Consider the following 72089-nt stretch of genomic DNA (forward strand, 5'->3'; position numbering starts at 1 on the left):
ACGGATCTTTTCCCGGACAAGCCTGTAGGGAACTCCCCATGGGTCTAATGCTAATTGGTTCAGAACAAAGTGTTCCCAACTCTTTGTCCTAACTTCCCGTAGCTGTTTTTGGAAGTTATATTTGGCTTCCCGGTAAAGCTGCAGCCATCTTTGTCTTTCTTGCCAGACGACACTGCGCTGGTAGTGCCTCCTGAGCCTTCTGACCGACCGGCGCATCTCCTCTAGTTCAGCAGACCATGGTGATGGAGAGGCCGCCATGGCCCTCCTCCTAGTAGGTACGGCTGCTTGGACTGCTCGAGTTATTACTGAGACCAGTTCTTCGGCTCTGTTGTCAACGTCAAGGTCTCTGTGGTCGTCACCCTCTGATAACGGAGGAATGTCGCACTCCCCAGCAAGTCTCTCCCAGTCGGCTTTATTGTAATTGTATTGTATTTCCCACCCCATGGCCCAGTGGCTCTCGCCATCTCCTATGTTGAAAGTAATGAGATTGTGGTCACTTGTAGTGGCATTCTGAACTATTTTCCATTGCTGGATTAGGTATGCTGCGTTTGGCGTAGCCAGGGTCACGTCGATGTTTGTGCCTTGGCCCCCTCCCGCCGCATAGGTCGGAGGGTTGCCTGGCTTGTTAGCCACTACAAGCTGCAAGGCCATGATGGCCTCTTCTGCCTTCTCTCCATTGGGATCCCTGGTGCCGCTGTACCATAGGGGGGATTTGGCATTCATATCGGCAGTCACAAATGTTTTCCGCCCCCGCAACGCCGTGATAGCTGTGGTGAGATGAGCTAGGTGTCTTTCAATATCATCACCATATTGGAAGTATGTGTTGATCATAATAATAGCTCCTGCTGGAGACTGCAGCTCCACGACGTTGCAGTGGCTGGTTGTGAACTGCGTTAGGACTGTAACCCTTATCAGTTTGTTTGTAATAATAATTGCCGCTTTTGGGTCTTCTCCTCTGCAGACGACTTGCCAGGTCGCAGCTGTGAAAGCTATCTTCCCGTTTAGGGAGTACGGCTCTTGCAGACAGACCACATCCAGTCTCCTCTCCTCCACTTCCCTTCGTAACTCCTGCATGACAAGTCTGCTGTTATGAGTGTTGAGTTGGCCAATGGTGATTTCCGTCATGTAGTTGTCTATGGAGTGTATGTGTGAATTCTGTCATGAGGCCATGTTTTGTTCCAGTCAAATGTGATACGTCCATTTGCCAGAACTGCTTGTCGATAAATTTCATTCAGGTCGAATTTTTCACCACGTCTGTCAAAGACTTTCTTTAGTAGGTAACGCAGGGCTCCGAAGTCAGTGGGGAGATTCACTGACTTGAGTTGAATTCTGTCCACAGCCTCCATTACCGAGAAGGTGAATCTCTGTCCATATTCATGTCCCACCCGAACCACATGTCTCAAGGCAGTGGTCAGGGTAGTCGGCTGCTCCAGCCTCGCCAGTTGCATGGTTAGTTCAAGGTTTGGATAGACTCTAACTTGATCGACAGGTGGCAGTCTCACTACAGGATCTTTTGTTGCAGCTGGTTCACTTGAACTAGTTATTTTATTTTCTTGAACTGGTTGTTTTGTTGTTATATTTAATTCTGCTGAGACTGCCTCCGTCTCTGGTACAGGATGCCGTTGCCGTAGGTCTTTAGTCGGCCTTGTTTCCCTGCTTGGGGAGGAGGGGAGCGTGACTGCCAGAGGCCTCGTTTGTGTCCCTCTATCCGTAGTGGTAGAGTCGGTTTGAGTGCCTTTGTCTACGGTTCTGGTTATGGTGCCCATGTGCAACCTCAAGAAAAGCTTGAAGGCACTCGCCCTCATGGCATCCCTCCTCCTTTTGCTAGGGGATTTTCTTTTGGGCATCCTGTTGGCTTTGGTTTGATCAGCCATAGTCTATTCTTGAAATAAGCCTTTGTTCCAGAAGTCTGTAGGTGGGGCAGCTACGTCCCATGGTACCACAGGGCTTTTTACCCCGTCTCTTGCAGGGGATACAAACCGCCGCAGCCCTACAGTCCTTCCTGACGTGGCCATCCTCGCCACATTTCGAGCAGGCCGCCCCCCTGGTACAGTGCCTCAAAACGTGGTCGAGATCTCCACAATTGTGGCAACGCGGTACGACCAGAAAGTCGCGTGTATTAATGGCGTGAAAGCCGACGTATAGTCTGCCCATTGCTGTAATTTTTTTCCACATGTGAGCGGAGACCTCGGCAACGTGATGGACCACATCACGGTCCCGAGGCCCAGTTTTGAATCTCAAATTGATATTTGCTTTAAATTCTTCTTCTGTCATATCTTCGAAATTCTGAGCCTTTATAGATTTTTGCAGTTCTTCATTCGTCATGATTGTTGGTACATCATAATAGATGACCAATGGGTTCCTTTTCCTTGGTGGCTCGCATTTGACCACCAAGTTTAGTTTTGCGTTACTTAACAGTTTCTCTTTGTCCTCTTCTGAAGCTACTTCAACAATAACAGAGTTTCTGCTGGGTTTTACCTTATTTATTTTAATTTTGTCTTTTGCTGGATTGATAGTTGTCGTAAGCAATTCCTGGATTCTTTTTACGCTGGTGTCCTGACCAGGCAGGGTCCTTAGGAATACCGTTGTGTCTGATCTTTTAGTGACTTTTGCAATGGCATCCTTTGTAGTCTGCGGTTTTGGTGGCGCTTGTGCGACCACCGCCGCCCAGGTCTTTCCGGGTTGTTTCCTTAATCTCTCATTTTCTTTTTTAACTTCTTCTACACGGCCCTCAGGCTTGGCGTTTGCGATAGCCCACGCCGCCAGTTCATTTTTGATTATAGTCAAAGCCGCTTGACTAATTTTACCATTTTTGATATGTTGCTCGAGGAGCAATGATATTCTCGTGTGTCTTTGTAGGACATTTTCCTCAATTGCCTGTCACGACTCGTCCTGAGGAGCGGGTTCAGACATCACGGAAGCTCGCGTTGGCGCACTCGAATCACTCGTTTCTGGTGTAGCCATGATGAACGAGTGATAAAAAAGGGGTGGGAGCCCGTCTCTTGCCCCGGACCGGCTCCTCTGGCATGGGGGGGGACTTCTGCAGCTCGCTCACCGACTTCGCCCCTAGGTCAAGAGCACTCCAGAGCTGCTGGGTTCAGCGCGCCGTTTTCAGCGCACTGGTCCCCCTCGGTGACTCCGTCATCGGCGATTTCACGCGACGCACCCCGGCAACTGCACCCCGCACTCCGGAGAGGCGGATGCACCTCTCGCCCTTCGCCGCCTACTTGCCCGAGTTTCCACCTCTCGGCCAGGGACCCACTCCTACTCAGGTGGCGGGCCGGTCCCCCAGGCGTTCGGCGGTCTGGACCCATCTAACCTGGCCCAGGCGATGTTATCACCACCTGGGTTTGGCAGAACACGCCCCGGATACCCAGGGGCGCGGCGAAGCACCCTTGCCGACACGCGCCGCGATCCCACGCCGACAAACGAGATCGCCGGCATGCAGAGCACCTGTTGTTCTGTGCCCTGCGAAAAGAAGGGACTGATGTACGGTCCCTCGACACAGCTCCCCCTGTGCCATGCACCCTTCGCTTTCGCATCGGGTTGGGTCGCAGCTCTACCTTTTGTCACAAGGCAAAATGCCAAGCTTAACGTCTGGCACCACGGGAAGGCGGAAAGAGACACTTGGGAAGGAGAGGCTATAAGAGACGCATCACTTCCCCTGTGAGGACTGCCGCGGCACGCCCGTCTGGAAGCGATACGCCCCAGTGCGAGCCTCCGTGCCTTACGGCGCGCCGGCTACGGGCGGGCCCGCGCCGAACGCGCCGTCGAGTGACCGACCTCACGCCAGACAGATAAAGCATTTGCCAAAGCGGTACAGCATAAAGTGGGACGAGGCAGTCTGAATTACATTTTATAGATGTATTTCTCACATATCTCAGAGCCTCTCGCGGTCGTCGTCGTCGTCGTCGTAGTCGTCGTCGTCGCCGCCGCCGCCGCCGCCGCTTCTGCTGAATTAGCAAATGGCCATCGTAGCAAATGCGGCGAGGGACGCCCTGCCTTCGATTCCGAATGCACAAAGTGTGTGGTCTTGTTTCTCAGTCTATATTTGGTCGGTCTCGTAAGAGGTTGAATGTAACGAATGGGTGGGAAAGAGCAAGGGGCAGCGGCTGTGTAGAACGAAAACACAAATCCTCAGGGGTGTGAGCGTTTCGAGATGAGTCGTATACATGACATAGTTGGTCGTCAGTGACCATGTGGCCTAATGGACAGTCAGCCAGCGGCTGCGCTGGAGGTCGGACGTGCCGTGCTGTGTGCTGTGCTGCGTTAGCTCCGCGTGGTAAGTCTCTGCTCTTGCTGCAACGCGTCGCTGTCTATAGTATTTGTGTAGACATGAAAAAGAATTAAGAGATGTCGCAACCGCAACGAAAAGATACTTTGAAATTCACGTTTGATCGCAACTTTGTCCGACCGAGGTCATTTGATGTTGAACAGTGGTTAGAGGATGATGTTAAAATAGGACTTGATGATATTATCGGCATACATTTCTCGATTATGAACAGTGTGGTTTTCGTGAAACTTGCCAGTCCAGAATTGTGTGAAAGGATAGTTCGATCTTGTGGTGGCATTCTGAAATTTAAACATGCTGACGGAAATGTTGGGGAGGTTACCGTTGCCCATGCTGGTCTAGGTATTCGGACCGTGCGAGTCTTTGAACTTCCCTTTGAAATTACAAGTGACCAGATAAATGCTGTTATTGCTCCATACGGGAAAGTTTTGAGTAATATTGCCAAACGGTGGTCTGCTGCACACAAATTCCCTGTTTTGAATGGTGTGCGCCAATTAAAAGTCGAATTGCAGAAGCACATTCCGTCGTTTATAAACGTCTGCGGATATAGAGCTGTTGTGATGTACGATGACCAACCGAAAACGTGTGCTGTCTGCAATTTACCAGGCCACGTTCGTGCAGACTGTGTTCAAAGGCGAGTGGCGCAACTGCCTGCCGGCGATGCCGTCAGGCCCCCTGCTATGTCAACGCTGCCCGTGACATATGTCGCCGTAGCGCGCGGTTTTGCAAGTGCCACTGCGCCCCCGAAGTTACTACGAATACCGACCCACAAGCGACCGACCAACCGACCGACTCAGGTGTAGCATCTGTAGACACTCAACCCTCCTGCGAAGACATATCTGCTCCTGCCCTTGTCGCCGTGGAATCGCCCAATGAGGCAATGGATACGGACGCGACCTCAGTCGCTTCGGGTAGTGCTCCTCTGCATCCTGGAGCTTCTTTAGGAGGTATCAAAAGCGTATCAGGTGCACAGAAAACGGACTCGCAACCAGCCGTTTCTAGTGGTGCTCTTCCGAATCCTGCAGCTGCCTTAGGCACTGACCACAGCCCATCAAGTGCAATGAAATCAGACCTGGCGTCAGTCACTTCGAGTAGTGCTACTTTGCAACCTGAGGCTTCTTCAGGTACCGTCCAAAGTCCACCACGAGACGCATCTCCCAAGAAATCTAAAAAACGGAGGATCGCGCGTCAAGGTGCAGAGCAGACTGCACCACAACTGCGTGAACAGGCGAAGCAAATAGGGGGCAAAATACGTCAATCTGCATCTGAGAACTTGCAGTGCAATCAGCAGTCATCTAACGAAGACCCGGTGTCCTTGGATAGTACCTCCGGTTCTGCCAGTTTGCCCTCCGATGACGTAGCAATTACCCGAACCGAAGATAAAAATCACCAGCAAACACCTGAATATAGTGCACCACTTAATGACGAACCGATGACAGGGCTGTCGAATCCGTGGGCAGACGATGTCGACGACACTACAAAGGAGGACGAAATTATGGACACCACAGGAACCGTTACAGTCACCACGATGGCCACACCACGCGATGACGTCGTCTTGAATGTCATCGCTGCGACGGATACTGTCCCAGACACGGAGAAGCCGACTGATCCCTTCCCAAGTCATGAATATTTCTAGTCTGAACGGTTTTACTGACTTGTGTCCACATGTCTCTCGGGTCAGATTTCTTAATGTTTTTTCGAAATGATATGTTGCCAGAGTTTTTCCTAATTACACTCCCGTCTTGGCCTATAAGATCGCTACGCTGAACATCAATAAAATTTGTAGCCCATTTAATTTACAAAATTTAAAAGATTTCCTGTATGCAGCTGATGTGGACATTTTGTTTTTACAAGAAGTAACAAACATCGAACTTGACTTCATACAGGGGTATAATGCTATAGTCAATCCTGGAATTGGATGTGATTTGGGTACCGCATTTCTTTTCAAAGAGGGCGTCGTCATTACAGACGTAACAAAACTGCCTAACGGCAGAGGCATTGCCGGCACGCTTTATAACACCAGGATTATTAATGTCTATGCCCCATCTGGTTCTACCAATCGGTGCCAACGAGCACAGTTTTTTAAGGAGGGAATTGTTCCTTTGTTTGGTGTACACTGCACCCATACCATCCTTGGAGGCGACTTTAACAGTGTCATACATGCCAAAGACCAAACTCCGAACTACAACAAATCGCCGGACCTGGAACGTATCGTCACCGACCTCCGTTTAACTGATTCGTGGGAGCAAAAGCACGGCGCGGCAAAGATAGGAAAATTCAGCAGACGCTGTCCGACTACCGCGACATAATTTCAATAGCAGAAGTATGTCGACTAAAATGTGCCATCGTGTCGTTAGATTTCGATAAAGCCTTCGACAGGATCAGCCACTCCTACCTCCTGAAAACGATGGGCGCAATGGGTTTTCCACCGAGATTCGTCGACCTCATACGACGTTTGGTAACGAATAACTCCTCCAGAATCATCATAAATGGACAGCCTAGCCGGCCAGTCGAGATCGCATGTTCCGTCAGGCAAGGTTGTCCGTTGTCCATGGCACTTTTTGCCATGGCCATCGAACCTTTGCTCGCTACCTTGACTCAGCGGTTACAAGGATTGCAAATACGAGGAAACAAAATAATATGTAAAGCTTATGCGGACGATGTTGGGTTTCTCGTTATGAATGTAGCGGAAGTCGAGACGGCAATGCACATAATAGAAAAATACGAACGAGCGTCAGCCGCGAGGTTAAACAAAACCAAGTCCGGCATATTCAATATCGGATGTGGCATTGGCATGCGCACACACGGTCAGTTACGTGAGCTAACAGCCTTGAAGTGTCTCGGCATTGATTTCCGAAAAAATATACGTCAAACTATTGCGGCCAACTATAGACAAGTACTAACTACCATACGAGCTAGTGTACGGACACATAGTATTCGACAATTAAATGAAATTCAGAGAGTGTCTTTAGCGAACGTCTCTATTACTTCCAAAGTCAGTTATGTCGCCCAGATACTGCCAATACCCGCCGGCATCGCCAAACAAATTATGTCAGCAATAGGCTATTTTGTGAGCCGTGGCCACATATTTAAAATCCAGTATGACACTCTGACGCTCGCCACTAATAATGGCGGCTTAAACTTAACGACTGTTACTAAAAAGTCGCAGGTGTGGGGCGGCGAAGAAGTCGTCGAATGAGTTGTTTGAATGTTTATTTCACGTAACAGACTATTGCCGATGCAACATATGTGGGACGGCGAAGAAGTCGTTGTTTAATGTTGAATGAAAGTTGAACATTGCCACCTTAAATCACGCGAGCCTGGCAACTAATTTGGTGGCCAGTCAGAAAGCGAAGGGAAACTTACTGACCTTAGTTCCCAGTCTGCACGGCCACATTCCTGTACAGCCCAGCTAAACGAAAAATATCCATAGTTCTCCACGGGATTAGGGCTGCTTCAATAAAATTTAAAGTTCCAAACAAGATTTTATTATCTTAAAGGCTCACACAAATTACTCGAAACTTCTGAAAATGCTAAAGACATTAAATATTGTTAATTCAGCCAATCGTTTAATAGTTCAGAGGCGACTTCTACAGCAAGTTCCTCCCGAATAGTTCATTACTCTAACTAACGGTGCTCTATTAATAGTTCGCAATAATGTTAAAAAAAAAATTAATGCTCGCCTTAAAAGTGGAGTTAGTCACCACTTGCCACGCGGAATTATACTTCACACGGACGGCACAATAACAGTTTGTTACCGAAGTCTAAACGATCCAGGACGGTGTACAGTCCTCGCGATTTTCAATGTCCGTTTACATTGCTAAGTACGCGCATGTCACAGCCCGCGATGACGTCACCCGAGGCGAGGCGCGATCGGACGTTAAGCTCGCGTGGACTAGGCGTTGGTCTAATAGCTCCGGCGCGTACCGCCAAGAGAGCATCTGTTCTTTCCGTTCATATGCAGATGCCTGCGGCCTCCAAATGACCGCTATCTCAGGCACATAATCTTAAATATCACATTTAATAATAGCTTTACAAACTTCTCAATTTTTGTATACATACATCTGAGCAGTACAGAAGCACGTAGAAAATCTCAGCCCGCTAAAATTAAAACTTTACTCTCTAGAATTTTTACAATGGAACTAACGGTAGATTGTTACCTCTGAACCATAGCTTTATCAAGACTTGTATCAGCTGTTAATTATGCTACAAGACTAAAACTTGGTGTAGCTTTGTTAATTGTCCTATCTGATCATTGGTCTTAAAGAATTTGTTTTATCATTAAAATTTAAAGTACTTAATCTATAATGCTTATGTACATTTTACTCACAAAAGTAGTTTTTACTAAATTACTAAAAAACTAGAAGAGGTAACTGATTGTGGTATTTCCATTATTATTATTAGGGTGAACTGAAGCATCCTACCAATTTTCAATATTGTCGCTCTATTATTTCGCGCCTCTGATTTTTCCGAAAAACGCGGATTCTGGAGTCAATTTTAGTTTTATGGTTTTGGAAACCAGCACCACTCATTAAGACTTCTTATTGCACCTTCTCACCAAATTTTGGCTTCCTAGCGTCATTATTTAGCGCCTCCTATTTTTCTTTCAAAACGTGAATTTTACGTAAACTACTAATTTTATAACATTAAGATTTGTTACCTGAAACATTATTACATAGAACTATACATTAACAAAGTTTTACACACAAATCTTAATTTTTACTTTTATGTTAAATGTGGTGCAATACTATATGCAGGCGCGTTTCGATGACGTGACGCTACTAGCAGTGAACTAGGGTAAGTCCCGTGCACTCGCTCGCCTCTGTATCTTATACATGATACAGCGCTTGCTTTGCTTCATCACCCCCTTTTTAATTTTCGTGAAAATCTATTTTTGAACAAAATTAAATTTCTAAAAGAACAAACAAGCGATGGATTACTTTAGTATACCTCTTTCAACTTAAGTTGCTTCTTCTTAGGAAATTCCTTATTACTACATACACAAAATAACCATACTCATATACACATAGAAAACCTAGTACAGAAGACATTCACAAATTATTTACATACATTTACATGGAAATATAAATTTTTCAATGGTTACAAAATAGTTATTTTTTTTTCTTTAAAATCAGTCTCTTCCTGAAAAAGAAAATACACACGACTTTTATCACTGCAACGCACTCACATTTTTCTTTTACTATAATACTCGGCACTGTGGTGGGTGTCCTATTGTAACACTCATTTAATTTCACTGATTGACAAAATTGTGGGAGGAAATTGTATTCACTGTGGTTTGCGTCTCTACTTCCAATCTCCCTACCGCTTGTTGTCAGTCATTCATGCAGCCTGCATGTCCCTGAGAAACAGACAATACAGTCTAAGTTTCTGTTTTCAACTTATATCTAAGGTAGGACAAAGTACATTTTATAGTTTATATTCTGGCACTATTTTACTAATTGTGAAGTTGTCAGAAAGACATTTAGCTCTAAGTCGTACCTGATACAATAGCTCCTACTTTCTTCTTTCATAAATAATCTTTTAGGTTCCTAAATAGTGAAAATTCTTTTAGCAAATTAATATATTAAGATCTTGCTTCAACTTAGAAAATTGAGTAACCTTTTAGTTTTAATGTACTCTGGCTTAATTATCGTATGGATTAGTTCATCAAAGAAGTCATTTGCTGACCAGCACTTTGCTTTATTGTATGAATTACTAAAGAAATTAGTTATTTTCAGTATACCGATTCCAAATTTCTGCATTTTCCAATATTTGTGTGTTTCTGTTGTCTGTTTAACTATTTATTTGCCTCAAGCAAGATTTAGCGTTTTTCACCATTTCACGAGACGTGAGGGAATTATTCTTTAATCCTACATCATTTACTTCAATTTACTTACTTCACTTCTTCACCTTATTCATTTTCTCCCTTTTCTTCCAGATTCAAAATACTTCATTTCTCCACTTCTTTCTCCCTTTTCCTTTTGTCAGCCTATTGACGTCCTGTTTCTATATATTTGGTGCGATCCTCACACCACTTCCACACATCTCCATTTATTTAATTCTAAAACGCCATTGCTTGCCTCTATGAGCATTACCTTCTTACGCTGTTTTCCTTCAGACAACCTTATTTCTAGCAACATACTACCTTCTGTATAATCTCATGGATTATTCATATTCATACCGTACTTCGTATACTGCAAAGTGTCTCTCTTAATTGTAGTTTCTAACCCTTTACAATTACATGAAATATTTTACTTTATTTATTTTAGCCATGTTTGCCTCTTATTGGTACTCAGACTTTTGTTTTGCCATTCACTAGGTAGATCCTTACTAAGAATACTTAAAACCTAATAGCATATATACAACATGAAGACATATGTGATTCTTACCTGTTATGATAGACCAGAAGAAGGGAATGAAACTTGAAAAGGAAATAAAGTTTCACCCAGCTGGGACTGCACGGTACGCCAAACCGTGTATCCGCCAAAGAGTGGCAGACTCCCTACAGTAATTAATTACTGTTAATTTTAAATTCCTTTAGATCCACAATATTTCTTAGACCTAGTTCTCTCTTACTCTTTGGATATTCCAAACGATAGGCATTTGCATGAGGTTTACTTACTATTCTAAATGGTCCATGATATACATGCATAAACTTTTTAGTTTCTGCAGAAATTTTCTTTGATTTTTCTTGCAAGTATCCTTTATTCTTTATTACTCTAATAGGCAGTTCCCAAGTTTCATTACTACCGCCTATATGACTTCCTATAAAAGACTCTCTTATCACTTTAGAGTCAGGTAAAGTTAAAATTAAGTTGTTCTGATCAAAATTGATCTTTCCCTGGTACTTTGATAAGAAATCAGTACCAATCAACATATCAACACTTAAGCCTAGCACAATCAAACAAGGATGATCTATTACTACGTCATTTATACCAATGGGTATCAAAGCTTCGTGTTGAACTGGTCTAGAGACTTTTCCAGTAGCACCTATAATCTTTAAGCCACTTACTTTCATAACTGTTAACTTCTCTTTATTGGGTATGGTGTCAAAAAATGTTTGTGATAAAGCACTTGCTTCACTGCCACTGTCAAGCAGACAACGCACAGTGACTCCTGATATGTTTACTTTGATAACAGGGTGAGTTATTTTACATTGAACAGGTTGCTCACACACCTCGTCTAATAAATCTCGTTCTATGTTCTTCCAGCTAAAGTAATTCTGATCAGTTGCAATTACATTTACATTTACATCCTGGGGCTCATCATGCTCTATAATCTTAGCTGCTTTCTCTAATCTGTCCACTAACTTTAAATCGAAGCATCTGACGACTTTTTCTACTTTTGTTTGCTGCACATCAGCCAAACTATCCTCTACCTCTGAGCAACTGCGTCCCTGCGCAATATTGCTGTTCATAAGAATGTCGTCACCTTCAACCATTTGTGGCACGTTTACACAGCTACTAGATTCTTTCACCTCGTTACTATTTCTACCCCCTTCATTCATCATTTCCTCCTCTCTAAAGTTTTGCAGTACTGATTCTACTTCTGCTACTTCTACTTCAGCTTTTAGATTGCCATTTTCATCGAAGATGTAAGCTTTTACTTCATCATTATTCCCATCAGACTCAAACCCATTATCTATTTCTTCCCCATTATCTACCTTGAGTTCCTGTTCTTCCTTGACCCATTTTTCTAGTGTATCCAAAATACTATCCACTATTTTGTGAGAGTGGCTTAACACATCACTGGTATTATCTGTATTTATTTCGTCATCCATGTTGTCTGTCTGTGTATGTTGGCTGATTGTCTGTGTTTCCGTTACTGGCTGTGTTACTGTTACCGCCTGGTGAGCGCCAGTTTCCTCATAGACGGGATTTAGTTTCCCACACGCGGCCTGTTGTGTTCATCTGTGACACCACTAGATATAGTAGCATCATGACTCCCTTCTTGTCTTAATGGCATAGGATTTACTTCTCCACTTTCGTCATAGTAGTTGTTACGAAAGCGTGGTGAGTATCTACCCCCTCTTCCTCTGCCACGGCTTTGGTTTCGATAGTTTGTTTTGGTGTGCCTAACTTTCATATTTCTAATGTTCACGTTTCCATTTTTTTGTACGTGATTGTTAGAAGATTTGTTATTCTGCTGCACCTGCTCCTCAGCAGCAGCTACTCTTTCCACTCTTTCCAGATATTCAATAAATTTGTCTATATTATCTCTAGGGGCGGAAATGATCCTCTTCTGCCAGTACCACGGCAGCTTACCTTCTAAACCCATAATGATCATATCTGGCTTCATCTTTTCTGTCAAATGTGACAGTCTTGAAACCCACTTCCTAGCGAAATCCTTTACTGATTCTCGCCCTGGGAAAAACTTCTTACCACTCCAGAATTCCCTTAACACATCATTTTGTTTGTTATGTGACCAGTATTCGTTGAGAAATGCAGACTTAAATTCAGATAAAGTTTTACATTTGATTATTACATCCGCTGACCATCGCAAAGCATCACCTGACAAATGACTTCTTATAAATGAAATTTTTTCTCTTTCTGACCAAGTGTTGGGGAGAACATCCTCAAAGTCATTCCAAAATTCAAGAGGGTGAATGTACTTATCAGGATCAAAGCGCAAAAACTGTCGACACCCTATAAAAGCGGCGTCAACTGAAGTCACATGCTGTACAGTAGAATGACTAGAATTAACAGAGGTTACTCTATTTTCTAGGTTAGCAATGTTAGTATTTAATTCCTCTACTTGTGACTCTACTGCTTCTATCCTGGCAGAACATCTTTGTTCCACTGCACCACGAATTTCGGTACAGGTTTCTTTTACTTTCTCAATGTTTTTCTGACAAGTATCTACTTTAATTTGTACCTCTTTAACTTTGTCAGAGCAATCTTTCGGACAACCTCACTTCCAAAAGTTCATCTGCCTCTTGATAATTTTTTTGAATTTGCTCTATTTCACATTTGAAAGTACTATGCATTTTAGTTAACTGTTGCCCTACTTTTACTTGAATGTCATGATGAATAGCATCTATCTTATAATTCAAACTATTCCATTTTGATTGCAGTTCTTCTTTTAGTTCTTTATTACTAACCTCAATTTTATTCTCCAACTTTTTATTACTATTTTCAATTTTATTTTCCAACTCTTTATTACTATTTTCAATTTTAGCCTCAATTTTATTTTGGTTTGATTCGAGTTTGGCAAACAGTATTTGCATCCAATCCGGAGCTTCTACCTTGATACTTTGTATCTCTTGACTTGACTGAGCTGGAGATATATTGAGCTCAGTTTCACTACCTGACAAAGTTAGCAACTCTACTGGCTCCCTTTTGACTTCTATTTCACTTATTGATTGCATCCCTGCACTCTCATTTAAATTAAAGTCATAATTTACTGGTGACAAATTACGTTCTAGTTCAATATTTGAGGGATTAATGGAACCATCCTCATTAAACTCAATTCCTGATCCTGAGGATTCTTGGTCAGAGACCGGTTCCCTTCTGAAATGTACACTACTTTCCATATCTTTTAGTTTGTTAGCAGCAGTTAATAAATATTTTAAAAGTCTTTGACTTAACTTAAATGCTTGATTTCGACGAATGATGTCGTCGCGGTGTACCAGCAATCGTGATGCGACGTGTCGCGACGTATTGAAGGCAGCAGCAGCAGCTGTACCGCCACAGGAATCGCCTACTGCAATAGCTCCAGGGGGGGGGGGGGGGGGGGGCAGCAAGGCACCGTTGACCGCTCGGCGCAGCCGGCAGCTGTCTCGCAGATCAGCGCAGCTCCGCGATGACGCACCGTCTTCCTTTAGTCTCAGCGCCGTCGGCAGCCGCGATCCAGCATCGTCGCCTTCCTCACCATCGTCACTAACCAACGTACAGCGGTAGACACTTATTGTTTATACACTACACCTGCCTTTACTGGTAACACTGTTCCCACACTAGTTCAATTCAGTGTCCTGTTATTGCCTACCGAGTTCGTTAATTTATACCAATCGCTTTCACACATCGAGCACTTTTATTTGCTTTTAATTCAGCTTTCCCGGCCGATGCACCATATGTGGGGCGGCGAAGAAGTCGTCGAATGAGTTGTTTGAATGTTCATTTCACGTAACAGACTATTGCCGATGCAACATATGTGGGACGGCGAAGAAGTCGTTGTTTAATGTTGAATGAAAGTTGAACATTGCCACCTTAAATCACGCGAGCCTGGCAACTAATTTGGTGGCCAGTCAGAAAGCGAAGGGAAACTTACTGACCTTAGTTCCCAGTCTGCACGGCCACATTCCTGTACAGCCCAGCTAAACGAAAAATATCCATAGTTCTCCACGGGATTAGGGCTGCTTCAATAAAATTTAAAGTTCCAAACAAGATTTTATTATCTTAAAGGCTCACACAAATTACTCGAAACTTCTGAAAATGCTAAAGACATTAAATATTGTTAATTCAGCCAATCGTTTAATAGTTCAGAGGCGACTTCTACAGCAAGTTCCTCCCGAATAGTTCATTACTCTAACTAACGGTGCTCTATTAATAGTTCGCAATAATGTTAAAAAAAAATTAATGCTCGCCTTAAAAGTGGAGTTAGTCACCACTTGCCACGCGGAATTATACTTCACACGGACGGCACAATAACAGTTTGTTACCGAAGTCTAAACGATCCAGGACGGTGTACAGTCCTCGCGATTTTCAATGTCCGTTTACATTGCTAAGTACGCGCATGTCACAGCCCGCGATGACGTCACCCGAGGCGAGGCGCGATCGGACGTTAAGCTCGCGTGGACTAGGCGTTGGTCTAATAGCTCCGGCGCGTACCGCCAAGAGAGCATCTGTTCTTTCCGTTCATATGCAGATGCCTGCGGCCTCCAAATGACCGCTATCTCAGGCACATAATCTTAAATATCACATTTAATAATAGCTTTACAAACTTCTCAATTTTTGTATACATACATCTGAGCAGTACAGAAGCACGTAGAAAATCTCAGCCCGCTAAAATTAAAACTTTACTCTCTAGAATTTTTACAATGGAACTAACGGTAGATTGTTACCTCTGAACCATAGCTTTATCAAGACTTGTATCAGCTGTTAATTATGCTACAAGACTAAAACTTGGTGTAGCTTTGTTAATTGTCCTATCTGATCATTGGTCTTAAAGAATTTGTTTTATCATTAAAATTTAAAGTACTTAATCTATAATGCTTATGTACATTTTACTCACAAAAGTAGTTTTTACTAAATTACTAAAAAACTAGAAGAGGTAACTGATTGTGGTATTTCCATTATTATTATTAGGGTGAACTGAAGCATCCTACCAATTTTCAATATTGTCGCTCTATTATTTCGCGCCTCTGATTTTTCCGAAAAACGCGGATTCTGGAGTCAATTTTAGTTTTATGGTTTTGGAAACCAGCACCACTCATTAATGACTTCTTACTGCACCTTCTCACCAAATTTTGGCTTCCTAGCGTCATTATTTAGCGCCTCCTATTTTTCTTTCAAAACGTGAATTTTACGTAAACTACTAATTTTATAACATTAAGATTTGTTACCTGAAACATTATTACATTGAACTATACATTAACAAAGTATTTCCATTATTATTATTAGGGTGAACTGAAGCATCCTACCAATTTTCAATATTGTAGCTCTATTATTTCGCGCCTCTGATTTTTCCGAAAAACGCGGATTCTGGAGTCAATTTTAGTTTTATGGTTTTGGAAACCAGCACCACTCATTAATGACTTCTTACTGCACCTTCTCACCAAATTTTGGCTTCCTAGCGTCATTATTTAGCGCCTCCTATTTTTCTTTCAAAACGTGAATTTTACGTAAACTACTAATTTTATAACATTAAGATTTGTTACCTGAAACATTATTACATAGAACTATACATTAACAAAGTTTTACACACAAATCTTAATTTTTACTTTTATGTTAAATGTGCTGCAATACTATATGCAGGCGCGTTACGATGACGTGACGCTACTAGCAGTGAACTAGGGTAAGTCCCGTGCACTCGCTCGCCTCTGTATCTTATACATGATACAGCGCTTGCTTTGCTTCACGGGCTCTGTACATCTCCAATACATTTCAACAATGGAGACAATCCGGCAGCTGTATCGCCGCGCACTTGCTATCTGAAATAGCTCCAGATGACCTCTCTCCACCCATTAATGTGCAGCACATACCGAGCGGACTTTACCATTTACGATGGTTTTTAATAGAATATAGCTACCTACGTTCAAGAATTCCGGAAAAAGACATGACAAACGTAAAAGAAATATATGGCAAATTGATGGGAGAAAAGAAGAACAACAAAATAGAACAAAACTATCCATGTTCTAACTGGAAAGTGATATGGGCAAATATTCATAACCGTAACTTAGCTACTCATCTGAAAGCAACATGGTACTTTGTTGTAAATAGGAAAGTTGCAACAAACTCGAAACTTCATTCGATCCACTTAGCGGATTCGCCTTTGTGTGCAACGTGTAGTTTAATTGATAACGAAGAACATCGTTTCGTGTGCGACAAGGTTAAAGATATCTGGCTGAATGTCCGACGAAAGCTGGCACTCATCCTTCGAACGTCACCTAACGCTATAACGCCTGCGGACTTTTTGACACCGGATGATGTACCCTTTCCTAACACGAAACGCAACGCAGTCAATTGGCTGAAAGCGGCAACGGTCCATTACCTCTTCACGAAGGAAGAGAAAAGCCAAGAGGATTTTTGTATCTCTCTGCTAACTGAGCATCACATGTTACTGAAGACTAGTAAATATAAAGAAACATACGCAAATTTTTTAATCAAGACCTTGATGTAAAAGAATTAACAAGAAATATCTGCGGACACAGAAGACAAACGTAAGAGAGTGTTCACCACTACTAACTTACTTAACAATCGTGAAAAAAAAAAAAAAAAAATATTTTAGTTTTTACCGGAATTGCCGTTCTTTGAGTTCAACGTTTATTAATTTATTTTTCAAGAAGCCATTATAAATAGTTGCTTCTCACCGAATATGGTTTGTTTTTTAAGCATTTTCAGAGAGAAGAAACAGTTTCGAAATGCCCTCTGACGTTTCTAGGTCAAGGAAGACTATTTGCTTTAAGTGTGACAACAAAAAACAGCGATGAAGAAGGAAACAAACTGAACATAACTTCTGTTTCTACCTACTGAAGACTTTATTCTTTTTTCACATTATCAATAAGCCCAAAGAAGGGGTACATTAGTTTCTCCACGATAAAGGGATTAACTTCGTCTCATCAGTTTATGGTAATGTACATGGCGTGAGAAGCCGACGCCGATGAAGGCGAATTATGGAGAGCGCAAGGATGGGCTAAAAGGGGTGATGGGAGGCCCAAAAGAAAAAAAAAAAAATGGATAAGGCGTCGGACTTCGGATCTGATGATTACAGTTTCGAATGTTGTCACGCTCGTTTTTTTTCCAGTTCTGAAAAAGAAACATACCGTTTTAATGTAGCAATTGAGCAGTACGAAACGGTCTGAATGTTGCTGTTGACCATTTTTTGCTTGGAAATGCTCTTGCGCTCGAAACACACAACAAGACCGGTGTTAACTAGCGAAATGGTCAGCAGAGTGCCGACACCGCGAGTTTTGACTGGCACTTGCACATCTAAAACAACGACGAGAAAGTAACTCGTTCGGCTTTTGAGTCACATAAAGTATGTGTGTTAATTTGTACGCCACTAGCTCTGCATGCTGTCATGCAATTTCTTTACCTCTCAGAAATGATTATGACATAAAAGTGAAGTACGTGACGAGTGTGACGTTAGGAAAACATTAGGCAGCATGGAGAGATTCTGTATGGGACCACCCAACCAAACGAGTACTGTGTGACGTGCTATCCGGCAGGTATTCAACGAGGTAGCCGGCTAGCTCAGTCGGTAGAGCGTCAGACTCTCAATCCTAGGGTTTTGGGTTCGAGCCACACGCTGGGCGGAACGGAATTTTGTTCCGCTGCAGATGTAAATTACCGTTTTTCTGATTAACGAGATGTAATGGAAATAGCAACTTTAAACTTTGCCTACGTCTCTGTCAGTCACAAGGAAACTGTGTTTGAATGTGAAGGTGATTTTGTAGACATGTGTGGAAGACATGTTCTGAAATGCAAGTGTTGTTGTTTGGAGAGCACATCGGTTACGTGTCAGATGTGTAGCCAAGCAGTAATGGGTCGCCACAGCTGCAAATATTAGCCGGTAATATGAAGTGTTGTCAGCTGAAGTCTAATGATGCAGACGACCGTAAGGACGAAGTACCCAAATGTACCACTAGGCCGCGCCTCTTTAGCTCAGTGGTAGAGCACTGCTCTAATAAACCAGGCATCGGAAGTTCCATCCTCACAGGAGAAAGATGAATTTTGGAAATCAGTTGCGCGTCGTGGCCGTATAGCAAACAGTATCTGTGATGACGAACAATTAGCGACAGGCATTTTTTTAAGAATTACTCTCTGATGTGATTAAGGCGAATGGCGCAGATAAAGCATTTACCAAAGCGGTACAGCATAAAGTGGGACGAGGCAGTCTGAATTACATTTTATAGATGTATTTCTCACATGTCTCAGAGCCTCTCGCGGTCGTCGTCGTCGTCGTCGACGCCGCCGCCGCCGCTTCTGCAGAAGTAGCAAATGGCCATCGTAGCAAATGCGGCGAGGGACGCCCTGCCTTCGATTCCGAATGCACAAAGTGTGTGGTCTTGTTTCTCAGTCTATATTTGGTCGGTCTCGTAAGAGGTTGAATGTAACGAATGGGTGGGAAAGAGCAAGGGGCAGCGGCTGTGTAGAACGAAAACACAAATCCTCAGGGGTGTGAGCGTTTCGAGATGAGTCGTATACATGACATAGATGGTCGTCAGTGACCATGTGGCCTAATGGATAAGGCGTCGGACTTCGGATCTGATGATTACAGTTTCGAATGTTGTCACGCTCGTTTCTTTTCCAGTTCTAAAAAAGAAACATACCGTTTTAATGTAGCAATTGAGCAGTACGAAACGGTCTGAATGTTGCTGTTGACCATTTTTTGCTTGGAAATGCTCTTGAGCTTGAAACACACAACAAGACCGGTGTTAACTAGCGAAATGGTCAGCAGAGTGCCGACACCGCGAGTTTTGACTGGCACTTGCACATCTAAAACAACGACGAGAAAGTAACTCGTTCGGCTTTTGAGTCACATAAAGTATGTGTGTTAATTTGTACGCCACTAGCTCTGCATGCTGTCATGCAATTTCTTTACCTCTCAGAAATGATTATGACATAAAAGTGAAGTACGTGACGAGTGTGACGTTAGGAAAACATTAGGCAGCATGGAGAGATTCTGTATGGGATCACCCAACCAAACGAGTACTGTGTGACGTGCTATCCGGCAGGTATTCAACGAGGTAGCCGGCTAGCTCAGTCGGTAGAGCGTCAGACTCTTAATCCTAGGGTCGTGGGTTCGAGCCACACGCTGGGCGGAACGGAATTTTGTTCCGCTGCAGATGTAAATTACCGTTTTTCAGATTAACGAGATGTAATGGAAATAGCAACTTTAAACTTTGCCTACGTCTCTGTCAGTCAAAAGGAAACTGTATTTGAATGTGAAGGTGATTTTGTAGACATGTGTGGAAGACATGTTCTGAAATGCAAGTGTTGTTGTTTGGAGAGCACATCGGTTACGTGTCAGATGTGTAGCCAAGCAGTAATGGGTCGCCATAGCTGCAAATATTAGCCGGTAATATGAAGTGTTGTCAGCTGAAGTCTGATGATGCAGACGACCGTAAGGACGAAGTATCCAAGAGTACCGCTAGGCCGCGCCTCTTTAGCTCAGTGGTAGAGCACTGCTCTAATAAACCAGGCATCGGAAGTTCCATCCTCACAGAAGAAAGATGAATTTTGGAAATCAGTTGCGCGTCGTGGCGTATAGCAAACAGTATCTGTGATGACGAACAATTAGCGACAGGCGTTTTTTTAAGAATTACACTCAGATGTGATTAAGGCGAATGGCGCAGATAAAGCATTTGCCAAAGCGGTACAGCATAAAGTGGGACGAGGCAGTCTGAATTACATTTTATAGATGTATTTCTCACATATCTCAGAGCCTCTCGCGGTCGTCGTCGTCGTCGTCGTCGTCGTCGTCGTCGTCGTCGTCGTCGTCGCCGCCGCCGCTTCTGCAGAAGTAGCAAATGGCCATCGTAGCAAATGCGGCGAGGGGCGCCCTGCCTTCGATTCCGAATGCACAAAGTGTGTGGTCTTGTTTCTCAGTCTATATTTGGTCGGTCTCGTAAGAGGTTGAATGTAACGAATGGGTGGGAAAGAGCAAGGGGCAGCGGCTGTGTAGAACGAAAACACAAATCCTCAGGGGTGTGAGCGTTTCGAGATGAGTCGTATACATGACATAGTTGGTCGTCAGTGACCATGTGGCCTAATGGATAAGGCGTCGGACTTCGGATCTGATGATTACAGTTTCGAATGTTGTCACGCTCGTTTTTTTTCCAGTTCTGAAAAAGAAACATACCGTTTTAATGTAGCAATTGAGCAGTACGAAACCGTCTGAATGTTGCTGTTGACCATTTTTTGCTTGGAAATGCTCTTGAGCTTGAAACACACAACAAGACCGGTGTTAACTAGCGAAATGGTCAGCAGAGTGCCGACACCGCGAGTTTTGACTGGCACTTGCACATCTAAAACAACGACGAGAAAGTAACTCGTTCGGCTTTTGAGTCACATTAAGTTTGTGTGTTAATTTGTACGCCACTAGCTCTGCATGCTGTCATGCAATTTCTTTACCTCTCAGAAATGATTGTGACATAAAAGTGAAGTACGTGACGAGTGTGACGTTAGGAAAACATTAGGCAGCATGGAGAGATTCTGTATGGGACCACCCAACCAAACGAGTACTGTGTGACGTGCTATCCGGCAGGTATTCAACGAGGTAGTCGGCTAGCTCAGTCGGTAGAGCGTCAGACTCTCAATCCTAGGGTTTTGGGTTCGAGCCACACGCTGGGCGGAACGGAATTTTGTTCCGCTGCAGATGTAAATTACCGTTTTTCTGATTAACGAGATGTAATGGAAATAGCAACTTTAAACTTTGCCTACGTCTCTGTCAGTCACAAGGAAACTGTATTTGAATGTGAAGGTGATTTTGTAGACATGTGTGGAAGACATGTTCTGAAATGCAAGTGTTGTTGTTTGGAGAGCACATCGGTTACGTGTCAGATGTGTAGCCAAGCAGTAATGGGTCGCCATAGCTGCAAATATTAGCCGGTAATATGAAGTGTTGTCAGCTGAAGTCTGATGATGCAGACGACCGTAAGGACGAAGTACCCAAAAGTACCACTAGGCCGCGCCTCTTTAGCTCAGTGGTAGAGCACTGCTCTAATAAACCAGGCATCGGAAGTTCCATCCTCACAGGAGAAAGATGAATTTTGGAAATCAGTTGCGCGTCGTGGCCGTATAGCAAACAGTATCTGTGATGACGAACAATTAGCGACAGGCGTTTTTTTAAGAATTACTCTCAGATGTGATTAAGGCGAATGGCGCAGATAAAGCATTTGACAAGCGGTACAGCATAAAGTGGGACGAGGCAGTCTGAATTACATTTTATAGATGTATTTCTCACATATCTCAGAGCCTCTCGCGGTCGTCGTCGTCGTCGTCGTCCGTCGTCGTCGTCGTCGCCGCCGCCGCTTCTGCAGAAGTAGCAAATGGCCATCGTAGCAAATGCGGCGAGGGACGCCCTGCCTTCGATTCCGAATGCACAAAGTGTGTGGTCTTGTTTCTCAGTTTATATTTGGTCGGTCTCGTAAGAGGTTGAATGTAACGAATGGGTGGGATAGAGCAAGGGGCAGCGGCTGTGTAGAACGAAAACACAAATCCTCAGGGGTGTGAGCGTTTCGAGATGAGTCGTATACATGACATAGCTGGTCGTCAGTGACCATGTGGCCTAATGGATAAGGCGTCGGACTAAGGATCTGATGATTACAGTTTCGAATGTTGTCACGGCCCTTTTTTTTTCCAGTTCTGAAAAAGAAACATACCGTTTTAATGTAGCAATTGAGCAGTACGAAACGGTCTGAATGTTGCTGTTGACCATTTTTTGCTTGGAAATGCTCTTGAGCTTGAAACACACAACAAGACCGGTGTTAACTAGCGAAATGGTCAGCAGAGTGCCGACACCGCGAGTTTTGACTGGCACTTGCACATCTAAAACAACGACGAGAAAGTAACTCGTTCGGCTTTTGAGTCACATAAAGTATGTGTGTTAATTTGTACGCCACTAGCTCTGCATGCTGTCATGCAATTTCTTTACCTCTCAGAAATGATTATGACATAAAAGTGAAGTACGTGACGAGTGTGACGTTAGGAAAACATTAGGCAGCATGGAGAGATTCTGTATGGGATCACCCAACCAAACGAGTACTGTGTGACGTGCTATCCGGCAGGTATTCAACGAGGTAGCCGGCTAGCTCAGTCGGTAGAGCGTCAGACTCTTAATCCTAGGGTCGTGGGTTCGAGCCACACGCTGGGCGGAACGGAATTTTGTTCCGCTGCAGATGTAAATTACCGTTTTTCAGATTAACGAGATGTAATGGAAATAGCAACTTTAAACTTTGCCTACGTCTCTGTCAGTCAAAAGGAAACTGTATTTGAATGTGAAGGTGATTTTGTAGACATGTGTGGAAGACATGTTCTGAAATGCAAGTGTTGTTGTTTGGAGAGCACATCGGTTACGTGTCAGATGTGTAGCCAAGCAGTAATGGGTCGCCATAGCTGCAAATATTAGCCGGTAATATGAAGTGTTGTCAGCTGAAGTCTGATGATGCAGACGACCGTAAGGACGAAGTATCCAAGAGTACCGCTAGGCCGCGCCTCTTTAGCTCAGTGGTAGAGCACTGCTCTAATAAACCAGGCATCGGAAGTTCCATCCTCACAGAAGAAAGATGAATTTTGGAAATCAGTTGCGCGTCGTGGCGTATAGCAAACAGTATCTGTGATGACGAACAATTAGCGACAGGCGTTTTTTTAAGAATTACACTCAGATGTGATTAAGGCGAATGGCGCAGATAAAGCATTTGCCAAAGCGGTACAGCATAAAGTGGGACGAGGCAGTCTGAATTACATTTTATAGATGTATTTCTCACATATCTCAGAGCCTCTCGCGGTCGTCGTCGTCGTCGTCGTCGTCGTCGTCGTCGTCGTCGTCGTCGCCGCCGCCGCTTCTGCAGAAGTAGCAAATGGCCATCGTAGCAAATGCGGCGAGGGGCGCCCTGCCTTCGATTCCGAATGCACAAAGTGTGTGGTCTTGTTTCTCAGTCTATATTTGGTCGGTCTCGTAAGAGGTTGAATGTAACGAATGGGTGGGAAAGAGCAAGGGGCAGCGGCTGTGTAGAACGAAAACACAAATCCTCAGGGGTGTGAGCGTTTCGAGATGAGTCGTATACATGACATAGTTGGTCGTCAGTGACCATGTGGCCTAATGGATAAGGCGTCGGACTTCGGATCTGATGATTACAGTTTCGAATGTTGTCACGCTCGTTTTTTTTCCAGTTCTGAAAAAGAAACATACCGTTTTAATGTAGCAATTGAGCAGTACGAAACGGTCTGAATGTTGCTGTTGACCATTTTTTGCTTGGAAATGCTCTTGAGCTTGAAACACACAACAAGACCGGTGTTAACTAGCGAAATGGTCAGCAGAGTGCCGACACCGCGAGTTTTGACTGGCACTTGCACATCTAAAACAACGACGAGAAAGTAACTCGTTCGGCTTTTGAGTCACATAAAGTTTGTGTGTTAATTTGTACGCCACTAGCTCTGCATGCTGTCATGCAATTTCTTTACCTCTCAGAAATGATTGTGACATAAAAGTGAAGTACGTGACGAGTGTGACGTTAGGAAAACATTAGGCAGCATGGAGAGATTCTGTATGGGACCACCCAACCAAACGAGTACTGTGTGACGTGCTATCCGGCAGGTATTCAACGAGGTAGTCGGCTAGCTCAGTCGGTAGAGCGTCAGACTCTCAATCCTAGGGTTTTGGGTTCGAGCCACACGCTGGGCGGAACGGAATTTTGTTCCGCTGCAGATGTAAATTACCGTTTTTCTGATTAACGAGATGTAATGGAAATAGCAACTTTAAACTTTGCCTACGTCTCTGTCAGTCACAAGGAAACTGTATTTGAATGTGAAGGTGATTTTGTAGACATGTGTGGAAGACATGTTCTGAAATGCAAGTGTTGTTGTTTGGAGAGCACATCGGTTACGTGTCAGATGTGTAGCCAAGCAGTAATGGGTCGCCATAGCTGCAAATATTAGCCGGTAATATGAAGTGTTGTCAGCTGAAGTCTGATGATGCAGACGACCGTAAGGACGAAGTACCCAAAAGTACCACTAGGCCGCGCCTCTTTAGCTCAGTGGTAGAGCACTGCTCTAATAAACCAGGCATCGGAAGTTCCATCCTCACAGGAGAAAGATGAATTTTGGAAATCAGTTGCGCGTCGTGGCCGTATAGCAAACAGTATCTGTGATGACGAACAATTAGCGACAGGCGTTTTTTTAAGAATTACTCTCAGATGTGATTAAGGCGAATGGCGCAGATAAAGCATTTGACAAGCGGTACAGCATAAAGTGGGACGAGGCAGTCTGAATTACATTTTATAGATGTATTTCTCACATATCTCAGAGCCTCTCGCGGTCGTCGTCGTCGTCGTCGTCCGTCGTCGTCGTCGTCGCCGCCGCCGCTTCTGCAGAAGTAGCAAATGGCCATCGTAGCAAATGCGGCGAGGGACGCCCTGCCTTCGATTCCGAATGCACAAAGTGTGTGGTCTTGTTTCTCAGTTTATATTTGGTCGGTCTCGTAAGAGGTTGAATGTAACGAATGGGTGGGATAGAGCAAGGGGCAGCGGCTGTGTAGAACGAAAACACAAATCCTCAGGGGTGTGAGCGTTTCGAGATGAGTCGTATACATGACATAGCTGGTCGTCAGTGACCATGTGGCCTAATGGATAAGGCGTCGGACTAAGGATCTGATGATTACAGTTTCGAATGTTGTCACGGCCCTTTTTTTTTCCAGTTCTGAAAAAGAAACATACCGTTTTAATGTAGCAATTGAGCAGTACGAAACCGTCTGAATGTTGCTGTTGACCATTTTTTGCTTGGAAATGCTCTTGAGCTTGAAACACAAACAAGAAGACCGGTGTTAACTAGCGAAATGGTCGGCAGAGTGCCGACACCGCGAGTTTTGACTGGCACTTGCACATCTAAAACAACGTCGGAAAGTAACTCGTTCGGCTTTTGAGTCACATGAAGTATGTGTGTTAATTTTGACGCCACTAGCTCTGCATGATGTCATGCAATTTCTTTACCTCTCAGAAATGATTATGACATAAAAGTGAAGTACGTGACGAGTGTGACGTTAGGAAAACATTAGGCAGCATGGAGAGATTCTGTATGGGTCCACCCAACCCAAACGAGTACTGTGTGACGTGCTATCCGGCAGGTATTCAACGAGGTAGCCGGCTAGCTCAGACGGTAGACCGTCAGACTCTTAATCCTAGTGTCGTGGGTTCGAGCGACACGCTGGGCGGATCGGAATTTTGTTCCGCTGCAGATGTAAATTACCGTTTTTCTGATTAACGAGATGTAATGGAAATAGCAACTTTAAACTTTGCCTACGTCTCTGTCAGTCACAAGGAAACTGTATTTGAATGTGAAGGTGATTTTGTAGACATGTGTGGAAGACATGTTCTGAAATGCAAGTGTTGTTGTTTGGAGAGCACATCGGTTACGTGTCAGATGTGTAGCCAAGCAGTAATGGGTCGCCATAGCTGCAAATATTAGCCGGTAATATGAAGTGTTGTCAGCTGAAGTCTGATGATGCAGACGACCGTAAGGACGAAGTATCCAAGAGTACCGCTAGGCCACGCCTCTTTAGCTCAGTGGTAGAGCACTGCTCTAATAAACCAGGCATCGGAAGTTCCATCCTCACAGGAGATAGATGAATTTTGGAAATCAGTTGCGCGTCGTGGCCGTATAGCAAACAGTATCTGTGATGACGAACAATTAGCGACAGGCGTTTTTTTAAGAATTACTCTCAGATGTGATTAAGGCGAATGGCGCAGATAAAGCATTTGCCAAAGCGGTACAGCATAAAGTGGGACGAGGCAGTCTGAATTACATTTTATAGATGTATTTCTCACATATCTCAGAGCCTCTCGCGGTCGTCGTCGTCGTCGTCGTCGTCGTCGTCGTCGTCGTCGTCGTCGTCGTCGCCGCCGCCGCTTCTGCAGAAGTAGCAAATGGGTATCGTAGCAAATGCGGCGAGGGACGCCCTGCCTTCGATTCCGAATGCACAAAGTGTGTGGTCTTGTTTCTCAGTCTATATTTGGTCGGTCTCGTAAGAGGTTGAATGTAACGAATGGGTGGGAAAGAGCAAGGGGCAGCGGCTGTGTAGAACGAAAACACAAATCCTCAGGGGTGTGAGCGTTTCGAGATGAGTCATATACATGACATAGCTGGTCGTCAGTGACCATGTGGCCTAATGGATAAGGCGTCGGACTTCGGATCTGATGATCACAGGTTCGAATGTTGTCACGGCCCTTTTTTTTCCAGTTCTGAAAAAGAAACATACCGTTTTAATGTAGCAATCGAGCAGTACGAAACGGTCTGAATGTTGCTGTTGACCATTTTTGCTTGGAAATGCTCTTGAGCTTGAAACACACACAACAAGACCGGTGTTAACTAGCGAAATGGTCAGCAGAGTGCCGACACCGCGAGTTTTGACTGGCACTTGCACATCTAAAACAACGACGAGAAAGTAACTCGTTCGGCTTTTGAGTCACATAAAGTATGTGTGTTAATTTGTACGCCACTAGCTCTGCATGCTGTCATGCAATTTCTTTACCTCTCAGAAATGATTATGACATAAAAGTGAAGTACGTGACGAGTGTGACGTTAGGAAAACATTAGGCAGCATGGAGAGATTCTGTATGGTACCACCCAACCAAACGAGTACTGTGTGACGTGCTATCCGGCAGGTATTCAACGAGGTAGCCGGCTAGCTCAGACGCTAGACCGTCAGACTCTTAATCCTAGGGTCGTGGGTTCGAGCCACACGCTGGGCGGAACGGAATTTTGTTCCGCTGCAGATGTAAATTACCGTTTTTCTGATTAACGAGATGTAATGGAAATAGCAACTTTAAACTTTGCCTACGTCTCTGTCAGTCACAAGGAAACTGTATTTGAATGTGAAGGTGATTTTGTAGACATGTGTGGAAGACATGTTCTGAAATGCAAGTGTTGTTGTTTGGAGAGCACATCGGTTACGTGTCAGATGTGTAGCCAAGCAGTAATGGGTCGCCATAGCTGCAAATATTAGCCGGTAATATGAAGTGTTGTCAGCTGAAGTCTGATGATGCAGACGACCGTAAGGACGAAGTACCTAAAAGTACCACTAGGCCGCGCCTCTTTAGCTCAGTGGTAGAGCACTGCTCTAATAAACCAGGCATCGGAAGTTCCATCCTCACAGGAGAAAGATGAATTTTGGAAATCAGTTGCGCGTCGTGGCCGTATAGCAAACAGTATCTGTGATGACGAACAATTAGCGACAGGCGTTTTTTTAAGAATTACTCTCAGATGTGATTAAGGCGAATGGCGCAGATAAAGCATTTGCCAAAGCAGTACAGCATAAAGTGGGACGAGGCAGTCTGAATTAGATTTTATAGATGCATTTCTCACATATCTCAGAGCCTCTCGCGGTCGTCGTCGTCGTCGTCGTCGTCGTCGTCGCCGCCGCGGCTTCTGCAGAAGTAGCAAATGGCTATCGTAGCAAATGCGGCGAGGGACGCCCTGCCTTCGATTCCGAATGCACATAGTGTGTGGTCTTGTTTCTCAGTCTATATTTGGTCGGTCTCGTAAGAGGTTGAATGTAACGAATGGGTGGGAAAGAGCAAGGGGCAGCGGCTGTGTAGAACGAAAACACAAATCCTCAGGGGTGTGAGCGTTTCGAGATGAATCGTATACATGACATAGATTGTAGTAAGTGACCATGTGGCCTAACGGATAAGGCGTCGGACTTCGGATCTGATGATTACAGTTTCGAATGTTGTCACACTCGTTTTTTTTCCAGTTCTGAAAAAGAAACATACCGTTTTAATGTAGCAATTGAGCAGTACGAAACGGTCTGAATGTTGCTGTTGACCATTTTTTGCTTGGAAATGCTCTTGAGCTTGAAACACACAACAAGACCGGTGTTAACTAGCGAAATGGTCAGCAGAGTGCCGACACCGCGAGTTTTGACTGGCACTTGCACATCTAAAACAACGACGAGAAAGTAACTCGTTCGGCTTTTGAGTCACATAAAGTATGTGTGTTAATTTGTACGCCACTAGCTCTGCATGCTGTCATGCAATTTCTTTACCTCTCAGAAGTGATTATGACATAAAAGTGAAGTACGTGACGAGTGTGACGTTAGGAAAACATTAGGCAGCATGGAGAGATTCTGTACGGTACCACCCAAACAAACGAGTACTGTGTGACGTGCTATCCGGCAGGTATTCAAAGAGGTAGCCGGCTAGCTCAGTCGGTATAGCGTCAGACTCTTAATCCTAGGGTCGTGGGTTCGAGCCACACGCTGGGCGGAACGGAATTTTGTTCCGCTGCAGATGTAAATTACCGTTTTTCTGATTAACGAGATGTAATGGAAATAGCAACTTTAAACTTTGCCTACGTCTCTGTCAGTCACAAGGAAACTGTATTTGAATGTGAAGGTGATTTTGTAGACATGTGTGGAAGACATGTTCTGAAATGCAAGTGTTGTTGTTTGGAGAGCACATCGGTTACGTGTCAGATGTGTAGCCAAGCAGTAATGGGTCGCCATAGCTGCAAATATTAGCCGGTAATATGAAGTGTTGTCAGCTGAAGTCTGATGATGCAGACGACCGTAAGGACGAAGTACCCAAAAGTACCACTAGGCCGCGCCTCTTTAGCTCAGTGGTAGAGCACTGCTCTAATGAACCAGGCATCGGAAGTTCCATCCTCACAGGAGAAAGATGAATTTTGGAAATCAGTTGCGCGTCGTGGCCGTATAGCAAACAGTATCTGTGATGACGAACAATTAGCGACAGGCGTTTTTTTAAGAATTACTCTCAGATGTGATTAAGGCGAATGGCGCAGATAAAGCATTTGCCAAAGCAGTACAGCATAAAGTGGGACGAGGCAGTCTGAATTACATTTTATAAATGCATTTCTCACATATATCAGAGCCTCTCGCGGTCGTCGTCGTCGTCGTCGCCGCCGCCGCCGCTTCTGCAGAAGTAGCAAATGGCTATCGTAGCAAATGCGGCGAGGGACGCCCTGCCTTCGATTCCGAATGCACAAAGTGTGTGGTCTTGTTTCTCAGTTTATATTTGGTCGGTCTCGTAAGAGGTTGAATGTAACGAATGGGTGGGAAAGAGCAAGGGGCAGCGGCTGTGTTGAACGAAAACACAAATCCTCAGGGGTGTGAGCGTTTCGAGATGAGTCGTATACATGACATAGCTGGTCGTCAGTGACCATGTGGCCTAATGGGTAAGGCGTCGGACTTCGGATCTGATGATTACAGGTTCGAATGTTGTCACGGCCCTTTTTTTTCCAGTTCTGAAAAAGAAACATACCGTTTTAATGTAGCAATTGAGCAGTACGAAACCGTCTGAATGTTGCTGTTGACCATTTTTTGCTTGGAAATGCTCTTGAGCTTGAAACACACACAACAAGACCGGTGTTAACTAGCGAAATGGTCAGCAGAGTGCCGACACCGCGAGTTTTGACTGGCACTTGCACATCTAAAACAACGACGAGAAAGTAACTCGTTCGGCTTTTGAGTCACATAAAGTATGTGTATTAATTTTGACGCCACTAGCTCTGCATGCTGTCATGCAATTTCTTTACCTCTCAGAAATGATTATGACATAAAAGTGAAGTACGTGACGAGTGTGACGTTAGGAAAACATTAGGCAGCATGGAGAGATTCTGTATGGGACCACCCAACCAAACGAGTACTGTGTGACGTGCTATCCGGCAGGTATTCAACGAGGTAGCCGGCTAGCTCAGTCTGTAGAGCGTCAGACTCTTAATCCTAGGGTCGTGGGTTCGAGCCACACGCTGGGCGGAACGGAATTTTGTTCCGCTGCAGATGTAAATTACCGTTTTTCTGATTAACGAGATGTAATGGAAATAGCAACTTTAAACTTTGCCTACCTCTCTGTCAGTCACAAGGAAACTTTATTTGAATGTGAAGGTGATTTTGTAGACATGTGTGGAAGACATGTTCTGAAATGCAAGTGTTGTTGTTTGGAGAGCACATCGGTTACGTGTCAGATGTGTAGCCAAGCAGTAATGGGTCGCCATAGCTGCAAATATTAGCCGGTAATATGAAGTGTTGTCAGCTGAAGTCTGATGATGCAGACGACCGTAAGGACGAAGTACCCAAAAGTACCACTAGGCCGTGCCTCTTTAGCTCAGTGGTAGAGCACTGCTCTAATAAACCAGGCATCGGAAGTTCCATCCTCACAGGAGAAAGATGAATTTTGGAAATCAGTTGCGCGTCGTGGCCGTATAGCAAACAGTATCTGTGATGACGAACAATTAGCGACAGGCGTTTTTTTAAGAATTACTCTCAGGTGTGATTAAGGCGAATGGCGCAGATAAAGCATTTGCCAAAGCGGTACAGCATAAAATGGGACGAGGCAGTCTGAATTACATTTTATAGATGTATTTCTCACATATCTCAGAGCCTCTCGCGGTCGTCGTCGTCGTCGTCGTCGTCGTCGTCGTCGTCGTCGTCGTCGTCGCCGCCACCGCTTCTGCAGAAGTAGCAAATGGCCATCGTAGCAAATGCGGCGAGGGACGCCCTGCCTTGGATTCCGAATGCACAAAGTGTGTGGTCTTGTTTCTCAGTCTATATTTGGTCGGTCTCGTAAGAGGTTGAATGTAACGAATGGGTGGGAAAGAGCAAGGGGCAGCGGCTGTGTAGAACGAAAACACAAATCCTCAGGGGTGTGAGCGTTTCGAGATGAGTCGTATACATGACATTGCTGGTCGTCAGTGACCATGTGGCCTAATGGATAAGGCGTCGGACTTCGGATCTGATGATTACAGGTTCGAATGTTGTCACGGCCCTTTTTTTTCCAGTTCTGAAAAAGAAACATACCGTTTTAATGTAGCAATTGAGCAGTACGAAACCGTCTGAAGGTTGCTGTTGACCATTTTTTGCTTGGAAATGCTCTTGAGCTTGAAACACACACAACAAGACCGGTGTTAACTAGCGAAATGGTCAGCAGAGTGCCGACACCGCGAGTTTTGACTGGCACTTGCACATCTAAAACAACGACGGAAAGTAACTCGTTCGGCTTTTGAGTCACATAAAGTATGTGTGTTAATTTTGACGCCACTAGCTCTGCATGCTGTCATGCAATTTCTTTACCTCTCAGAAATGATTATGACATAAAAGTGAAGTACGTGACGAGTGTGACGTTAGGAAAACATTAGGCAGCATGGAGAGATTCTGTATGGGACCACCCAACCAAACGAGTACTGTGTGACGTGCTATCCGGCAGGTATTCAACGAGGTAGCTGGCTACCTCATTCGGTAGAGCGTCAGACTCTTAATCCTCGGGTCGTGGGTTCGAGCCAAACGCTGGGCGGAACGGAACGGAATTTTGTTCCGCTGCAGATGTAAATTACCGTTTTTCTGATTAACGAGATGTAATGGAAATAGCAACTTTAAACTTTGCCTACGTCTCTATCACTCACAAGGAAACTGTATTTGAATGTGAAGGTGATTTTGTAGACATGTGTGGAAGACATGTTATGAAATGCAAGAGTTGTTGTTTGGAGAGCACATCGGTTACGTGTCAGATGTGTAGCCAAGCAGTAATGGGTCGCCATAGCTGCAAATATTAGCCGGTAATATGAAGTGTTGTCAGCTGAAGTCTGATGATGCAGACGACCGTAAGGACGAAGTACCCAAAAGTACCACTAGGCCGCGCCTCTTTAGCTCAGTGGTAGAGCACTGCTCTAATAAACCAGGCATCGGAAGTTCCATCCTCACAGGAGAAAGATGAATTTTGGAAATCAGTTGCGCGTCGTGGCCGTATAGCAAACAGTATCTGTGATGACGAACAATTAGCGACAGGCGTTTTTTTAAGAATTACTCTCAGATGTGATTAAGGCGAATGGCGCAGATAAAGCATTTGCCAAAGCGGTACAGCATAAAGTGGGACGAGGCAGTCTGAATTACATTTTATAGATGTATTTCTCACATATCTCAGAGCCTCTCGCGGTCGTCGTCGTCGTCGTCGTCGTCGTCGTCGTCGTCGTCGCCGCTTCTGCAGAAGTAGCAAATGGGTATCGTAGCAAATGCGGCGAGGAACGCCCTGCCTTCGATTCTGAATTCACAAAGTGTGTGGTCTTGTTTCTCAGTCTATATTTGGTCGGTCTCGTAAGAGGTTGAATGTAACGAATGGGTGGGAAAGAGCAAGGGGCAGCGGCTGTGTAGAACGAAAACACAAATCCTCAGGGGTGTGAGCGTTTCGAGATGAATCGTATACATGACATAGATTGTAGTAAGTGACCATGTGGCCTAACGGATAAGGCGTCGGACTTCGGATCTGATGATTACAGGTTCGAATGTTGTCACGCTCGTTTTTTTCCAGTTCTGAAAAAGAAACATACTGTTTTAATGTAGCAATTGAGCAGTACGAAACCGTCTGAATGTTGCTGTTGACCATTTTTTGCTTGGCAATGCTCTTGAGCTTGAAACACACAACAAGACCGGTGTTAACTAGCGAAATGGTCAGCAGAGTGCCGACACCGCGAGTTTTGACTGGCACTTGCACATCTAAAACAATGACGAGAAAGTAACTCGTTCGGCTTTTGAGTCACATAAAGTATGTGTGTTAATTTGTACGCCACTAGCTCTGCATGCTGTCATGCAATTTCTTTACCTCTCAGAAATGATTATGACATAAAAGTGAAGTGCGTGACGAGTGTGACGTTAGGAAAACATTAGGCAGCATGGAGAGATTCTGTATGGGACCACCCAACCAAACGAGTACTGTGTGACGTGCTAACCAGCAGGTATTCAACGAGGTAGCCGGCTAGCTCAGTCGGTAGAGCGTCAGACTCTTAATCCTAGGCTCGTGGGTTCGAGCCACACGCTGGGCGGAACGGAATTTTGTTCCGCTGCAGATGTAAATTACCGTTTTTCAGATTAACGAGATGTAATGGAAATAGCAACTTTAAACTTTGCCTACGTCTCTGTCAGTCACAAGGAAACTGTATTTGAATGTGAAGGTGATTTTGTAGACATGTGTGGAAGACATGTTCTGAAATGCAAGTGTTGTTGTTTGGAGAGCACATCGGTTACGTGTCAGATGTGTAGCCAAGCAGTAATGGGTCGCCATAGTTGCAAATATTAGCCGGTAATATGAAGTGTTGTCAGCTGAAGTCTGATGATGCAGACGACCGTAAGGACGAAGTACCCAAAAGTACCACTAGGCCGCGCCTCTTTAGCTCAGTGGTAGAGCACTGCTCTAATAAACCAGGCATCGGAGGTTCCATCCTCACAGGAGAAAGATGAATTTTGGAAATCAGTTGCGCGTCGTGGCCGTATAGCAAACAGTATCTGTGATGACGAACAATTAGCGACAGGCGTTTTTTTAAGAATTACTCTCAGATGTGATTAAGGCGAATGGCGCAGATAAAGCATTTGCCAAAGCGGTACAGCATAAAATGGGACGAGGCAGTCTTAATTACATTTTATAGATGTATTTCTCACATATCTCAGAGCCTCTCGCGGTGGTCGTCGTCGTCGTCGTCGTCGTCGTCGTCGTCGTCGCCGCCACCGCTTCTGCAGAAGTAGCAAATGGCCATCGTAGCAAATGCGGCGAGGGACGCCCTGCCTTGGATTCCGAATGCACAAAGTGTGTGGTCTTGTTTCTCAGTCTATATTTGGTCGGTCTCGTAAGAGGTTGAATGTAACGAATGGGTGGGAAAGAGCAAGGGGCAGCGGCTGTGTTGAACGAAAACACAAATCCTCAGGGGTGTGAGCGTTTCGAGATGAGTCGTATACATGACATAGCTGGTGGTCAGTGACCATGTGGCCTAATTGATAAGGCGTCGGACTTCGGATCTGATGATTACAGGTTCGAATGTTGTCACGGCCCTTTTTTTCCAGTTCTGAAAAAGAAACATACCGTTTTAATGTAGCAATTGAGCAGTACGAAACCGTCAGAAGGTTGCTGTTGACCATTTTTTGCTTGGAAATGCTATTGAGCTTGAAACACACACAACAAGACCGGTGTTAACTAGCGAAATGGTCGGCAGAGTGCCGACCCCGCGAGTTTTGACTGGCACTTGCACATCTAAAACAACGTCGGAAAGTAACTCGTTCGGCTTTTGAGTCACATAAAGTATGTGTGTTACTTTTGACGCCACTAGCTCTGCATGCTGTCATGCAATTTCTTTACCTCTCAGAAATGATTATGATATAAAAGTGAAGTACGTGACGAGTGTGGCGTTAGGAAAACATTAGGCAGCATGGAGAGATTCTGTATGGGACCACCCAACCCAAACGAGTACTGTGTAACGTGCTATCCGGCAGGTATTCGACGAGGTAGCCGGCTAGCTCAGACGGTAGACCGTCAGACTCTTAATCCTAGGGTCGTGGGTTCGAGCCACACGCTGGGCGGAACGGAATTTTGTTCCGCTGCAGATGTAAATTACCGTTTTTCTGATTAACGAGATGTAATTGAAATAGCAACTTTAAACTTTGCCTACGTCTCTGTCACTCACAAGGAAACTGTATTTGAATGTGAAGGTGATTTTGTAGACATGTGTGGAAGACATGTTCTGAAATGCAAGTGTTGTTGTTTGGAGAGCACATCGGTTACGTGTCAGATGTGTAGCCAAGCAGTAAAGGGTCGCCATAGCTGCAAATATTAGCCGGTAATATGAAGTGTTGTCAGCTGAAGTCTGATGATGCAGACGACCGTAAGGACGAAGTATCCAAGAGTACCGCTAGGCCGCGCCTCTTTAGCTCAGTGGTAGAGCACTGCTCTAATAAACCAGGCATCGGAAGTTCCATCCTCACAGGAGATTGATGAATTTTGGAAATCAGTTGCGCGTCGTGGCCGTATAGCAAACAGTATCTGTGACGACGAACAATTAGCGACAGGCGTTTTTTTAAGAATTACTCTCAGATGTGATTAAGGCGAATGGCGCAGATAAAGCATTTGCCAAAGCGGTACAGCATAAAGTGGGACGAGGCAGTCTGAATTACATTTTATAGATGTATTTCTCACATATCTCAGAGCCTCTCGCGGTCGTCGTCGTCGTCGTCGTCGTCGTCGCCGCCGCCCCCGCCGCCGCTTCTGCAGAAGTAGGAAATGGCTATCGTAGCAAATGCGGCGAGGGACGCCCTGCCTTCGATTCCGAATGCACAAAGTGTGTGGTCTTGTTTCTCAGTCTATATTTGGTCGGTCTCGTAAGAGGTTGAATGTAACGAGTGGGTGGGAAAGAGCAAGGGGCAGCGGCTGTGTAGAACGAAAACACAAATCCTCAGGGGTGTGAGCGTTTCGAGATGAGTCGTATACATGACATAGTTGGTTGTCAGTGACTATGTGGCCTAATGGATAAGGCGTTGGACTTCGGATCTGATGATTACAGGTTCGAGTGTTGTCACGCTCGTTTTTTTCCAGTTCTGAAAAAGAAACATACCGTTTTAATGTAGCAATTGAGCAGTACGAAACCGTCTGAATGTTGCTGTTGACCATTTTTTGCTTGGAAATGCTCTTGAGCTTGAAACACACATAACAAGACCGGTGTTAACTAGCGAAATGGTCAGCAGAGTGCCGACACCGCGAGTTTTGACTGGCACTTGCACATCTAAAACAACGACGAGAAAGTAACTCGTTCGGCTTTTGAGTCACATAAAGTATGTGTGTTAATTTGTACGCCACTAGCTCTGCATGCTGTCATGCAATTTCTTTACCTCTCAGAAATGATTATGACATAAAAGTGAAGTACGTGACGAGTGTGACGTTAGGAAAACATTAGGCAGCATGGAGAGTTTCTGTATGGGACCACCCAACCAAACGAGTACTGTGTGACGTGCTATCCGGCAGGTATTCAACGAGGTAGCCGGCTAGCTCAGTCGGTAGAGCGTCAGGCTCTTAATCCTAGGGTCGTGGGTTCGAGCCACACGCTGGGCGGAACGGGATTTTGTTCCGCTGCAGATGTAAATTACCGTTTTTCTGATTAACGAGATGTAATGGAAATAGCAACTTTAAACTTTGCCTACGTCTCTGTCAGTCACAAGGAAACTGTATTTGAATGTGAAGGTGATTTTGTAGACATGTGTGGAAGACATGTTCTGAAATGCAAGTGTTGTTGTTTGGAGAGCACATCGGTTACGTGTCAGATGTGTAGCCAAGCAGTAATGGGTCGCCATAGCTGCAAATATTAGCCGGTAATATGAAGTGTTGTCAGCTGAAGTCTGATGATGCAGACGACCGTAAGGACGAAGTACCCAAAAGTACCACTAGGCCGCGCCTCTTTAGCTCAGTGGTAGAGCACTGCTCTAATTAACCAGGCATCGGAAGTTCCATCCTCACAGGAGAAAGATGAATTTTGGAAATCAGTTGCGCGTCGTGGCTGTATAGCAAACAGTACCTGTGATGACGAACAATTAGCGACAGGCGTTTTTTTAAGAATTACTCTCAGATGTGATTAAGGCGAATGGCGCAGATAAAGCATTTGCCAAAGCGGTACAGCATAAAGTGGGACGAGGCAGTCTTAATTACATTTTATAGATGTATTTCTCACATATCTCAGAGCCTCTCGCGGTGGTCGTCGTCGTCGTCGTCGTCGTCGTCGTCGTCGTCGTCGCCACCGCCGCTTCTGCAGAAGTAGCAAATGGCCATCGTAGCAAATGCGGCGAGGGACGCCCTGCCTTGGATTCCGAATGCACAAAGTGTGTGGTCTTGTTTCTCAGTTTATATTTGGTCGGTCTCGTAAGAGGTTGAATGTAACGAATGGGTGGGTAAGAGCAAGGGGCAGCGGCTGTGTAGAACGAAAACACAAATCCTCAGGGGTGTGAGCGTTTCGAGATGAGTCGTATACATGACATAGTTTGTAGTCAGTGACCATGTGGCCTAACGGATAAGGCGTCGGACTTCGGATCTGATGATTACAGGTTCGAATGTTGTCACGCTCGTTTTTTCCCAGTTCTGAAAAAGAAACATACCGTTTTAATGTAGCAATTGAGCAGTACGAAACCGTCTGAATGTTGCTGTTGACCATTTTTTGCTTGGAAATGCTCTTGAGCTTGAAACACACATTAAGACCGGTGTTAACTAGCGAAATGGTCAGCAGAGTGCCGACACCGCGAGTTTTGAATGGCACTGGCACATCTAAAACAACGACGAGAAAGTAGCTCGTTCGGCTTTTGAGTCACATAAAGTATGTGTGTTAATTTGTACGCCACTTGCTCTGCATGCTGTCATGCAATTTTTTTACCTCTCAGAAATGATTATGACATAAAAGTGAAGTACGTGACGAGTGTGACGTTAGGAAAACATTAGGCAGCATGGAGAGTTTCTGTATGGGACCACCCAACCAAACGAGTACTGTGTGACGTTCCATCCGGCAGGTATTCAACGAGGTAGCCGGCTAGCTCAGTCGGTAGAGCGTCAGACTCTTAATCCTAGGATCGTGGGTTCGAGCCACACGCTGGGCGGAACGGAATTTTGTTCCGCTGCAGATGTAAATTACCGTTTTTCAGATTAACGAGATGTAATGGAAATAGCAACTGTAAACTTTGCCTACGTCTCTGTCAGTCACAAGGAAACTGTATTTGAATGTGAAGGTGATTTTGTAGACATGTGTGGAAGACATGTTCTGAAATGCAAGTGTTGTTGTTTGGAAAGCACATCGGTTACGTGTCAGATGTGTAGCCAAGCAGTAATGGGTCGCCATAGCTGCAAATATTAGCCGGTAATATGAAGTGTTGTCAGCTGAAGTCTGATGATGCAGACGACCGTAAGGACGAAGTACCCAAAAGTACCACTAGGCCGCGCCTCTTTAGCTCAGTGGTAGAGCACTGCTCTAATAAACCAGGCATCGGAAGTTCCATCCTCACAGGAGAAAGATGAATTTTGGAAATCAGTTGCGCGTCGTGGCCGTATAGCAAACAGTATCTGTGATGACGAACAATTAGCGACAGGCGTTTTTTTAAGAATTACTCTCAGATGTGATTAAGGCGAATGGTGCAGATAAAGCATTTGCCAAAGCGGTACAGCATAAAGTGGGACGAGGCAGTCTGAATTACATTTTATAGATGTATTTCTCACATATCTCAGAGCCTCTCGCGGTCGTCGTCGTCGTCGTCGTCGCCGCCGCTTCTGCAGAAGTAGCAAATGGCTATCGTAGCAAATGCGGCGAGGGACGCCCTGCCTTCGATTCCGAATGCACAAAGTGTGTGGTCTTGTTTCTCAGTCTATATTTGGTCGGTCTCGTAAGAGGTTGAATGTAACGAATGGGTGGGAAAGAGCAAGGGGCAGCGGCTGTGTAGAACGAAAACACAAATCCTCAGGGGTGTGAGCGTTTCGAGATGAGTCGTATACATGACATAGTATGTAGTCAGTGACCATGTGGCCTAACGGATAAGGCGTCGGACTTCGGATTTGAGGATTACAGGTTCGAATGTTGTCACGCTCGTTTTTTCCCAGTTCTGAAAAAGAAACATACCGTTTTAATGTAGCAATTGAGCAGTACGAAACCGTCTGAATGTTGCTGTTGACCATTTTTTGCTTGGAAATGCTCTTGAGCTTGAAACACACATTAAGACCGGTGTTAACTAGCGAAATGGTCAGCAGAGTGCCGACACCGCGAGTTTTGACTGGCACTTGCACATCTAAAACAACGACGAGAAAGTAACTCGTTCGGCTTTTGAGTCACATAAAGTATGTGTGTTAATTTGTACGCCACTTGCTCTGCATGCTGTCATGCAATTTCTTTACCTCTCAGAAATGATTATGACATAAAAGTGAAGTACGTGACGAGTGTGACGTTAGGAAAACATTAGGCAGCACGGAGAGTTTCTGTATGGGACCACCCAACCAAACGAGTACTGTGTGACGTTCCTTCCGGAAGGTATTCAACGAGGTAGCCGGCTAGCTCAGTCGGTAGAGCGTCAGACTCTTAATCCTAGGATCGTGGGTTCGAGCCACACGCTGGGCGGAACGGAATTTTGTTCCGCTGCAGATGTAAATTACCGTTTTTCAGATTAACGAGATGTAATGGAAATAGCAACTTTAAACTTTGCCTACGTCTCTGTCAGTCACAAGAAAACTGTATTTGAATGTGAAGGTGATTTTGTAGACATGTGTGGAAGACATGTTCTGAAATGCAAGTGTTGTTGTTTGGAAAGCACATCGGTTACGTGTCAGATGTGTAGCCAAGCAGTAATGGGTCGCCATAGCTGCAAATATTAGCCGGTAATATGAAGTGTTGTCAGCTGAAGTCTGATGATGCAGACGACCGTAAGGACGAAGTACCCAGAAGTACCACTAGGCCGCGCCTCTTTAGCTCAGTGGTAGAGCACTGCTCTAATAAACCAGGCATCGGAAGTTCCATCCTCACAGGAGAAAGATGAATTTTGGAAATCAGTTGCGCGTCGTGGCCGTATAGCAAACAGTATCTGTGATGACGAACAATTAGCGACAGGCGTTTTTTTAAGAATTACTCTCAGATGTGATTAAGGCGAATGGCGCAGATAAAGCATTTGCCAAAGCGGTACAGCATAAAGTGGGACGAGGCAGTCTGAATTACATTTTATAGATGTATTTCTCACATATCTCAGAGCCTCTCGCGGTCGTCGTCGTCGTCGTCGTCGTCGTCGCCACCGCCGCTTCTGCAGAAGTAGCAAATGGTATCGTAGCAAATGCGGCGAGGGACGCCCTGCCTTGGATTCCGAATGCACAAAGTGTGTGGTCTTGTTTCTCAGTTTATATTTGGTCGGTCTCGTAAGAGGTTGAATGTAACGAATGGGTGGGAAAGAGCAAGGGGCAGCGGCTGTGTAGAACGAAAACACAAATCCTCAGGGGTGTGAGCGTTTCGAGATGAGTCGTATACATGACATAGCTGGTCGTCAGTGACCATGTGGCCTAATGGATAAGGCGTCGGACTTCGGATCTGATGATTACAGGTTCGAATGTTGTCACGGCCCTTTTTTTTCCAGTTCTGAAAAAGAAACATACCGTTTTAATGTAGCAATTGAGCAGTACGAAACCGTCTGAAGGTTGCTGTTGACTATTTTTTGCTTGGAAATGCTCTTGAGCTTGAAACACACACAACAAGACCGGTGTTAACTAGCGAAATGGTCGGCAGAGTGCCGACACCGCGAGTTTTGACTGGCACTTGCACATCTAAAACAACGTCGGAAAGTAACTCGTTCGGCTTTTGAGTCACATAAAGTATGTGTGTTAATTTTGACGCCACTAGCTCTGCATGCTGTCATGCAATTTCTTTACCTCTCAGATATGATTATGACATAAAAGTGAAGTACGTGACGAGTGTGAAGTTAGGAAAACATTAGGCAGCATGGAGAGATTCTGTATGGGACCACCCAACCCAAACGAGTACTGTGTGACGTGCTATCCGGCAGGTATTCGACGAGGTAGCCGGCTAGCTCAGACGGTAGACCGTCAGACTCTTAATCCTAGGGTCGTGGGTTCGAGCCACACCCTGGGCGGAACGGAATTTTGTTCCGCTGCAGATGTAAATTACCGTTTTTCTGATTAACGAGATGTAATGGAAATAGCAACTTTAAACTTTGCCTACGTCTCTGTCAGTCACAAGGAAACTGTATTTGAATGTGAAGGTGATTTTGTAGACATGTGTGGAAGACATGTTGTGAAATGCAAGTGTTGTTGTTTGGAGAGCACATCGGTTACGTGTCAGATGTGTAGCCAAGCAGTAAAGGGTCGCCATAGCTGCAAATATTAGCCGGTAATATGAAGTGTTGTCAGCTGAAGTCTGATGATGCAGACGACCGTAAGGACGAAGTATCCAAGAGTACCACTAGGCCGTGCCTCTTTAGCTCAGTGGTAGAGCACTGCTCTAATAAACCAGGCATCGGAAGTTCCATCCTCACAGGAGATAGATGAATTTTGGAAATCAGTTGCGCGTCGTGGCCGTATAGCAAACAGTATCTGTGATGACGAACAATTGGCGACAGGCGTTTTTTTAAGAATTACTCTCAGATGTGATTAAGGCGAATGGCGCAGATAAAGCATTTGCCAAAGCGGTACAGCATAAAGTGGGACGAGGCAGTCTGAATTACATTTTATAGATGTATTTCTCACATATCTCAGAGCATCTCGCGGTCGTCGTCGTCGTCGTCGTCGTCGCCGCCGCCGCCGCTTCTGCAGAAGTGGCAAATGGCTATCGTAGCAAATGCGGCGAGGGACGCCCTGCCTTGGATTCCGAATGCACAAAGTGTGTGGTCTTGTTTCTCAGTCTATATTTGGTCGGTCTCGTAAGAGGTTGAATGTAACGAATGGGTGGGAAAGAGCAAGGGGCAGCGGCTGTGTAGAACGAAAACACAAATCCTCAGGGGTGTGAGCGTTTCGAGATGAGTCGTATACATGACATAGTTTGTAGTCAGTGACCATGTGGCCTAACGGATAAGGCGTCGGACTTCGGATCTGAGGATTACAGGTTCGAATGTTGTCACGCTCGTTTTTTCCCAGTTCTGAAAAAGAAACATACCGTTTTAATGTAGCAATTGAGCAGTACGAAACCGTCTGAATGTTGCTGTTGACCATTTTTTGCTTGGAAATGCTCTTGAGCTTGAAACACACATAACAAGACCGGTGTTAACTAGCGAAATGGTCAGCAGAGTGCCGACACCGCGAGTTTTGACTGGCACTTGCACATCTAAAACAACGACGAGAAAGTAACTCGTTCGGCTTTTGAGTCACATAAAGTATGTGTGTTAATTTGTACGCCACTTGCTCTGCATGCTGTCATGCAATTTCTTTACCTCTCAGAAATGATTATGACATAAAAGTGAAGTACGTGACGAGTGTGACGTTAGGAAAACATTAGGCAGCACGGAGAGTTTCTGTATGGGACCACCCAACCAAACGAGTACTGTGTGACGTTCCTTCCGGAAGGTATTCAACGAGGTAGCCGGCTAGCTCAGTCGGTAGAGCGTCAGACTCTTAATCCTAGGATCGTGGGTTCGAGCCACACGCTGGGCGGAACGGAATTTTGTTCCGCTGCAGATGTAAATTACCGTTTTTCAGATTAACGAGATGTAATGGAAATAGCAACTTTAAACTTTGCCTACGTCTCTGTCAGTCACAAGAAAACTGTATTTGAATGTGAAGGTGATTTTGTAGACATGTGTGGAAGACATGTTCTGAAATGCAAGTGTTGTTGTTTGGAAAGCACATCGGTTACGTGTCAGATGTGTAGCCAAGCAGTAATGGGTCGCCATAGCTGCAAATATTAGCCGGTAATATGAAGTGTTGTCAGCTGAAGTCTGATGATGCAGACGACCGTAAGGACGAAGTACCCAGAAGTACCACTAGGCCGCGCCTCTTTAGCTCAGTGGTAGAGCACTGCTCTAATAAACCAGGCATCGGAAGTTCCATCCTCACAGGAGAAAGATGAATTTTGGAAATCAGTTGCGCGTCGTGGCCGTATAGCAAACAGTATCTGTGATGACGAACAATTAGCGACAGGCGTTTTTTTAAGAATTACTCTCAGATGTGATTAAGGCGAATGGCGCAGATAAAGCATTTGCCAAAGCGGTACAGCATAAAGTGGGACGAGGCAGTCTGAATTACATTTTATAGATGTATTTCTCACATATCTCAGAGCCTCTCGCGGTCGTCGTCGTCGTCGTCGTCGCCACCGCCGCTTCTGCAGAAGTAGCAAATGGTATCGTAGCAAATGCGGCGAGGGACGCCCTGCCTTGGATTCCGAATGCACAAAGTGTGTGGTCTTGTTTCTCAGTTTATATTTGGTCGGTCTCGTAAGAGGTTGAATGTAACGAATGGGTGGGAAAGAGCAAGGGGCAGCGGCTGTGTAGAACGAAAACACAAATCCTCAGGGGTGTGAGCGTTTCGAGATGAGTCGTATACATGACATAGCTGGTCGTCAGTGACCATGTGGCCTAATGGATAAGGCGTCGGACTTCGGATCTGATGATCACAGGTTCGAATGTTGTCACGGCCCTTTTTTTTCCAGTTCTGAAAAAGAAACATACCGTTTTAATGTAGCAATTGAGCAGTACGAAACCGTCTGAAGGTTGCTGTTGACTATTTTTTGCTTGGAAATGCTCTTGAGCTTGAAACACACACAACAAGACCGGTGTTAACTAGCGAAATGGTCGGCAGAGTGCCGACACCGCGAGTTTTGACTGGCACTTGCACATCTAAAACAACGTCGGAAAGTAACTCGTTCGGCTTTTGAGTCACATAAAGTATGTGTGTTAATTTTGACGCCACTAGCTCTGCATGCTGTCATGCAATTTCTTTACCTCTCAGATATGATTATGACATAAAAGTGAAGTACGTGACGAGTGTGAAGTTAGGAAAACATTAGGCAGCATGGAGAGATTCTGTATGGGACCACCCAACCCAAACGAGTACTGTGTGACGTGCTATCCGGCAGGTATTCGACGAGGTAGCCGGCTAGCTCAGACGGTAGACCGTCAGACTCTTAATCCTAGGGTCGTGGGTTCGAGCCACACCCTGGGCGGAACGGAATTTTGTTCCGCTGCAGATGTAAATTACCGTTTTTCTGATTAACGAGATGTAATGGAAATAGCAACTTTAAACTTTGCCTACGTCTCTGTCAGTCACAAGGAAACTGTATTTGAATGTGAAGGTGATTTTGTAGACATGTGTGGAAGACATGTTCTGAAATGCAAGTGTTGTTGTTTGGAGAGCACATCGGTTACGTGTCAGATGTGTAGCCAAGCAGTAAAGGGTCGCCATAGCTGCAAATATTAGCCGGTAATATGAAGTGTTGTCAGCTGAAGTCTGATGATGCAGACGACCGTAAGGACGAAGTATCCAAGAGTACCACTAGGCCGTGCCTCTTTAGCTCAGTGGTAGAGCACTGCTCTAATAAACCAGGCATCGGAAGTTCCATCCTCACAGGAGATAGATGAATTTTGGAAATCAGTTGCGCGTCGTGGCCGTATAGCAAACAGTATCTGTGATGACGAACAATTGGCGACAGGCGTTTTTTTAAGAATTACTCTCAGATGTGATTAAGGCGAATGGCGCAGATAAAGCATTTGCCAAAGCGGTACAGCATAAAGTGGGACGAGGCAGTCTGAATTACATTTTATAGATGTATTTCTCACATATCTCAGAGCATCTCGCGGTCGTCGTCGTCGTCGTCGTCGTCGCCGCCGCCGCCGCCGCCGCTTCTGCAGAAGTGGCAAATGGCTATCGTAGCAAATGCGGCGAGGGACGCCCTGCCTTCGATTCCGAATGCACAAAGTGTGTGGTCTTGTTTCTCAGTCTATATTTGGTCGGTCTCGTAAGAGGTTGAATGTAACGAATGGGTGGGAAAGAGCAAGGGGCAGCGGCTGTGTAGAACGAAAACACAAATCCTCAGGGGTGTGAGCGTTTCGAGATGAGTCGTATACATGACATAGTTTGTAGTCAGTGACCATGTGGCCTAACGGATAAGGCGTCGGACTTCGGATCTGATGATTACAGGTTCGAATGTTGTCACGCTCGTTTTTTTCCAGTTCTGAAAAAGAAACATACCGTTTTAATGTAGCAATTGAGCAGTACGAAACCGTCTGAATGTTGCTGTTGACCATTTTTTGCTTGGAAATGCTCTTGAGCTTGAAACACACATTAAGACCGGTGTTAACTAGCGAAATGGTCAGCAGTGTGCCGACACCGCGAGTTTTGACTGGCACTTGCACATCTAAAACAACGACGGAAAGTAACTCGTTCGGCTTTTGAGTCACATAAAGTATGTGTGTTAATTTTGACGCCACTAGCTCTGCATGCTGTCATGCAATTTCTTTACCACTCAGAAATGATTATGACATAAAAGTGAAGTACGTGACGAGTGTGACGTTAGGAAAACATTAGGCAGCATGGAGAGATTCTGTATGGGACCACCCAACCAAACGAGTACTGTGTGACGTGCTATCCGGCAGGTATTCAACGAGGTAGCCGGCTAGCTCAGTCGGTAGAGCGTCAGACTCTTAATCCTAGGATCGTGGGTTCGAGCCACACGCTGGGCGGAACGTAATTTTGTTCCGCTGAAGATGTAAATTACCGTTTTTCTGATTACCGAGATGTAATGGAAATAGCAACTTTAAACTTTGCCTACGTCTCTGTCAGTCACAAGGAAACTGTATTTGAATGTGAAGGTGATTTTGTAGACATGTGTGGAAGACATGTTCTGAAATGCAAGTGTTGTTGTTTGGAAAGCACATCAGTTACGTGTCAGATGTGTAGCCAAGCAGTAATGGGTCGCCATAGCTGCAAATATTAGCCGGTAATATGAAGTGTTGTCAGCTGAAGTCTGATGATGCAGACGACCGTAAGGACGAAGTACCCAAAAGTACCACTAGGCCGCGCCTCTTTAGCTCAGTGGTAGAGCACTGCTCTAATAAACCAGGCATCGGAATTTCCATCCTCACAGGAGAAAGATGAATTTTGGAAATCAGTTGCGCGTCGTGGCCGTATAGCAAACAGTATCTGTGATGACGAACAATTAGCGACAGGCGTTTTTTTAAGAATTACTCTCAGATGTGATTAAGGCGAATGGCGCAGATAAAGCATTTGCCAAAGCGGAACAGCATAAAGTGGGACGAGGCAGTCTGAATTACATTTTATAGATGTATTTCTCACATATCTCAGAGCCTCTCGCGGTCGTCGTCGTCGTCGTCGTCGTCGTCGTCGTCGTCGCCGCCACCGCCGCTTCTGCAGAAGTAGCAAATGGCCATCGTAGCAAATGCGGCGAGGGACGCCCTGCCTTGGATTCCGAATGCACAAAGTGTGTGGTCTTGTTTCTCAGTTTATATTTGGTCGGTCTCGTAAGAGGTTGAATGTAACGAATGGGTGGGAAAGAGCAAGGGGCAGCGGCTGTGTAGAACGAAAACACAAATCCTCAGGGGTGTGAGCGTTTCGAGATGAGTCGTATAATTGACATAGTTTGTAGTCAGTGACCATGTGGCCTAACGGATAAGGCGTCGGACTTCGGATCTGATGATTACAGGTTCGAATGTTGTCACGGCCCTTTTTTTTCCAGTTCTGAAAAAGAAACATACCGTTTTAATGTAGCAATTGAGCAGTACGAAACCGCCTGAAGGTTGCTGTTGACCATTTTTTGCTTGGAAATGCTCTTGAGCTTGAAACACACACAACAAGACCGGTGTTAACTAGCGAAATGGTCAGCAGAGTGCCGACACCGCGAGTTTTGACTGGCACTTGCACATATAAAACAACGACGAGAAAGTAACTCGTTCGGCTTGTGAGTCACATAAAGTATGTGTGTTAATTTGTACGCCACTAGCTCTGCATGCTGTCATGCAATTTCTTTACCTCTCAGAAATGATTATGACATAAAAGTGAAGTACGTGACGAGTGTGACGTTAGGAAAACATTAGGCAGCATGGAGAGTTTCTGTATGGGACCACCCAACCAAACGAGTACTGTGTGACGTTCTATCCGGCAGGTATTCAACGAGGTAGCCGGCTAGCTCAGTCGGTAGAGCGTCAGACTCTTAATCCTAGGATCGTGGGTTCGAGCCACACGCTGAGCGGAACGGAATTTTGTTCCGCTGCAGATGTAAATTACCGTTTTTCAGATTAACGAGATGTAATGGAAATAGCAACTTTAAACTTTGCCTACGTCTCTGTCAGTCACAAGGAAACTGTATTTGAATGTGAAGGTGATTTTGTAGACATGTGTGGAAGACATGTTCTGAAATGCAAGTGTTGTTGTTTGGAGAGCACATCGGTTACGTGTCAGATGTGTAGCCAAGCAGTAAAGTGTCGCCATAGCTGCAAATATTAGCCGGTAATATGAAGTGTTGTCAGCTGCAGTCTGATGATGCAGACGACCGTAAGGACGAAGTACCCAAAAGTACCACTAGGCCGCGCCTCTTTAGCTCAGTGGTAGAGCACTGCTCTAATGAACCAGGCATCGGAAGTTCCATCCTCACAGGAGAAAGATGAATTTTGGAAATCAGTTGCGCGTCGTGGCCGTATAGCAAACAGTATCTGTGATGACGAACAATTAGCGACAGGCGTTTTTTTAAGAATTACTCTCAGATGTGATTAAGGCGAATGGCACAGATAAAGCATTTGCCAAAGCGGTACAGCATAAAGTGGGACGAGGCAGTCTGAATTACATTTTATAGATGTATTTCTCACATATTTCAGAGCCTCTCGCGGTCGTCGTCGTCGTCGTCGTCGTCGTCGTCGTCGTCGTCGCCGCCGCCGCTGCTTCTGCAGAAGTGGCAAATGGCTATCGTAGCAAATGCGGCGAGGGACGCCCTGCCTTCGATTCCGAATGCACAAAGTGTGTGGTCTTGTTTCTCAGTCTATATTTGGTCGGTCTCGTAAGAGGTTGAATGTAACGAATGGGTGGGAAAGAGCAAGGGGCAGCGGCTGTGTAGAACGAAAACACAAATCCTCAGGGGTGTGAGCGTTTCTAGATGAGTCGTATACATGACATAGTTTGTAGTCAGTGACCATGTGGCCTAACGGATAAGGCGTCGTACTTCGGATCTGATGATTACAGGTTCGAATGTTGTCACGCTCGTTTTTTTCCAGTTCTGAAAAAGAAACATACCGTTTTAATGTAGCAATTGAGCAGTACGAAACCGTCTGAATGTTGCTGTTGACCATTTTTTGCTTGGAAATGCTCTTGAGCTTGAAACACACATTAAGACCGGTGTTAACTAGCGAAATGGTCAGCAGAGTGCCGACACCGCGAGTTTTGACTGGCACTTGCACATATAAAACAACGACGAGAAAGTAACTCGTTCGGCTTGTGAGTCACATAAAGTATGTGTGTTAATTTGTACGCCACTAGCTCTGCATGCTGTCATGCAATTTCTTTACCTCTCAGAAATGATTATGACATAAAAGTGAAGTACGTGACGAGTGTGACGTTAGGAAAACATTAGGCAGCATGGAGAGTTTCTGTATGGGACCACCCAACCAAACGAGTACTGTGTGACGTTCTATCCGGCAGGTATTCAACGAGGTAGCCGGCTAGCTCAGTCGGTAGACCGTCAGACTCTTAATCCTAGGATCGTGGGTTCGAGCCACACGCTGAGCGGAACGGAATTTTGTTCCGCTGCAGATGTAAATTACCGTTTTTCAGATTAACGAGATGTAATGGAAATAGCAACTTTAAACTTTGCCTACGTCTCTGTCAGTCACAAGGAAACTGTATTTGAATGTGAAGGTGATTTTGTAGACATGTGTGGAAGACATGTTCTGAAATGCAAGTGTTGTTGTTTGGAAAGCACATCGGTTACGTGTCAGATGTGTAGCCAAGCAGTAATGGGTCGCCATAGCTGCAAATATTAGCCGGTAATATGAAGTGTTGTCAGCTGAAGTCTGATGATGCAGACGACCGTAAGGACGAAGTACCCAAAAGTACCACTAGGCCGCGCCTCTTTAGCTCAGTGGTAGAGCACTGCTCTAATAAACCAGGCATCGGAAGTTCCATCCTCACAGGAGAAAGATGAATTTTGGAAATCAGTTGCGCGTCGTGGCCGTATAGCAAACAGTATCTGTGATGACGAACAATTAGCGACAGGCGTTTTTTTAAGAATTACTCTCAGATGTGATTAAGGCGAATGGCGCAGATAAAGCATTTGCCAAAGCGGTACAGCATAAAGTGGGACGAGGCAGTCTGAATTACATTTTATAGATGTATTTCTCACATATCTCAGAGCCTCTCGCGGTCGTCGTCGTCGTCGTCGTCGTCGTCGTCGTCGTCGTCGTCGCCGCCACCGCCACCGCCGCTTCTGCAGAAGTAGCAAATGGCCATCGTAGCAAATGCGGCGAGGGACGCCCTGCCTTGGATTCCGAATGCACAAAGTGTGTGGTCTTGTTTCTCAGTTTATATTTGGTCGGTCTCGTAAGAGGTTGAATGGAACGAATGGGTGGGAAAGAGCAAGGGGCAGCGGCTGTGTAGAACGAAAACACAAATCCTCAGGGGTGTGAGCGTTTCGAGATGAGTCGTATACACGACATAGCTGGTCGTCAGTAACCATGTGGCCTAATGGATAAGGCGTCGGACTTCGGATCTGATGATTACAGGTTCGAATGTTGTCACGCTCGTTTTTTTCCAGTTCTGAAAAAGAAACATACCGTTTTAATGTAGCAATTGAGCAGTACGAAACCGTCTGAAGGTTGCTGTTGACCATTTTTTGCTTGGAAATGCTCTTGAGCTTGAAACACACACAACAAGACCGGTGTTAACTAGCGAAATGGTCAGCAGAGTGCCGACACCGCGAGTTTTGACTGGCACTTGCACATCTAAAACAACGACGGAAAGTAACTCGTTCGGCTTTTGAGTCACATAAAGTATGTGTGTTAATTTTGACGCCATTAGCTCTGCATGCTGTCATGCAATTTCTTTACCACTCAGAAATGATTATGACATAAAAGTGAAGTACGTGACGAGTGTGACGTTAGGAAAACATTAGGCAGCATGGAGAGATTCTGTATGGGACCACCCAACCAAACGAGTACTGTGTGACGTGCTATCCGGCAGGTATTCAACGGGGTAACCGGCTAGCTCAGTCGGTAGAGCGTCAGACTCTTAATCCTAGGATCGTGGGTTCGAGCCACACGCTGGGCGGAACGTAATTTTGTTCCGCTGCAGATGTAAATTACCGTTTTTCTGATTAACGAGATGTAATGGAAATAGCAACTTTAAACTTTGCCTACGTCTCTGTCAGTCACAAGGAAACTGTATTTGAATGTGAAGGTGATTTTGTAGACATGTGTGGAAGACATGTTCTGAAATGCAAGTGTTGTTGTTTGGAGAGCACATCGGTTACGTGTCAGATGTGTAGCCAAGTAGTAAAGGGTCGCCATAGCTGCAAATATTAGCCGGTAATATGAAGTGTTGTCAGCTGTAGTCTGATGATGCAGACGACCGTAAGGACGAAGTACCCAAAAGTACCACTAGGCCGTGCCTCTTTAGCTCAGTGGTAGAGCACTGCTCTAATAAACCAGGCATCGGAAGTTCCATCCTCACAGGAGAAAGATGAATTTTGGAAATCAGTTGCGCGTCGTGGCCGTATAGCAAACAGTATCTGTGATGACGAACAATTAGCGACAGGCGTTTTTTTAAGAATTACTCTCAGATGTGATTAAGGCGAATGGCGCAGATAAAGCATTTGCCAAAGCGGTACAGCATAAAGTGGGACGAGGCAGTCTGAATTACATTTTATAGATGTATTTCTCACATATCTCAGAGCCTCTCGCGGTCGTCGTCGTCGCCACCGCCGCTTCTGCAGAAGTAGCAAATGGCCATCGTAGCAAATGCGGCGAGGGACGCCCTGCCTTGGATTCCGAATGCACAAAGTATGTGGTCTTGTTTCTCAGTTTATATTTGGTCGGTCTCGTAAGAGGTTGAATGTAACGAATGGGTGGGAAAGGGCAAGGGGCAGCGGCTGTGTAGAACGAAAACACAAATCCTCAGGGGTGTGAGCGTTTCGAGATGAGTCGTATACATGACATAGCTGGTCGTCAGTGACCATGTGGCCTAATGGATAAGGCGTCGGACTTCGGATCTGATGATTACAGGTTCGAATGTTGTCACGGCCCTTTTTTTTCCAGTTCTGAAAAAGAACCATACCGTTTTAATGTAGCAATTGAGCAGTACGAAACCGTCTGAATGTTGCTGTTGACCATTTTTTGCTTGGAAATGCTCTTGAGCTTGAAACACACATTAAGACCGGTGTTAACTAGCGAAATGGTCAGCAGAGTGCCGACACCGCGAGTTTTGACTGGCACTTGCACATCTAAAACAACGACGGAAAGTAACTCGTTCGGCTTTTGAGTCACATAAAGTATGTGTGTTAATTTTGACGCCACTAGCTCTGCATGCTGTCATGCAATTTCTTTACCACTCAGAAATGATTATGACATAAAAGTGAAGTACGTGACGAGTGTGACGTTAGGAAAACATTAGGCAGCATGGAGAGATTCTGTATGGGACCACCCAACCAAACGAGTACTGTGTGACGTGCTATCCGGCAGGTATTCAACGAGGTAGCCGGCTAGCTCAGTCGGTATAGCGTCAGACTCTTAATCCTAGGATCGTGGGTTCGAGCCACACGCTGGGCGGAACGTAATTTTGTTCCGCTGCAGATGTAAATTACCGTTTTTCTGATTAACGAGATGTAATGGAAATAGCAACTTTAAACTTTGCCTACGTCTCTGTCAGTCACAAGGAAACTGTATTTGAATGTGAAGGTGATTTTGTAGACATGTGTGGAAGACATGTTCTGAAATGCAAGTGTTGTTGTTTGGAGAGCACATCGGTTACGTGTCAGATGTGTAGCCAAGCAGTAAAGGGTCGCCATAGCTGCAAATATTAGCCGGTAATATGAAGTGTTGTCAGCTGTAGTCTGATGATGCAGACGACCGTAAGGACGAAGTACCCAAAAGTACCACTAGGCCGCGCCTCTTTAGCTCAGTGGTAGAGCACTGCTCTAATAAACCAGGCATCGGAAGTTCCATCCTCACAGGAGAAAGATGAATTTTGGAAATCAGTTGCGCGTCGTGGCCGTATAGCAAACAGTATCTGTGATGACGAACAATTAGCGACAGGCGTTTTTTAAAGAATTACTCTCAGATGTGATTAAGGCGAATGGCGCAGATAAAGCATTTGCCAAAGCGGTACAGCGTAAAGTGGGACGAGGCAGTCTGAATTAGATTTTATAGATGTATTTCTCACATATCTCAGAGCCTCTCGCGGTCGTCGTCGTCGTCGTCGTCGTCGTCGTCGTCGTCGCCGCCGCCGCTTCTGCAGAAGTGGCAAATGGCTATCGTAGCAAATGCGGCGAGGGACGCCCTGCCTTCGATTCCGAATGCACAAAGTGTGTGGTCTTGTTTCTCAGTCTATATTTGGTCGGTCTCGTAAGAGGTTGAATGTAACGAATGGGTGGGAAAGAGCAAGGGGCAGCGGCTGTGTAGAACGAAAACACAAATCCTCAGGGGTGTGAGCGTTTCTAGATGAGTCGTATACATGACATAGTTTGTAGTCAGTGACCATGTGGCCTAACGGATAAGGCGTCGTACTTCGGATCTGATGATTACAGGTTCGAATGTTGTCACGCTCGTTTTTTTCCAGTTCTGAAAAAGAAACATACCGTTTTAATGTAGCAATTGAGCAGTACGAAACCGTCTGAATGTTGCTGTTGACAATTTTTGGCTTGGAAATGCTCTTGAGCTTGAAACACACATTAAGACCGGTGTTAACTAGCGAAATGGTCAGCAGAGTGCCGACACCGCGAGTTTTGACTGGCACTTGCACATCTAAAACAACGACGGAAAGTAACTCGTTCGGCTTTTGAGTCACATAAAGTATGTGTGTTAATTTTGACGCCACTAGCTCTGCATGCTGTCATGCAATTTCTTTACCACTCAGAAATGATTATGACATAAAAGTGAAGTACGTGACGAGTGTGACGTTAGGAAAACATTAGGCAGTATGGAGAGATTCTGTATGGGACCACCCAACCAAACGAGTACTGTGTGACGTGCTATCCGGCAGGTGTTCAACGAGGTAGCCGGCTAGCTCAGTCGGTAGAGCGTCAGACTCTTAATCCTAGGATCGTGGGTTCGAGCCACACGCTGGGCGGAACGTAATTTTGTTCCGCTGCAGATGTAAATTACCGTTTTTCTGATTAACGAGATGTAATGGAAATAGCAACTTTAAACTTTGCCTACGTCTCTGTCAGTCACAAGGAAACTGTATTTGAATGTGAAGGTGATTTTGTAGACATGTGTGGAAGACATGTTCTGAAATGCAAGTGTTGTTGTTTGGAGAGCACATCGGTTACGTGTCAGATGTGTAGCCAAGCAGTAAAGGGTCGCCATAGCTGCAAATATTAGCCGGTAATATGAAGTGTTGTCAGCTGTAGTCTGATGATGCAGACGACCGTAAGGACGAAGTACCCAAAAGTACCACTAGGCCGCGCCTCTTTAGCTCAGTGGTAGAGCACTGCTCTAATAAACCAGGCATCGGAAGTTCCATCCTCACAGGAGAAAGATGAATTTTGGAAATCAGTTGCGCGTCGTGGCCGTATAGCAAACAGTATCTGTGATGACGAACAATTAGCGACAGGCGTTTTTTAAAGAATTACTCTCAGATGTGATTAAGGCGAATGGCGCAGATAAAGCATTTTTTTTTTTAAAAAAAAAAAAAAAAAAAAAAAAAAAAACTTTATTAATAATACAACAACATTAATTTAATTATACAACATCTTAATATATAACTAAGTATGATACAAAAAGTCAAATACAAGAAACTATTCCCATACTATTAACCCACCACCTCAAATAATTAGTGGGTCCTTATTACAAACTACTAATTGGCAGTGTATTACTTGTGTGGCACTAACTACGGGCATGATTAATAAGTTACTTGTTAGACTACCTTACATGACTATTCTAGTGTGATCTGCAGTGTTACAGTATGTGCCAGAAGTTATGCATACAAACCTACTGTTATTTAGCCTGCCCACCGAGCTAACCCCAGTGGGCGTGCCCCTGGCACTGGGCTGGCTACGACTTTAACTTCACTGCAGTCCCTACCTGTTAGTATGTTAGTATTTCTAATTCTTACTTAAACTACTTTCTACTCAAAAAATAGTTGTGCGATAATTCCAATTCCGGGTAGTGCACCTGCCATCCTTGTCCGAAGACGCGGCGGATTCCAGCCATGAAATGGCTGGCCAGATCCGCGCCTGGCGGTAGTGCAGGTGCAACTCGGTCAAGTTCGGTTTGGTACTTGATTAGTTCCTTGCCCTAATAAAGTCCCTCATGACTTTCATTGAGATCTCATTTGCCAGACTGTTGAGGACTCTGAAAGTGTCGGCACGCCGCAGCAAGGTATATGTATCTTGGCTAGGAAGTTGCGCTCTAAGTTCACTTGCCACTCCATCATACAACGTGCAATTGTAGATGACGTGTTCGGGAGTTCCTTCCGGAGCACCACAGTCACACGCTGGTGTCGCCTGTTTACCAAATCGGCAAAGGTATGCCGGATATGGCCCATGTCCCGTCAGGAAGTGCAGCAGACCCCTACTTGGCTGAAAGTATCCCATTTTTAATCTTTCTGCAACATCTGGAAGTAGCTCAAAAACTCGTCTCCCAGTTCCTTCCCCTTCCCACTGACTCTGCCATAGTTCCTCCCCCCTTCTCTTGATTGCGTATTTGTCCCCTACTTGCACACCCATGATTTCCCTAGTCTTTTCAACTTTCCCCTTTGTTACCCAATACCACGCTGCCTGCTCCCTAATTTTTATATCAAGGGGACATAATCCCATAATAACTAGCAACGCCCCCCCAGGAGTAGTTCTGTATGCCCCAGCAGATCTTAGTAGCATACTTCGCTGCACCCTCCTCACGGCCATGGCAGGCGCCACCCTCGTGAGCCTGTGTGCCCAGACCCCGCTGGCATACCCTACTAAGGAAGTCAGAATACTATTATGATATAATTTTATTAGGTGGGGGGGTAAGTGAAATCTTTTATGTCCTATGTTTATTAAGTTATTAAGGATTTCTATCGCGCGCTGGGCAATCATTTCTATGTGCGTCGCGTAATTCCATTTTTCGTCTATTATTACTCCAAGATACCTAGCTTCGCGTCGCCGGAGAACTGGGGCTCCCGCAATCCTGACAGTTGGATTTCTTATCAGACTGCCTTTTAGTAGAAGATATGTTGATTTGTGTGGTGCAATTCTCATTTTTGCCTCTCGGCACCATTCCTGGAGAATTTGCATTGACCTTTCCACTTTTGGCTCTAAGTCTTCTCGGCTACGGCCACCTACCAGCAGGAGGAGGTCGTCAGCGTAGGCTATCACGTCTAGCACATCTCTACATTGTTGTAACCTGACTAACAGGGGCTCTATGTTTACGTCCCAAAAGAGTGGCCCCAGGACCGATCCCTGGGGGCACCCCTTCGTACAGGTCTTACTTACTCTCTCGCTAGGCGATGATAGCCAGACCTCCCTGTCCATGCAATAGCTCCTCAGACAGCCATACAGGGGCCCTGGACACTCCATCTCACGCAAACGTGAGAAGAGCGAGGGCCACCAGAGGTTGTCAAAGGCGCCACTGATGTCCACCATGATGCCTACGACATACTTGTGCGTGGATGAGCCACAGACCTCAGCCGCCAGGGCGATTGCGTCAGACGCTGATCGCCCCGGCCTAAAGCCGAACTGCCTGTCACTCATTCCACGCAGCATCCTATGTGCGGTCAGTCTGTCCGCCAGCAGCCTCTCCAGCAGCTTCCCCATGGTGTCTAACAGGCATATAGGTCTATAGGATTTGGGATCCATAGGGTCCTTGTCCTTTCCTTTTTGTATGATTACTACATTTGCAGTCTTCCATACTCTCGGAAATTTCCCAGCTGTGAGACACTCATTGAAGAGCCGCGTTAGAGGAGCCACCAGCTGTGGGGCGAGGAACTGTACCACCTCTGCTACAATGCCGTCCGGTACTGGCGCCTTCCCCTTCTTTAATGATTTGATATGTGCTGCAACTTCTGCTTCAGAGAAAGGGTACACTCTAGTATTATTGGTATATTCTAGAGAATCCTCCCTGCGGATTTGCCTTTGAGAGTCATCATCATCATGTTCATCATCGTCCGGTAGCAGAGTGCGCAGGAGAACTTCAGCAGTTTCCTTCCACGACTCTGTCACTCGGTCTCCATCTCGGATGGTCGAGAGAACCGCGGGGGATTTAACCTTTTCCCTTACGAGTTTGTAGGGTATTCCCCAGGGATCGGTATCGAGCTGATTTAGCACATACTTCTCCCAACTCCTTGTTCTTACTTCCTTTAATTCCCTTTGAAAATTTTCTTTCTCATCTCTGTAGCGCTGCAGCCAGTATTGCTTCTCTTGCCAGACGGCACTTCGCTGGTAGTACCTCCTCGCCCGTCTAACAGACCGACGCATACCTTCCAGTTCGGCAGTCCATGGTGATGGTGAGGCCGCCACGGCCCTCCTCCTGGTTGGCACGGCGACCTTTACCGCCCTAACGATGGAGCCTACCAGTTCTTCGGCGTACCTGTCGACATCCAGGCCACCCTCAGGCAACGGAGGAACGTCACACTCCTGAGCCAGGCATTCCCAATTTGTCTTGTGATAGTTATATTGAATCTCCCACCCCAGGTCCCAGCGGCACTCTTCATCTCCTATGCAAAAAGTAATCAGGTTGTGATCGCTTGTGGTAGCGTGCTCTATCACATTCCAGCTGTGGATAAGGTTTATAGCATTCGGTGACGCTAACGTCACATCGATGTTGGTGCCTTGTCCCCCTCCTCCTGCATAGGTGGGGGGGTTCCCTGCTTTATTTACTACCACCAGCTGTGACGCCATTATTGCTTCCTCTGCCCTTTCACCATTTTCGTCCCTAGTGCCGCTGTGCCATAGGGGGGATTTCGCGTTCATGTCTGCTGTGATTATTACCTTACGCCCACGTAACGCCATCATTACCCTGGAGAGATGTTCTATGAAATGTTCGAAATTTCCCCCGTACTGAAAGTACATATTGACAATATATAATATCCCAGCGGGTGACTGCAACTCGATGACGTTACAGTGGCAATCAGAGAGTTGCGCTATTTTTGTGGCTCTGAGGGCCTTATTTGTTATTACTATTAACGCCCTTGGCTCCTCTCCTGTAAAGATGGTTTGCCATGTTTTCGACATGAATGATATTTGCCCGGCCCAGTAGTATGGCTCCTGTAGACAGAGTACATCTAGTCTCCTCTCCTCCACTACTTTTCGGAGTTCCTGCATGACCAACCGACTATTATGAGTGTTTAGCTGCCCTACCGTGATTGAATTTAGGGTTGTCATTAAGGAAAATAAGTGTGAAAGTAACATTCAGGCCATGATTTGTTAAAGTCGAATGCTACTCTACCATTAGCTAGGACAGCCTGTGCATAAATTTCGTCCAGCTTGAATTCTTCACCTCTTCTCTCAAATACTTTCTTCACCAGGTCACGCAGGGCTCCGAAATCAGTGGGAAGATTCACTGACTTCAGCTGTATTCTATCTACAGCCTCCATCGCCGTGAAGGTGACCATTCTGCCATGTTCATGACCTACGCGTACGACGTGCCTCAAAGCTGTAGTGAGGATCGCTGGTTGCTCCAGGCGCGATAGCTGCATCGCGAACTCCAAGTTGGGATAGATCCGTCTTGGGTCCGCTCCTACAGCCGGTTTATCGTCTTGCAGCTGTGCCATACTTGTGCTCGTAGTGGTGCTTGTGACTGTGCTGTCTTGCAGGGTAAAAGTTGGAAGACTCCCTGGGACAGGAGCAGAGCTGTTCCTTCTGGGTAAAGATTGAGGCTGTGAGCCTGGGTTAACTGCTTTTCCGTCATGCTCCTCATTTTCTTCTTCAGGTTCTGTTTGGATACAAAGATCAACCATTTTTACTTCCTGTGTCCCTTTTAATTCAAGCTTTGAGACGAAAGTTTCAGCTTCAGGGTTTAATTTTGAGTGAGGAGCAGGAGATGTTGAGGGTGGAGACTCACTAGCAGCCCAGAAGTCGTCTACAATTACCTCAATTTCTTTTATTTCGTGCATTATTTCTCTTATCTCTTCGAATCTCGGATCAGAGTCAGTTTGTGTACTGAAGTCAATCATCGTTGCTTTTCGTTCCTGCATTTGTTTTAGAGACTTCAAAAATTTATTAAACCTTTCTGCCCTTCCAGCGTCCCTTTTTCTTTTGCTGGGAGACTTCCTTTTGATGTTCGTCCTTCTTATGTTGCCAGCATCAGCCATAGTCAATTCGGGATATGAGTCTCTGCTCTAGCAGTTTGTAGGTCGGGCAGTTTCTTCCTGCCATACCACAGGTTTTCTTTCCTCTCCGTGTGCAGGGAATGCACACCACGGACTTCTTACATTCCTTCCTCATATGTTCCTCCTCTCCGCATCTGGAGCAAGCAGGTTTCCTACTACAGTATTTGTGTATGTGATCAATATCCCCACAGTTCTGACACCGGGGGACAACAAGGTAGTCCTTGACATTAACAGAGTGAAAACCTATGTATACCCTGCCCATAGCTGTCAATTTCCTCCATAGGGATCCTGTGACTTCTGCTACGTGGTGGACTGTATCTTTATCCTTAGGCCCAGTTTTAAACCTAAGTTTAAAGTCTTTTAGGAAAGTTTCCATGTTGCTTTCTGAGTCCAAGTTTTGTTCATAGATCGTCTTACACAGGTCCTCGTCCGTTATGGACTTTGGCACATCATAGAGAATGACCAAGGGGTTCTTCTTACGGGGGGGTTCACATTTGACTGCCTTACATAGCTGTTGATTCGCCAAAAGCTTGTTCTTGTCCTCCTCAGTGGCAACGTCGACAATCACTACATTCTTTGTAGCCTTAATCCTGTTAATTTTAATTTTGTCCTTAACTGGGTTGACTGAAGTCGCGAAGACTTCTTGGACCTTCTTTATGTTCTGGCCAGGCATTGGTCTCAAAAAGACCGCAGTTTCCGGCCGCTTGGACACTTTGACAATAGTTTCTCTAGTTGTGGGAGCCTTGGGTGCAGCTTGCGCCGCGACCCCGGCCCATGTCCTAGCAGGCTGTTTCCGGAGCCTTTCATTCTCTCTTTCGAGCTCCTCTAGTCGTCCTTCGAGTTTGGCGTTGGCTATTGCCCATGCCGCCAACTCGTTTTTCAATGCCTGTACCGCGGTTTGACTGATTTTACCGTTCTTTACGTTATGGTCCAGGAACTGGCTTAATCTGAGATGCCTTTCCATGCTGCATTCTACCATTGCCTGACCCAGGCCTTCCTGTGGCGAGGGATCAGCTAGCGTCGAAAGCCTCGCAGGCGCACTCAAATCGCTTGTCTCGTTTGTAGCCATCATTATTTGACAAGCGAAAAAAGGGGTTGGGAACCCGTCTCTTTCCCCGGACCGGTTCCTCTGGCATGGGGGGGGACTAAGACTGCAGCTCGCTCACCAACCTCGCCCCTAGGTCAAGAGCATTCCTGAGCTGTCAGGTTCAGCGCACCGTTTCCAACGCACTGGTCCTCTTCAGCGGCCTCCTCATCGACGATTTCACCCAGCGATCACCGGCAAGTGCACCCCGCACTCCGGAGAAGCGGATGCACTTCTCGCCCTTCGCCGCCTACTCGCCCGAGCTTCCACCTTTCGGCCAAGGACCCGCTCCTACTCAGGTGGCGGGCCGGTCACCCAGTCTTTCGGCGGTCTGGACCCAGCTAACCTGGCCCAGACGATGTCACCACCATCTGGGTTTGGCGGACCACGCCTCGGTTACCCAGAGGCGCGGCGAAGCACCCTTGCCGAATCGCGCCGAGGTCCCACGCCGACAAAAGAGGTCGCCAGCATGCGGGGCACCTGATGGTCTGTGCCCTGCGTAAAAATAAAAAAAAAAAAAAAAAAAAAAAAAAAATAGGGGAGGGGAGGGGAGCAGAAGCTACCCAGTGGTGGGGAGTCGCCAAGGCGCCATCACCCACCCCCGAGCAGCCCCACTCGACCCTCCCCTCCCCAGGGACAGATGTTGTGTCCCTCTTGCGCAGCTTCCCCTGCGCCATGCACCCTTTGCTTTCGCCTTGGGTTGGGAGACATTTAACGTCGTCCAGGACGTGAGGAACGTCGGCAGCCGGACTGCAGGGCCCCAGGAAAGCCGTGAGGCTCACCCTCATACCCTCGCTCGACCACCGGGCTCAACTCAAGGGAGACAGGTGGAGTGTCTCCCGTAACGCAGCTACCCCTGCGCCATGCACCCTTTGCTTTCGCCTGGGTTGGGGGCGTTTTACGTCCTACCATGACGGGAGTTTAACGTCCTTCCTTGACACACGACAACCCTCACGAATCCACAGCCCAGAGATAGACATGACTGGGTCTTATATTGTGGAGTTCGACATCATCGAGACGGTGCGGCACTCAAGCCCGAGTTACGTTCCCCATGGGGGTCTCCACACGTACCGGGGGATCATGACCGACCACGTCTCACCCACCGCTTTTGCTAGTTCACGGTGGGCCAGTGCAGACCGTGAGGATTGCACCCAGTTAAGGGCTAGCCTTTTAACGTCATGCATGGACGGCCCTTCCCGTGTTAGCTTCACTCCTTACGACGGAGCTACTGAGCGCCAGGGCCACGTCAAGGCCACGGGATAGGACATTGCGGTCCCCGCCCCACTCAGGTTCCTCTGAGCCAAGAGCACTTCAGACGTGTCTGAGGATTTCCAGGAATCAGAGGGTCTCCTGGCGGTTTTAACCCAGTTTCGGAAGGCAACACACCTCCCCCAGGTGACGCCACGCAGACCGCTTTCCCAGCGAGACCGCTTTCCCAGCGAGATAAAGCATTTGCCAAAGCGGTACAGCGTAAAGTGGGACGAGGCAGTCTGAATTAGATTTTATAGATGTATTTCTCACATATCTCAGAGCCTCTCGCGGTCGTCGTCGTCGTCGTCGTCGTCGTCGTCGCCGCCGCCGCTTCTGCAGAAGTGGCAAATGGCTATCGTAGCAAATGCGGCGAGGGACGCCCTGCCTTCGATTCCGAATGCACAAAGTGTGTGGTCTTGTTTCTCAGTCTATATTTGGTCGGTCTCGTAAGAGGATGAATGTAACGAATGGGTGGGAAAGAGCAAGGGGCAGCGGCTGTGTAGAACGAAAACACAAATCCTCAGGGGTGTGAGCGTTTCTAGATGAGTCGTATACATGACATAGTTTGTAGTCAGTGACCATGTGGCCTAACGGATAAGGCGTCGTACTTCGGATCTGATGATTACAGGTTCGAATGTTGTCACGCTCGTTTTTTTCCAGTTCTGAAAAAGAAACATACCGTTTTAATGTAGCAATTGAGCAGTACGAAACCGTCTGAATGTTGCTGTTGACCATTTTTTGCTTGGAAATGCTCTTGAGCTTGAAACACACACAACAAGACCGGTGTTAACTAGCGAAATGGTCAGCAGAGTGCCGACACCGCGAGTTTTGACTGGCACTTGCACATCTAAAACAACGACGGAAAGTAACTCGTTCGGCTTTTGAGTCACATAAAGTATGTGTGTTAATTTTGACGCCACTAGCTCTGCATGCTGTCATGCAATTTCTTTACCACTCAGAAATGATTATGACATAAAAGTGAAGTACTTGACGAGTGTGACGTTAGGAAAACATTAGGCAGCATGGAGAGATTCTGTATGGGACCACCCAACCAAACGAGTACTGTGTGACGTGCTATCCGGCAGGTATTCAACGAGGTAGCCGGCTAGCTCAGTCGGTAGAGCGTCAGACTCTTAATCCTAGGATCGTGGGTTCGAGCCACACGCTGGGCGGAACGTAATTTTGTTCCGCTGCAGATGTAAATTACCGTTTTTCTGATTAACGAGATGTAATGGAAATAGCAACTTTAAACTTTGCCTACGTCTCTGTCAGTCACAAGGAAACTGTATTTGAATGTGAAGGTGATTTTGTAGACATGTGTGGAAGACATGTTCTGAAATGCAAGTGTTGTTGTTTGGAGAGCACATCGGTTACGTGTCAGATGTGTAGCCAAGCAGTAAAGGGTCGCCATAGCTGCAAATATTAGCCGGTAATATGAAGTGTTGTCAGCTGTAGTCTGATGATGCAGACGACCGTAAGGACGAAGTACCCAAAAGTACCACTAGGCCGCGCCTCTTTAGCTCAGTGGTAGAGCACTGCCCTAATAAACCAGGCATCGGAAGTTCCATCCTCACAGGAGAAAGATGAATTTTGGAAATCAGTTGCGCATCGTGGCCGTATAGCAAACAATATCTGTGATGACGAACAATTAGCGACAGGCGTTTTTTTAAGAATTACTCTCAGATGTGATTAAGGCGAATGGCGCAGATAAAGCATTTGCCAAAGCGGTACAGCATAAAGTGGGACGAGGCAGTCTGAATTACATTTTATAGATGTATTTCTCACATATCTCAGAGCCTCTCGCGGTCGTCGTCGTCGTCGTCGTCGTCGTCGTCGCCGCCGCCGCTTCTGCAGAAGTGGCAAATGGCTATCGTAGCAAATGCGGCGAGGGACGCCCTGCCTTCGATTCCGAATGCACAAAGTGTGTGGTCTTGTTTCTCAGTCTATATTTGGTCGGTCTCGTAAGAGGTTGAATGTAACGAATGGGTGGGAAAGAGCAAGGGGCAGCGGCTGTGTAGAACGAAAACACAAATCCTCAGGGGTGTGAGCGTTTCGAGATGAGTCGTATACATGACATAGTTTGTAGTCAGTGACCATGTGGCCTAACGGATAAGGCGTCGGACTTCGGATCTGATGATTACAGGTTCGAATGTTGTCACGCTCGTTTTTTTCCAGTTCTGAAAAAGAACCATACCGTTTTAATGTAGCAATTGAGCAGTACGAAACCGTCTGAATGTTGCTGTTGACCATTTTTTGCTTGGAAATGCTCTTGAGCTTGAAACACACATTAAGACCGGTGTTAACTAGCGAAATGGTCAGCAGAGTGCCGACACCGCGAGTTTTGACTGGCACTTGCACATCTAAAACAACGACGAGAAAGTAACTCGTTCGGCTTGTGAGTCACATAAAGTATGTGTGTTAATTTGTACGCCACTAGCTCTGCATGCTGTCATGCAATTTCTTTACCTCTCAGAAATGATTATGACATAAAAGTGAAGTACGTGACGAGTGTGACGTTAGGAAAACATTAAGCAGCATGGAGAGTTTCTGTATGGGACCACCCAACCAAACGAGTACTGTGTGACGTTCTATCCGGCAGGTATTCAACGAGGTAGCCGGCTAGCTCAGTCGGTAGAGCGTCAGACTCTTAATCCTAGGATCGTGGGTTCGAGCCACACGCTGGGCGGAACCGAATTTTGTTCCGCTGCAGATGTAAATTACCGTTTTTCAGATTAACGAGATGTAATGGAAATAGCAACTTTAAACTTTGCCTACGTCTCTGTCAGTCACAAGGAAACTGTATTTGAATGTGAAGGTGATTTTGTAGACATGTGTGGAAGACATGTTCTGAAATGCAGGTGTTGTTGTTTGGAAAGCACATCGGTTACGTGTCAGATGTGTAGCCAAGCAGTAATGGGTCGCCATAGCTGCAAATATTAGCCGGTAATATGAAGTGTTGTCAGCTGAAGTCTGATGATGCAGACGACCGTAAGGACGAAGTACCCAAAAGTACCACTAGGCCGCGCCTCTTTAGCTCAGTGGTAGAGCACTGCTCTAATAAACCAGGCATCGGAAGTTCCATCCTCACAGGAGAAAGATGAATTTTGGAAATCAGTTGCGCGTCGTGGCCGTATAGCAAACAGTATCTGTGATGACGAACAATTAGCGACAGGCGTTTTTTTAAGAATTACTCTCAGATGTGATTAAGGCGAATGGCGCAGATAAAGCATTTGCCAAAGCGGTACAGCATAAAGTGGGACGAGGCAGTCTGAATTACATTTTATAGATGTATTTCTCACATATCTCAGAGCCTCTCGCGGTCGTCGTCGTCGCCACCGCCGCTTCTGCAGAAGTAGCAAATGGCCATCGTAGCAAATGCGGCGAGGGACGCCCTGCCTTGGATTCCGACTGCACAAAGTGTGTGGTCTTGTTTCTCAGTTTATATTTGGTCGGTCTCGTAAGAGGTTGAATGTAACGAATGGGTGGGAAAGAGCAAGGGGCAGCGGCTGTGTAGAACGAAAACACAAATCCTCAGGGGTGTGAGCGTTTCGAGATGAGTCGTATACATGACATAGCTGGTCGTCAGTGACCATGTGGCCTAATGGATAAGGCGTCGGACTTCGGATCTGATGATTACAGGTTCGAATGTTGTCACGCTAGTTTTTTTCCAGTTCTGAAAAAGAAACATACCGTTTTAATGTAGCAATTGAGCAGTACGAAACCGTCTGAATGTTGCTGTTGACAATTTTTGGCTTGGAAATGCTCTTGAGCTTGAAACACACATTAAGACCGGTGTTAACTAGCGAAATGGTCAGCAGAGTGCCGACACCGCGAGTTTTGACTGGCACTTGCACATCTAAAACAACGACGAGAAAGTAACTCGTTCGGCTTGTGAGTCACATGAAGTATGTGTGTTAATTTGTACGCCACTAGCTCTGCATGCTGTCATGCAATTTCTTTACCTTTCAGAAATGATTATGACATAAAAGTGAAGTACGTGACGAGTGTGACGTTAGGAAAACATTAGGCAGCATGGAGAGTTTCTGTATGGGACCACCCAATCAAACGAGTACTGTGTGACGTTCTATCCGGCAGGTATTCAACGAGGTAGCCGGCTAGCTCAGTCGGTAGAGCGTCAGACTCTTAATCCTAGGATCGTGGGTTCGAGCCACACGCTGAGCGGAACGGAATTTTGTTCCGCTGCAGATGTAAATTACCGTTTTTCAGATTAACGAGATGTAATGGAAATAGCAACTTTAAACTTTGCCTACGTCTCTGTCAGTCACAAGGAAACTGTATTTGAATGTGAAGGTGATTTTGTAGACATGTGTGGAAGACATGTTCTGAAATGCAAGTGTTGTTGTTTGGAAAGCACATCGGTTACGTGTCAGATGTGTAGCCAAGCAGTAATGGGTCGCCATAGCTGCAAATATTAGCCGGTAATATGAAGTGTTGTCAGCTGAAGTCTGATGATGTAGACGACCGTAAGGACGAAGTACCCAAAAGTACCACTAGGCCGCGCCTCTTTAGCTCAGTGGTAGAGCACTGCTCTAATAAACCAGACATCGGAAGTTCCATCCTCACAGGAGAAAGATGAATTTTGGAAATCAGTTGCGCGTCGTGGCCGTATAGCAAGCAGTATCTGTGATGACGAACAATTAGCGACAGGCGTTTTTTTAAGAATTACTCTCAGATGTGATTAAGGCGAATGGCGCAGATAAAGCATTTGCCAAAGCGGTACAGCATAAAGTGGGACGAGGCAGTCTGAATTACATTTTATAGATGTATTTCTCACATATCTCAGAGCCTCTCGCGGTCGTCGTCGTCGTCGTCGTCGTCGTCGTTGTCGTCGTCGTCGCCGCCACCGCCGCTTCTGCAGAAGTAGCAAATGGCCATCGTAGCAAATGCGGCGAGGGACGCCCTGCCTTGGATTCCGAATGCACAAAGTATGTGGTCTTGTTTCTCAGTTTATATTTGGTCGGTCTCGTAAGAGGTTGAATGTAACGAATGGGTGGGAAAGAGCAAGGGGCAGCGGCTGTGTAGAACGAAAACACAAATCCTCAGGGGTGTGAGCGTTTCGAGATGAGTCGTATACATGACATAGCTGGTCGTCAGTGACCATGTGGCCTAATGGATAAGGCGTCGGACTTCGGATCTGATGATTACAGGTTCGAATGTTGTCACGGCCCTTTTTTTTCCAGTTCTGAAAAAGAAACATACCGTTTTAATGTAGCAATTGAGCAGTACGAAACCGTCTGAATGTTGCTGTTGACCATTTTTTGCTTGGAAATGCTCTTGAGCTTGAAACACACACAACAAGACCGGTGTTAACTAGCGAAATGGTCAGCAGAGTGCCGACACCGCGAGTTTTGACTGGCACTTGCACATCTAAAACAACGACGGAAAGTAACTCGTTCGGCTTTTGAGTCACATAAAGTATGTGTGTTAATTTTGACGCCACTAGCTCTGCATGCTGTCATGCAATTTCTTTACCACTCAGAAATGATTATGACATAAAAGTGAAGTACGTGACGAGTGTGACGTTAGGAAAACATTAGGCAGCATGGAGAGTTTCTGTATGGGACCACTCAACCAAACGAGTACTGTGTGACGTGCTATCCGGCAGGTGTTCAACGAGGTAGCCGGCTAGCTCAGTCGGTAGAGCGTCAGACTCTTAATCCTAGGATCGTGGGTTCGAGCCACACGCTGAGCGGAACGGAATTTTGTTCCACTGCAGATGTAAATTACCGTTTTTCAGATTAACGAGATGTAATGGAAATAGCAACTTTAAACTTTGCCTACGTCTCTGTCAGTCACAAGGAAACTGTATTTGAATGTGAAGGTGATTTTGTAGACATGTGTGGAAGACATGTTCTGAAATGCAAGTGTTGTTGTTTGGAAAGCACATCGGTTACGTGTCAGATGTGTAGCCAAGCAGTAATGGGTCGCCATAGCTGCAAATATTAGCCGGTAATATGAAGTGTTGTCAGCTGAAGTCTGATGATGCAGACGACCGTAAGGACGAAGTACCCAAAAGTACCACTAGGCCGCGCCTCTTTAGCTCAGTGGTAGAGCACTGCTCTAATAAACCAGGCATCGGAAGTTCCATCCTCACAGGAGAAAGATGAATTTTGGAAATCAGTTGCACGTCGTGGCCGTATAGCAAACAGTATCTGTGATGACGAACAATTAGCGACAGGCGTTCTTTTAAGAATTACTCTCAGATGTGATTAAGGCGAATGGCGCAGATAAAGCATTTGCCAAAGCGGTACAGCATAAAGTGGGACGAGGCAGTCTGAATTACATTTTATAGATGTATTTCTCACATATCTCAGAGCCTCTCGCGGTCGTCGTCGTCGCCACCGCCGCTTCTGCAGAAGTAGCAAATGGCCATCGTAGCAAATGCGGCGAGTGACGCCCTGCCTTGGATTCCGAATGCACAAAGTGTGTGGTCTTGTTTCTCAGTTTATATTTGGTCGGTCACGTAAGAGGTTGAATGTAACGAATGGGTGGGAAAGAGCAAGGGGCAGCGGCTGTGTAGAACGAAAACACAAATCATCAGGGGTGTGAGCGTTTCGAGATGAGTCGTATACATGACATAGCTGGTCGTCAGTGACCATGTGGCCTAATGGATAAGGCGTCGGACTTCGGATCTGATGATTACAGGTTCGAATGTTGTCACGGCCCTTTTTTTTCCAGTTCTGAAAAAGAAACATACCGTTTTAATGTAGCAATTGAGCAGTACGAAACCGTCTGAAGGTTGCTGTTGACCATTTTTTGCTTGGAAATGCTCTTGAGCTTGAAACACACACAACAAGACCGGTGTTAACTAGCGAAATGGTCAGCAGAGTGCCGACACCGCGAGTTTTGACTGGCACTTGCACATCTAAAACAACGACGGAAAGTAACTCGTTCGGCTTTTTAGTCACATAAAGTATGTGTGTTAATTTTGACGCCACTAGCTCTGCATGCTGTCATGCAATTTCTTTACCACTCAGAAATGATTATGACATAAAAGTGAAGTACGTGACGAGTGTGACGTTAGGAAAACATTAGGCAGCATGGAGAGATTCTGTATGGGACCACCCAACCAAACGAGTACTGTGTGACGTGCTATCCGGCAGGTATTCAACGAGGTAGCCGGGTAGCTCAGTCGGTAGAGCGTCAGACTCTTAATCCTAGGATCGTGGGTTCGAGCCACACGCTGGGCGGAACGTAATTTTGTTCCGCTGCAGATGTAAATTACCGTTTTTCTGATTAACGAGATGTAATGGAAATAGCAACTTTAAACTTTGCCTACGTCTCTGTCAGTCACAAGGAAACTGTATTTGAATGTGAAGGTGATTTTGTAGACATGTGTGGAAGACATGTTCTGAAATGCAAGTGTTGTTGTTTGGAGAGCACATCGGTTACGTGTCAGATGTGTAGCCAAGCAGTAAAGGGTCGCCATAGCTGCAAGTATTAGCCGGTAATATGAAGTGTTGTCAGCTGTAGTCTGATGATGCAGACGACCGTAAGGACGAAGTACCCAAAAGTACCACTAGGCCGCGCCTCTTTAGCTCAGTGGTAGAGCACTGCTCTAATAAACCAGGCATCGGAAGTTCCATCCTCACAGGAGAAAGATGAATTTTGGAAATCAGTTGCGCGTCGTGGCCGTATAGCAAACAGTATCTGTGATGACGAACAATTAGCGACAGGCGTTTTTTAAAGAATTACTCTCAGATGTGATTAAGGCGAATGGCGCAGATAAAGCATTTGCCAAAGCGGTACAGCGTAAAGTGGGACGAGGCAGTCTGAATTAGATTTTATAGATGTATTTCTCACATATCTCAGAGCCTCTCGCGGTCGTCGTCGTCGTCGTCGTCGTCGTCGCCGCCGCCGCTTCTGCAGAAGCAGCAAATGGCCATCGTAGCAAATGCGGCGAGGGACACCCTGCCTTGGATTCCGAATGCACAAAGTATGTGGTCTTGTTTCTCAGTTTATATTTGGTCGGTCTCGTAAGAGGTTGAATGTAACGAATGGGTGGGAAAGAGCAAGGGGCAGCGGCTGTGTAGAACGAAAACACAAATCCTCAGGGGTGTGAGCGTTTCGAGATGAGTCGTATACATGACATAGCTGGTCGTCAGTGACCATGTGGCCTAATGGATAAGGCGTCGGACTTCGGATCTGATGATTACAGGTTCGAATGTTGTCACGGCCCTTTTTTTTCCAGTTCTGAAAAAGAAACATACCGTTTTAATGTAGCAATTGAGCAGTACGAAACCGTCTGAATGTTGCTGTTGACCATTTTTTGCTTGGAAATGCTCTTGAGCTTGAAACACACAACAAGACCGGTGTTAACTAGCGAAATGGGCAGCAGAGTGCCGACACCGCGAGTTTTAACTGGCACTTGCACATCTAAAACAACGACAAGAAAGTAACTCGTTCGGCTTTTGAGTCACATAAAGTATATGTGTTAATTTGTACGCCACTAGCTCTGCATGCTGTCATGCAATTTCTTTACCTCTCAGAAATGATTATGACATAAAAGTGAAGTACGTGACGAGTGTGACGTTAGGAAAACATTAGGCAGCATGGAGTGATTCTGTATGGGACCACCCAACCAAACGAGTACTCTGTGACGTGCTATCCGGCAGGTATTCAACGAGGTAGCCGGCTAGCTCAGTCGGTAGAGCGTCAGACTCTTAATCCTAGGATCGTGGGTTCGAGCCACACGCTGGGCGGAACGGAATTTTGTTCCGCTGCAGATGTAAATTACCGTTTTTCTGATTGACGAGATGTAATGGAAATAGCAACTTTAAACTTTGCCTACGTATCTGTCAGTCACAAGGAAACTGTATTTGAATGTGAAGGTGATTTTGTAGACATGTGTGGAAGACATGTTCTGAAATGCAAGTGTTGTTGTTTGGAGAGCACATCGGTTACGTGTCAGATGTGTAGCCAAGCAGTAATGGGTCGCCACAGCTGCAAATATTAGCCGGTAATATGAAGTGTTGTCAGCTGAAGTCTGATGATGCAGACGACCGTAAGGACGAAGTACCCAAGAGTACCACTAGGCCGCGCCTCTTTAGCTCAGTGGTAGAGCACTGCTCTAATAAACCAGACATCGGAAGTTCCATCCTCACAGGAGAAAGATGAATTTTGGAAATCAGTTGCGCGTCGTGGCCGTATAGCAAACAGTATCTGTGATGACGAACAATTAGCGACAGGCGTTTTTTTAAGAATTACTCTCAGATGTGATTAAGGCGAATGGCGCAGATAAAGCATTTGCCAAAGCGGTACAGCATAAAGTGGGACGAGGCAGTCTGAATTACATTTTATAGATGTATTTCTCACATATCTCAGAGCCTCTCGCGGTCGTCGCCGTCGTCGTCGTCGTCGCCGCCGCCGCCGCTTCTGCAGAAGCAGCAAATGGCCATCGTAGCAAATGCGGCGAGGGACACCCTGCCTTGGATTCCGAATGCACAAAGTATGTGGTCTTGTTTCTCAGTTTATATTTGGTCGGTCTCGTAAGAGGTTGAATGTAACGAATGGGTGGGAAAGAGCAAGGGGCAGCGGCTGTGTAGAACGAAAACACAAATCCTCAGGGGTGTGAGCGTTTCGAGATGAGTCGTATACATGACATAGCTGATCGTCAGTGACCATGTGGCCTAATGGATAAGGCGTCGGACTTCGGATCTGATGATTACAGGTTCGAATGTTGTCACGGCCCTTTTTTTTCCAGTTCTGAAAAAGAAACATACCGTTTTAATGTAGCAATTGAGCAGTACGAAACCGTCTGAATGTTGCTGTTGACCATTTTTTGCTTGGAAATGCTCTTGAGCTTGAAACACACACAACAAGACCGGTGTTAACTAGCGAAATGGTCAGCAGAGTGCCGACACCGCGAGTTTTGACTGGCACTTGCACATCTAAAACAACGACGAGAAAGTAACTCGTTCGGCTTTTGAGTCGCATAAAGTATGTGTGTTAATTTTGACGCCACTAGCTCTGCATGCTGTCATGCAATTTCTTTACCTCTCAGAAATGATTATGACATAAAAGTGAAGTACGTGACGAGTGTGACGTTAGGAAAACATTAGGCAGCATGGAGAGATTCTGTATGGGACCACCCAACCCAAACGAGTACTGTGTGACGTGCTATCCGGCAGGTATTCAACGAGGTAGCCGGCTAGCTCTGTCGGTAGAGCGTCAGACTCTTAATCCTAGGGTCGTGGGTTCGAGCCACACGCTGGGCGGAACGGAATTTTGTTCCGCTGCAGATGTAAATTACCGTTTTTCAGATTAACGAGATGTAATGGAAATAGCAACTTTAAACTTTGCCTACGTCTCTGTCAGTCACAAGGAAACTGTATTTGAATGTGAAGGTGATTTTGTAGACATGTGTGGAAGACATGTTCTGAAATGCAAGTGTTGTTGTTTGGAGAGCACATCGGTTACGTGTCAGATGTGTAGCCAAGCAGTAATGGGTCGTCATAGCTGCAAATATTAGCCGGTAATATGAAGTGTTGTCAGCTGAAGTCTGATGATGCAGACGACCGTAAGGACGAAGTACCCAAAAGTACCACTAGGCCGCGCCTCTTTAGCTCAGTGGTAGAGCACTGCTCTAATAAACCAGGCATCGGAAGTTCCATCCTCACAGGAGAAAGATGAACTTTGGAAATCAGTTGCGCGTCGTGGCCGTATAGCAAACAGTATCTGTGATGACGAACAATTAGCGACAGGCGTTTTTTTAAGAAACACTCTCAGATGTGATTAAGGCGAATGGCGCAGATAAAGCATTTGCCAAAGCGGTACAGCATAAATTGGGACGAGGCAGTCTGAATTACATTTTATAGATGTATTTCTCACATATCTCAGAGCCTCGCGCGGTCGTCGTCGTCGTCGTCGTCGTCGTCGTCGCAGCCGCCGCTTCTGCAGAAGTAGCAAATGGCTATCGTAGCAAATGCGGCGAGGGACGCCCTGCCTTCGATTCCGAATGCACAAAGTGTGTGGTCTTGTTTCTCAGTCTATATTTGGTCGGTCTCGTAAGAGGTTGAATGTAACGAATGGGTGGGAAAGAACAATGGGCAGCGGCTGTGTAGAACGAAAACGCAAATCCTCAGGGGTGTGAGCGTTTCGAGATGAGTCGTATACATGACATAGTTGGCCGTCAGTGACCATGTGGCCTAATGGATAAGGCGTCGGACTTCGGATCTGATGATTACAGATTCGAATGTTGTCACCCTCGTTTTTTTCCAGTTCTGAAAAAGAAACATACCGTTTTAATGTAGCAATTGAGCAGTACGAAACGGTCTGAATGTTGCTGTTGACCATTTTTTGCTTGGAAGTGCTCTTGAGCTTGAAACACACAA

The 72089-nt window shown here is 45.7% G+C and overlaps 5 non-coding genes across 5 annotated transcripts; all 5 read left to right on the forward strand.

The window, feature by feature from the left end:
* The first annotated feature begins 19699 nt into the window (after positions 1 to 19699).
* Trnak-cuu (transfer RNA lysine (anticodon CUU)) lies at positions 19700 to 19772 on the forward strand. Its single transcript has one exon. It is a non-coding gene; the product is annotated as a tRNA-Lys (tRNA).
* Positions 19773 to 22753: 2981 nt separating this feature from the next.
* Positions 22754 to 22826, forward strand: Trnak-cuu (transfer RNA lysine (anticodon CUU)). Its single transcript has one exon. It is a non-coding gene; the product is annotated as a tRNA-Lys (tRNA).
* A 24247-nt stretch (positions 22827 to 47073) lies between these two features.
* On the forward strand, positions 47074 to 47145 carry Trnak-cuu (transfer RNA lysine (anticodon CUU)). Its single transcript has one exon. It is a non-coding gene; the product is annotated as a tRNA-Lys (tRNA).
* A 17700-nt stretch (positions 47146 to 64845) lies between these two features.
* On the forward strand, positions 64846 to 64917 carry Trnak-cuu (transfer RNA lysine (anticodon CUU)). The gene has a single exon. It is a non-coding gene; the product is annotated as a tRNA-Lys (tRNA).
* A 1459-nt stretch (positions 64918 to 66376) lies between these two features.
* On the forward strand, positions 66377 to 66448 carry Trnak-cuu (transfer RNA lysine (anticodon CUU)). Its single transcript has one exon. It is a non-coding gene; the product is annotated as a tRNA-Lys (tRNA).
* The last annotated feature ends 5641 nt before the right edge of the window (positions 66449 to 72089 follow it).

Source organism: Schistocerca gregaria, unplaced genomic scaffold, assembly GCF_023897955.1.
Source record: "Schistocerca gregaria isolate iqSchGreg1 unplaced genomic scaffold, iqSchGreg1.2 ptg000178l, whole genome shotgun sequence".
NCBI classification, from domain to species: domain Eukaryota; kingdom Metazoa; phylum Arthropoda; class Insecta; order Orthoptera; family Acrididae; genus Schistocerca; species Schistocerca gregaria.